This window comes from Calypte anna, chromosome 10, assembly GCF_003957555.1.
Source record: "Calypte anna isolate BGI_N300 chromosome 10, bCalAnn1_v1.p, whole genome shotgun sequence".
NCBI lineage: Eukaryota > Metazoa > Chordata > Aves > Apodiformes > Trochilidae > Calypte > Calypte anna.
The window spans coordinates 20,889,568-20,959,352 of NC_044256.1; the positions used below are offsets into that span (position 1 = coordinate 20,889,568).

The following is a 69,785-nucleotide window of genomic DNA, read 5'->3' on the forward strand; positions in this document are numbered from 1 at the left end:
CATCTCTCCAGCTCCATGATGCTCAGCCTCAGCCTCCCAGTTCCATGATGCTCATCATCCCAGCCTCATCCTCCCAGCTCCATCCTTCTCATCCCTCCAGTTCCATGATGCTCATCCCCCCAGTTCCATACTCATCATCCCAGTTCCATGATTCTCATCCCAGTTCCATGATTCTCATCCCAGCTCCATGATTCTCATCCCAGCTCCATGATGCCCATCCTCATCCTCCCAACTCCATGATGCTCATCCTCCCAGCTCCACGATGCTCATCCTCCCAGTTCCATGATTCTCATCCCAGCTCCATGACTCTCATCCCTCCAGCTCCCAAAGTCCATGCAGCCGTGGCCATAACCACAACTCCACTGCAGGACACGAGCTCTCCAAGGACTAAAACCCTTGCAGAATCACAGGGCTACCATTGCCCCCTCCTCTTTTTACCCCCACCCCAGCTCAGCCCCCTGGGGAGCTCCCAAGTGGGAGGGGGTACCCGGCCGGGCAAAGGAGGGGAGCAAGGGGGTGGTGGGGGGTTTTTTTCTTGTTGTTTTTTTTCCTAATGGAGCTTCTTTTGGAAGCCGTGTTTATCCCCCTTGTTAAAGGCCAGATGAAAAGTTTCAGGCCGAGCAGAGTTCTGTCCCCTTTCCCTCCCTTTATTTACATTACAATAACCCCGCGCCTGCGGATTGTGTCAATTATTCTTTCCTCGGGGCGAGCCAAGAATTCTTTGTTCCTCGCTAGTTTACAAAAAAAAAAAAAAAAAGTGAAATATAGGTGAGGTTTAGGACCTTTTAATCCTCCTATGTAATTACTGTTCCCCGCAGACATCGCAGCGTTTGAGAAGCGCTGCGCGGAGCTGCCGGGCTCAGATTAGAGACACAAAGTCCCCTCTCTCCATCAAAGCTTTTCCTTATCTGCCCGAGACAGCGAAACAACAAACGAGCCCCAAATCCCCGAACCTCGCCGGGCCCGGTGTTTATTTGACCAGCGCTGAAATAAATAAATCAAGAAATTCGGAGCGAGGGCGCTGAGAACGGGGGCTCGGCAGGCGCCGGGGGGGTTGGCAAGAGCCTGAAGGGCCGGGGACTCCAGTGGGGCTTTTGAAGTGCTTTTTCCACGTTTTATGAGCCCAAATGAGGATGAAACTAAAATGACACGAAGAAATAATCCCCCATTCAGCCCTGAAAGGATTATTCTAATTACTTTGATTATTAAAGATCAGACAGATTTTTTTCTGTCTCTCTTTTTTTTTTCCTAAGGTTGTTTCTTTTCTTTTTTTTTTTTTCCTTTTCCCTTCTTTTTTCCTTTTCTCTTTTTTTCTTCTTTTTTTTTCTTGTTTTTCCTTTTTTCTTCTTTTTTTGCCTTTCTTCTTCCTCTTTTTTTCTTTATTTTTTCTTTTTTTCTTCTTTTTCCTTTTTCTTTCTTTCTTTATTTTTTCTTCTTTTTTTTCTTCTTTTTTTTCTTCTTTTTTTTTCTTTATTTTTGTTTCTTCTTTTTTATTTCTTCTATTTTCTTTTTCTCTTTATTTTTCTTTCCCCTGCCAGCACCACCCCCCCAGCCCCACAACACGCACACAGCTCCTGGCTGGGAATTACGGAACGTCTTAAGTAAACAGCGGGACCAAGCGGGTTTGTGGGAGGGAGCGGCGGGGTCGGGGCTGCGGGCCCGGGGGGGGCCCCTTTGTCCCGCACTCAATAGGGGCCAAACGCCCCCGAGACCCCGCTCGGCTCCCGGGCCAGGGGCCGCGTCTCGGCCCTTTCAGATGCAAATCCCGGCGGGGTTCGGCTTTATCCGGGCCGGGAGCTGCTGGTGTCAAGCTGGGCCGGGATGAATAAACCAGCGAATTTGCTGCTTTACAGAGATCTGGGCTGGGGGGGTTTGTTTTGTGAGGGGGGTTTTGGTGTTGGGGTTTTTTGTTTTATTTTTTTTCCCCCTTTTTTTTGTTTTTTTTTTGTTGTTTTCTCCCGCAGCCTGCGGTGGGGAGGGATGGGCAGATGGTCCCTCCACCTCCCCCCTCCCCTTTTTCCCTTCCCTATTTATCCCCCCTCCCGGCAGAGCTGGCTGAGCGCGACTCGTTTAAGGATTCTGTTTGTTTCTGCTGCTGAGCGCTGTTAATTTGCGCAGCGGTCTCATTAGGCCTAAACCACCAATTAATTCCTTTTGTTCTCATTTAAACGCCTGATTCCTAAACCCATTTCTGCAGCCACAATGGAGGTGGCTCCAAGCCGCAGCCCCAGCATCCTCCCCGCTCCCCAACACCCCCACCCCAGCCACTTGATGCTCGGGGACCCAGACCCCCCCCTCTCCATCACCCACCTGCAAAACCAGTCCCGGGACAGGGGGGGGGGGGATGAGCTCAACCACGGAGCCTTTTCCAGCAACATCTCAAAAATGAGGGGGGGATGGTGTTTTGGTTGTTTTTTTGGGGTTTTGTGGGTTTTTTTATTGTGGTTTTATCTGATTACGGGTGCGTTCCGGCCAAGAGGAGCTTGTGGCTTGTGTTTTCCAGCTCGGCCACACAATTTGCAGCCGCGTTGAAGAGTCCTTGACTGTCTCTTAGCAATTTAATGCCCGAAAAGTGTCAGCTTTTGTCTGGCGGTGACGCTGGGGCAAGTACTTAGCCTCGCTTGACATTCCTCCAGTCCAAGCTTGCTGGGGAGAATTAAATACCCAGGGGGAGTCAGCAAACAGCTCCTCTTTTTTTTCTTTTTCTTTTTCTTTTTCTTTTTCTTTTTCTTTTTCTTTTTCTTTTTTTTTTAATAAAATAAATAAAATAAAAAAAAATAAAATAAAATAAAATAAAGCCCTTGTGTGGCTGAGCTCAGAGCTGTGGGACAGCAGGAGGACCCCAACCCCCACTGCCAGCTCAGCTTTGGGGGTGCCTGGGTTGTTTCAGTCTCTGGTGGTGGCATCGGGGGTGACTGCACCCTGGGGACACCGATGCCACCCCCTCTGTGGAGTGTCCCCCATCCATCAGCTCCGTGGCCGAGAGACCTGGGTTGGGTTTTAAAGAGCAGATTTGGGGGGGGGCAGAGAGATTTGGGGGGGCAGAGAGGGGGAGGAAGGAGGGTGTAGAGATTTGGGGGGGTGGTTGGGCTTGGTGGGAGCTGAACCCCTCCCCAGGTTCACCCAAAGGGGTGCCCAGCCCAAAGTAATTAATTAACCCTTGCAGGCTCAGGCTGTCCTCCCGGAGCTCTCCATTACAGCCAATTAAGCAGAGCTGGGGGTAGGAATAATTAATTACCAGCAGGCCTGAAAGGCATCTGGGAGCGGGCGGTGTCCCGGGAAGGGGAGAGGGAGCAGGGGTGGCTGGTGGGGGATCCGGGAGGGACTTGGGGAGGGGGGTTTACAGCCCCGGTTTTTTCCCCCCTCCCAGAAGGTTGCGTGATGGTTCAAAAGCAGTCGGTGCTGGCAAAAAAAAACCCCCAAACAATTGCTTATTGTGTTTGCTGCCTCTGCCCAGATTTATGGGGTCGTCATGGCCCGACAGCCTCAGCAAACAGCTGCTGGGGGAGAGGTTTGCAGAGCTCTGGGCTGAGCAGAAACCTTCCCCTCCACCCAGCAGGGACCCAGCGGGGGCCAGAGGACCCTGGCAGGGTGATGCCACCTCCAGATCCCGGGTAAATGCTCAGCACCCACCTGGGGAAGCATCCGAGGGGTCCCGGGCACATCCTTTCCTCCTCCTCCTGCTGATGTTGCTCGGAGCCTCTGGTGGTCCCAGCACCTCCTTACTGGGGGGACTTTCACCCCTTCAGCCCTCTTTCCATTTGTCTCTATTACCTGGCAGAGAGGCACAATGATCCTTGAAAAGGGCCCCTTGTAGGGCCACACCACTGCTCCTTCCCCCATTTCCTGCACCTAATGAAGACAAATGACCATTATCTTCACCTCTCCCACCAGTTCCTGGCCCCATCCAGCACTGGGAGGATGGGCAGTAACCCTCTGCTTGCCGGGCTGCCTGCTCTGGGGTATCAGAAGGGGACTGGATGTCTCCCCCCAGCCCCAGAGGAGTCCTGGCCCATTGTGCCCCTGTTCTGTTTGGTGCTGCAGAGCTGATGGATTCTGTTCCCATTGCTGCCTTGGCTGTGAGGCTGCAGCTTGGTTCAAGCCCCTGGTTAAAATGATATTTTGCAGCACAGGAGAGCAGCGTGGTCCTTGGCAGGAGGACATCAGTCAGACCACTCCATGGAACATCAGGAGATGGGAAACATCCCCAACCCAAACCTCAGCATCGCTCGGAACCAGTGGGTTAAAGGAAAAAACTACTGCCAGCAGAGGTAAAGCAGAAAGACAGAGTTTGTGGAGCAGGAGATCTTCCTGATGGCTTCCTGGTCTCCCAGAGGAGGCTGCAGGAAGGGCAGAGGTGTTGGGGAAGTGATGGTGGAGGTTGGGGAAGTGTTGGGGGGGAGGTGGTGAAAGATTTCCCAGTCCCACAGCAACCAGCACCAACCCTGAGCAGCTGCTGGACCCAGGAGCTGAGGAACTGGGGAGGTTCTGCCCAGGAGCTGCAGAAACAACCAGCTGGCCGAGGGGAAGGAGCTGGGCCATTAATGTTGATTTTTCAATAAGTCTTTGAAGAGCAGGGGTGGTTCCAGAGGGCTGGGAGCAAGCTAATGTTGTGCTGGTGTTTGGAAAGGGCAAGCAGGATGACCCAGGTAATTACAGGGCTGTCAGGCTGACATCGATCCCGGGAGGAATAATGGAACAGCTGATGAGGGACTCAATTAATAGGCAGTCAGAGCAGGACAGTGCAATTAATGCCAATCAGCAGGGATTTATGGGGACAGCCCCTCTGATGCCTCCTCCAGGAGATCACCAGCATGGTGAAGGATCACCAGTGGGGAGGAGGTGGCTTTGTGTCGTCCCCAAGGGCTGGGGTGGTGGGGACATCAGTAACGTGGAGGGACAGAGGGCAGGGAAGGGGTCTGGGGGTCCTGGGGGCTGCTGGAGATGTCAGAGGTTGTTCCTGGGGGGAAAGGTGGAGGAATGGGGTGATGGGGGGAGGAGGGACCACTGTGGGGCAAGATCAGCTCAGGATGCTCCAGAGGGACACCTGGAACTTGGTGCCTGGCCCAGGAGGAAAGGGGGTTCTGAAACCACCTTCCTGGTTACTGAAAAAGTTGTCAAAGGTTAGAAAAGCTCAGCCAGTTTTAAAGAGTTTTAGATAAATATAAAAGAAAACAAAAACCTTGAAAACAAACAGAGTTTGGAAGCACAAAAAGGAAAAAAAAAAAAAAAAAAAAGACTCAGTTCCTTTGGGAAATGCCAGAAACAAAATGTTTCAGCATCCCCAAAAGGAAAAAAAATCCCTCTTCAGGCTTTTAGTTCTCAGCAGGTTCTGTCCTGACCCCAGAACCTGGAGCTGCTTTCCCACCCAGGACCTGTGGCTGTGACCAGGCTGCTCCGGGCACAGAGGATGCTGCTGGGAATCCTGGAAATGAGGATTCTGGGGGGGGTCTTTGTGCTAACCCAGCACTCCTGTCCCCTCCTCAGAAGGGCTCTGGTGGGGGGGTCCTGGTGGGCTGGGCTCCTGTGGGATGCTGCTGTGCCCAGCACTTCTGGGAAAGCTTTTATTTAAAGTATTCAGCAGGTTCTAAAAACCTCACTGATGATTTGCTGGTGTTTTCTAAACTGTTGTTAATAAATTTATAGGCAGGACAAAATAACAATAAAAATAATAAAAAAAAGGGAGTGGGGCTGGGGGTGGGAAGGGAGAATAAAAAAAAAAACAAACCCCAAAGCCTGCACGTTTTAAGCTGAGCCTCTCCATAAATTAAAGAGCTTTGCTTTTGAGGGTGGTCTGCAGAGCTGCGTGCCAAAGCTGTGTGTGTTCAAAGGAGAGAGGCACAGGAGGTTAAGTGTGAGGAAAGGGGGGGGAGAAGCAAAGCCCTGGGGCAGGGAGCAGGCAGAGCCAGGGGGTGGGATGGGGGTGGGATTGGGGTGGGATGGGGATGGGATTGGGGGTGGGATAGGATGGGGGTGGGATTGAGGGTGGGATGGGGGTAGGATGGGGATGGGATGGGGTGGGATGGGGATGGGATAGGGGTGGGATGGGATGGGGGTGGGATGGGGTTAATCCCCCTGCCCGACCATTAGGATGCAAAGCCGGGATGGCTGGCAGGAATTTTCCAGCTGCTTTGGGGGATTAGGTGGGGGAGAGGGGTGGCTGGGGAGGGACACCCAGCCCAGAGCCTTCCCATCCCCTCCTCTGAGCAGGGAAAGGGGCTGGGGGCTCAGCAGGGGAGGGGGGGGGGGGGATGAAGCAGGAGCTTTGCAGAGGAAATATTTCAGCTGCAGGAAGGTGTAAAGGAGCAGGGTTCCTGCTGGGCAGGATCAGCTCTGCTAGCCCAGAGCTTGCAGGGAGCAGCAGGGCTGGTTTAGAACCCTTGAATCATCGAATTTTTGGGGTTGGAAAAGGTCTTTAGGATCATCAGATCCAACTGTTAACCCAGCACAGCCAAGGGCACTGCTGCCCCACAGCCCTCCTGGGCTCCAGCCCCTTCCCCAGCTCCATTCCCTTCTCTGGGAACACCCCAACCCCTTCCCCAGCTCCATTCCCTTCTCTGGGAACACCCCAACCCCTTCCCCAGCTCCATTCCCTTCTCTGGGAACACCCCAACCTCCCCAGGGGCCCAAACCCAAGCCCAGGTTTGGGGGTGCAGGGTGGGATGGCTCAGCAGAGCCCCTGGGCTGTGTATTTGCCAGGTTTGCTTTGCTCTCCTGTCCCCTGGCAGGGAGAGAGCTGGAGCTCCCTGGAAGCTCCCTGGAAGCCGTGCTGGGGGGGTCACCCCCTGTCTGAGCAGCAGCTGGGGGGGAGGAATGATCAGGAGGAGCAGTGACCCCCATCCAGGGTGGCCACCCCCCCCCCAGGGACATCCCTGCTTCATTCTTGCAGTGTTACCAGGGGAAAAAACAAAACAAAACAACAACTTAAAAGGAGCCCCAACCCACCCAAGTTTGCCCCAAGGGAGAAGCAGGGGCTGAGGCCCTGAGCTGAGGTTATCTGGGGGGGTCTGGGGGCTGCTGGCAGTGGTGGGGGGGAGCCCAGGGAGGGAGAATGGGGCTGCTCCAGATGTTGCTGTCCCAGATGTTCCCAGTTCTGGGACCCGGTGTGGAGCTCAGCAGCTGTGGCAGGAGCTGACTGACTCCTAACAACCCCCCCCTGACCCCCCCCAGCAGCCCCCACCCTGGACAGGGTCCCCTCTGGGCCTCTGGGTGTTCCAGACCAGGGCAGCATCACTCCCACCCCCCCAGTCCCATCCCCACCCTCCCCAGGGGACAGCCCCCACCAGGCATGACCCCCCCGATGCTGAATGATGCTTTTTCACCCCAAAACGAGTGGGGTTCAGCAGAGCCATGGTGTGGGGCAGCTGGGGGGGGGCTGGGAGCAGCCAGACAGTCCCTTGGCTCCCTGTGGCACCCAGAATGTCACCCCCCCAAGTAAGGACAGCAGGGACACGGAGGTTGTGTCCCCACCACGCTGGGGACAGTGTGAGGAGGGGTCCTAAAGGCTGCTGGGGACAAAACATTGATTTGCAAGGAGGGTGCAAGGCCACGAGTTCAAAGCTCCAAATCCTCACAAGAGCATCAGTGGATCATCCCCCCCCAACCCCCCCATCCCCATCCCCATCCCCATCCCCATCCCCATCCCATCCCCATCCCCATCCCCATCCCCATCCCCATCCCCATCCCCATCCCATCCCCATCCCCATCCCATCCCCATCCCCATCCCCATCCCATCCCCATCCCCATCCCATCCCCATCCCCATCCCCATCCCCATCCCCATCCCCTACCCCATCCCCATCCCCATCCCCTACCCCATCCCCATCCCCTTCCCTTTGTACAGACACAACAAGGAATAAAAACTGGGACAATAAAACAGCTCTGGGTGTCAAAATACAACGAAACTGCTGCAGCAGCTCCAGGAACACAGCACTCTGTGCTTGGGGGATGGGTTGAGAGCCCAGAGAGCCGAACAGCAGCATCCCCACCCCAAAAATCAGCCCCAACATACCTGGGGTGGCCCCCTGGGTGCCCCTGTGATGGGTGCTGTCCCTGTGCCATGCTGGGGGCTGGGCTGTCCCTGGAGGGGGGGTCCTGGCCCTTCATCAGGAAGGGGATGCTGAGGAGGGAGTCTTGGTTGGGGGTTCTGGGGTGAAAGGAGCCATGAATTGTCCCCCCAAAAGGAGCCAGCAGAGCTGCAGGGAGGAACCAGGAGTGATCAGACACTGGGGCTGCTCTCATCAGCCTCGGCTCTGTGCCACTGCATGTCCCCATCCCTGCCCTGTCCCATCCCTGCCCTGTCCCCATCCCTGTCCCCATCCTTGTCCTGTCCCATCCCTGCCCTGCCCCATCCCTCCCATGTCCCCATTTCTGATCCCATCCCCAGTCCCACCTCAGATGGTTCCTGCTCTACAGGTGAGGGACATTGTGCCAGGAATGTGGAACCCCAGCCTGAGTTGGGTTGGAGGGAGCTTAAATCCTCCCCAGTGCCCCCCTGCCATGCTCAGGGACCCCTCCCACCCCCCCAGGGTGCTCCAAGCCCCATCCAACCTTGGACACTGCCAGGGATGGGGCAGCCACAGCTTCTGGGGGCACCCTGGGGCTCAACACCCTCAAATTCAAGAATTTCTCCCCAAAATCTCCTCTCCATCTCCCCTCTCCCAGCTCCAAACCCTTTTCCCCCTCATCCCATCCCTCCAGACCCTTGTCCCAAGTCCCTCCCCAGCTTTCCTGGAGCCCCTTCAGGCACTGGGAGCTGCTCTGAGCTCTCCCCATTGCAGTTTTCTCTTCTCTTCTCCAGGCTGTAGCTCTGGCTGTAGCTGTGGCTGTAGCTGTGGTTCTGGCTGTAGTGCTGGCTGTAGCTGTGGCTGTAGCTGTGGCTCTGGCTGTAGTTCTGGCTGTAGCTGTGGCTGTAGCTGTGGCTGTAGCTGTGGTTCTGGCTGTGGTTCTGGCTGTAGCTGTGGTTCTGGCTGTAGCTGTGGCTCTGGCTGTAGTTCTGGCTGTAGCTCTGGCTGTAGCTGTGGTTCTGGCTGTAGCTGTGGTTCTGGCTGTAGCTGTGGTTGTAGCTGTGGCTCTGGCTGTAGTTCTGGCTGTAGCTCTGGCTGTAGCTGTGGCTCTGGCTGTAGTTCTGGCTGTAGCTCTGGCTGTAGCTGTGGTTCTGGCTGTAGCTGTGGTTCTGGCTGTAGCTGTGGTTGTAGCTGTGGCTCTGGCTGTAGTTCTGGCTGTAGTTCTGGCTGTAGCTGTGGCTGTAGCTGTAGTTCTGGCTGTAGTTCTGGCTGTAGCTGTGGTTCTGGCTGTAGCTGTAGTTCTGGCTGTAGCTGTAGCTCTGGCTGTAGCTGTGGCTGTAGCTCTGGTTCTGGCTGTAGTTCTGGCTGTAGCTGTAGTTCTGGCTGTAGTTGGTTCTGGCTGTAGCTGTGCACACCCGTGTGCTCCTGCACGCAGCTCCCTCTATTTATCACCTCTGCCATCTCCTCCCCAGGGGTGCTGCGAGGTTTGACTTTTATGTTCAACAATAAAAACTTTCATTGTAGCAAAACACTGGCTGCTCAAAATTAGACTCGTTAATTCCAGAGAATTGTTTCATCTCAGCTCAACAGCAATAATAAATTTCTCTTTTTTTTTCTTTCTTTTTTTTTTTATTTACAAGATGAGCTGGTGAGCAGCCAGCTTCCTCCAGGGCAATTCCTGTATTGTGTCGATCCCGCTGGAATTTACCTTGGGGAAAAAAAAAAAAAAAAAAAGAAAGAAAAGAAGAAAAGGGGAAAAAAGAAGAAGAAGAAAAAAGGTTTAAGACTCTCAACCACTCCTGTTGCCAGCAGCATGTTATTCATGTTATTTTCCTCAGCCATCCAGATGGGGCCAAACCTCTCCCACAACTCTTGGCTCCCCAGGCAGAGCTCCCAGAGCCCCCGGGCTGGGATGCTCCCCAAGTTCTGACCCACTTGAAAAATCAACCTGCACTTGGAAGCTGCTTATCAGCAGAGATCAACCTCACTTAGGAGATTTTTGGGGTTTTGGGGGGACTTTTCATCCCTTAATAACGTTTTTCCCCATGGGTTCCATGGCCCCCTCCTCACTGCAGAGCTGCTGGTGGTGGCACCTCGGTCCCTGCATCCCTGGGGACCCCAGGAGGGAGCTGAGCATCCCCCCCCCCATCCTGCTGCATCCGCCTGGGCAGAGCCCTGGGTCCCCACCTGCTTCCTTCCCCACATTCCTGTCCTGGAGCAGCACAGCAGCCCCGAAGCCCCGGGGAGGTCCCGGGGGGGCTCGCAGCTCCCCGAACCCCTTCACAAAAGTCCCAGCTCAGCCCTGAGGTGTCCCCGGGGGGACCCATTCCGGTGCCACCGTCCCAAGCCCATGGGGACATGGGCAGGGCAGGACCTTCCCGTGTCACCTGCAGGAGGGGACAGGCTGGGACCCCCCCGGGAGAGGCTCTGAGCATCCCTGGGACCCCTCCGGGAGGGGCTGTGAGCATCCCTGGGACCCCCCCGGGAGAGGCTGTGAGCATCCCTCCTGCCGGAGGGGCTATGCAAAAGGGAGAAAAAGCTCTGCGGGTTTGGGGGTTTTTCTGTCATTCATTTGTTTTGGGTTCGTTTCTCTCTCTCTCTCTTTTTTTTTTTTTTTTTTTTTTTTTTTTTTTTTTTTTTTTTTTTTCCCTTTCTTTCTTTCTTTCTTTCTTTTTTTCTTTCTTTTTTCTTTCTTTTTCTTCTCTTTCATTTTTCTTTCTTTCCTTCCTTTCTTTTTTCTTTCTTTTTTCTTTTTTCTCTTTTCTCTTTCTTCTCTTCTTGTCTTCCTTCCTTCCTTCCTTCCTTCCTTCCTTCCTTCCTTCCTTCCTTCCTTCCTTCCTTTCCTTTCTTTCCTTTCTTTCCTTTCTTTTTCTTTTTTTTTTCTTGTCCTTTTTTAATTATTATTTATTTGCTTTATTTTTGTGTCTTTCCCTTCGCCTTTGCTTCTCAAGAGGGACGAAGCCAAACGAGTTTTTCTCCTCCTCTGCAGCTCTCCTCCGGGATTCGGTGCAGCAGCAGCAGCAGCGGAGGGGCCCGCAAAGCCGGGAGGAGGAGGCGGGCTGGGTCGGCACCGCCACCGGGGCTCCCCCAGCCCCCTTTTTCCCCTCTGCCACTCCGGGCGATGTCACCGTCCCAGCAGATCAACAACGCGAGGAGGAGGGGCCGGGCCGCAGCCGGATCCTCCCCCCCCGCCGCATTCCAGACAATGCTAATGCGCGATCGTTCATTAGAACGCAATTACAGTAATTAAAAGCGGGGGCTGCGGAGGCAGAACAGAGGGAGGGAGCGGTGCCAACACAACTCACGCTCCGTGGCAGCAGGCAGAGATAACAACAGCTGAGGGTGTCCCCAAACCGCCTCTGCCAGATGCTCCCGAGCTGCGACAACGGGTGGCACTGGGGGACAGGCAGGGGTGACAAGGAGAGGTGGAATTAGGTGACAAGGAGGGTGGCATTGGGTGATGAGGAGCGGTGGCATTGGGTACCAAGAAGGGGTGACAAGAAGGAATGGCACTGGGTGACAAGTAGAGGTGGCATTAGGTGACAAGAAGGGGTGGCATTGGGTGATGAGGAGGGGTGGCACCAGGGAACAGGGAGGGGGGAGAAGAAGAGGTGGAATTAGGTGACAAAGGGGGGTGGCATTGGGTGATGAGGAGGGGTGGCACTGGTTGTCAAGTAGAGGTGGCATTAGGTGACAGGGAAGGGTGGCACTGGGTGATGAGGAGGGGTGGCATTGGGTACTGAGAAGGGGTGACAAGAAGGGATGGCACTGGGTGACAAGTAGAGGTGGCATTAGGTGACAAGGAGAGGTGGCATTGGGTGATGAGGAGGGGTGGCACTGGGTGACAAGAGGGGGTGACAAGGAGGGGTGGAACTAGGTGACAAGGGGGGGTGGCATTCGGTGATGAGGAGGGTGGCACTGGTTGTCAAGTAGAGGTGGCATTAGGTGACAGGGAAGGGTGACACTGGGTGATGAGGAGGGGTGACAAGGAGAGGTGGAATTAGGTGACAAGAAGGGGTGGCATTAGGTATCGAGAAGGGGTGACAAGGAAGGATGGCACTGGGTGATGAGAAGGGGTGACAAGAATGTGTGGCATTGGTGGGAGGGTGGGGGGGGACGGGGGCAGTAGCAGCCCCCCCAGCATGGCACGGCACGGCATGGTGGCACAGCACAGGGCAAACCAGCAGAGCTTGGCATGGTCACACAACTGTCCCAGGGGGAAAAGACCTCTCAGATCAATCCAATCAATAAATCCCCCCCCAATCAATCAAATCATTGATCACTGCTTCACCCTGCCCTGCAGAGCACCCCCAGTCCCCCCCAGCTGCTCCATCCCTGGATCCATCCCTGGGTCCCTGCAGGGACGGGGACCCCTCGGCTCCTCCAGCTCCTGGCTGTCCCCTCAGGAAAGAAATTCCTGAGCTGAACCTTCCCTGGGGCAGCTCCAGAACATTCCCTCCTGTCCTGCCCCTCTTCATCCAGAAAACCAGAGGACAAACCAGCACAGCATGGCCCAGTATGGCCCAGTATGGCACAAACCAGCCATGGCACAACAGTATGGCACAAACCAGTATGGCACAAACAGCATGGCACAAACCAGCACAGGATGGCACAGCATGGCACAGGAAGGGACAGCAGGGGACAAACCAGCAGAGCATGGCCCAGCATGGCCCAGTATGGCTCAGTATGGTCCAGTATGGCCCAGCATGGCACAGCAGGGGACAAACCAGCACAGCATGGCCCAGTATGGCCCAAACCAGCACAGGATGGCACAGCATGGCACAGGAAGGGACAGCAGAGGACAAACCAGCACAGCATGGCCCAGTATGGCCCAGTATGGCACAGCATGGCACAGCAGGGGACAGCAGGGGACAGCATGGCACAAACCAGCACAGCATGGCCCAGCATGGCCCAGTATGGTCCAGCATGGCACAGTATGGCACAGCATGGCACAGGAAGGGACAGCAGGGGACAAACCAGCAGAGCATGGCCCAGCATGGCCCAGTATGGTCCGGTATGGCACAGCATGGCACGGTATGGCATGGTATGGCACAGCAGGGGACAGCAGGGGACAAAGCAGCAGCTGCCAGGACCCAGCACCTCGCCCACCCCTTGGGATCCATCCTCACCATGTTCACAGAAGTAAAATGAACCAAATCATGAAATAATGAACCAAAAGTGGGGGATGCCACCCCAAACGTGGCCTCCTGGGCTGAGGGAGGAGTGCCAAAGGGTGTCCCCCCATGAGACTCACCCCGTTTCCCAGTGGATGCTCCGGGTCTCTGCCTGCCCCTCCGGCTCTGTCCCTGCAGCTGGCACCAGGCTGAGCTAAAACCATGGAAAAAAAAAAGAAAAATAAAAAATTAAGATTTAGGAATCTGTGACTGTAAAACACGAGGCTGGGAACACTTTAGTTCTGGAGTAGGGGCTGCAGGGAACAGGACCTGGGGCAGGGCTGGACCAGAACCAGGGAATCTCCAAAGGAAAAGTTTGCTGGGAGCTGCGGGAAGCAGAAAACCCCCAAGGGGCAGTGCCAGGGGGGGGTCGTTTGGGATGGGGGGGATTGCCCGGCCCTGCTAAACCCTTCTGCTCCCTGCTCTGAGCCTTTTCTTCTCGGTTTTATCCTTTACCAGCCCATTGGGTAACCCCCCCCCAGGAATCCCTCTCCTCCCAGCATCAGGAGGGGCTGGGGAGGCTCCCGGGCTCTGTCACCCCCCCCCTCTGTCACCTCCAGTCCCTGAGGGAGTTGGGGACACATTTTGAGGGAGGGGGGGACACATCCTGATGGAATTGGGGACACATCCAAGAAGGGGGGGGGACACATCCTGAAGGACTTGGGGACACATCCAAGGAGGGGGGACACATTCCGAGGGAGGGGGACACATCCTAAGGGAGGGGGGGACACATCCAAGGAGGGGGGGGACACATCCAAGGAGGGGGGACACATCCTGACGGAGTTGGGGACACATCCTGATGGAGTTGGGGACACATCCAAGAAGGGGGGACACATCCTAAGGGAGCTGGGGACGTATCCCGAGGGACTTGGGGACAGATCCAAGGAAAGGGGACACATCCTGAGGGAGGGGGGGGACACATCCTGACGGACCTGGGGACACATCCAAGGAGGGGGGGGACACATCCTGATGGAGTTGGGGACACATCCAGGGAGGGGGGACACATCCTGAGGGAGGGGGTGTCACATCCATGTCCTGCTGTGACTGGCAGAGGTTTTTGGCTCCGTGGGGAACGTGGATGCTGCTCCTCAGGTGGGACCCCCAGACCCCATCCCACCCCCCCAAACCACCCCCACCCCCTGGCTGCCAGCACCCGGGCAGGAACACAGAACTTCCCGTGGGCAGTGGGAGGGGGTGACCCCCGTGGGAGGAGTGGGGAGCACCCCAGGAAGGGGGAGAAGCTGAGGCTGGGGGGGGGGCAGCAGCTGCCCCAGGGATGCTGCCCCCCGTTCCATGGTTCTGGGGGGCAGGCTGTGCCCCCTCCCCTGCTGCCAGAGCAGCTGAGTGAGGTTTAACCAGGGGGTTTATAGAGACTTTGCTTTCAGCTGAGCTTCATTACATTGACTTCTTTATTCTGCTTTTTTTTTTTTTTGCTTTTTTTTGCTTTTTTCCCTCCCTTTTTTACAAACCCAGTAGAAGTTATCAACAGCTGGACAGGGTTCTGCTACATACTTTGGTGTAAAGTGGAGAAGTCTGACTCCAACCCTCTCTGCCAGCTCTGGTGCATGCAGGGCCTTCAGTTTGGGGGGTTTTATACAGATATTTCTAATTTTTTTTTTATTTATTATTTATTTTAGATTTTTTTTTTTTTCTGTAGAAAACAAAGCACCAACTTGCAAACCAGTGACCACAGAGGACACAAACTGGGGGTGACCTTACTGCTGGGGGGACTTCCACCCCCCCTAAGCCCTTTCCAACCCCCCAAAAAAGGGGAAGGGGGGGGTACCCCAAAGGCTGGGGGTGCAGAGGAGCCCCAAACCCCACCCAGGGCAGTGCCAAAGCCCTGGGCAGGGGCTGGGGGGGTTGTTAGCACCTGGGGGGGGCATTTTTAGGGTCATTTCTCAGAGCCAAACCCCTTTAAAAGCACTGTCCCTGCACTCAGTTCTCAGGAGTTTGGGTTTTTCAGCACCAAACCCATCACTCTTGGCTCTGCTCTTCCTCTTGGACAGAAAAAGGGTAAAAAAAAAAATCTCCAAACTTTCTTATTTTGCTGGGGAAAAAAAAATAAAAATAAAAATAAGTTGTTTGCCCAGCAGTTCTCCTCCCAACCTGGGTCCCAGCTCTCACCTCCTCTCCCCACCCCTTTGTAAACCAGGCAGTTTGCACCCCAAAAGCATTCATTAATTCTCTTTTTTTTTTTTTCTCTTTTGGACCAGATTAAAAATCAAAACCTTAATAAAACAACCCATAAAAATGTCATATCAAACTTCTCTTCCATGTGCTGTAATCCAGGGTGAGCACTTCTGCTACACAAATACTTTTATTTCCCATTATGTCCTTTTTTTTTTTTTTTTTTTTTGGGGTTTTTTGTGTGTGTTTTGGGGTTTTTTGGGTTTTTTTTTCCCCTTTAGTACAAAACTGAGTCCCAGGCCTCTGCAGGGAGGGGGCTTTGCTTCACCAGAACCTACACACCAGAAGACACAAGAGCCCACAGGCCCCTAACCAAAGCCATTCCCCCCCTCCCACCACCCCCACCCCCTCCTCGTTAGCAAACTTTGCTTTTTTTCCATATTTTTAAGAAAAAAAAAAAAAAACCCTGGTGTTTTTTTTTTTTTTTTTTTTTTTTTTTTTTAAAGTTATCAATTCTAATTCTTTACTTTCATTTGAATACAAAACACATGAAGTTGCTATTATCTTTCGTTGGCTCCCTGAGCTGAAATTAATATTTTTTTTTTTCTTTTCTTTTTTTTTTCTTTTTTTAAAACTTTTGCTTCCTTTGCAATCCTCATTGCTTCTCTCCCAAAAGACCAAGAAGGGCTTTTCCTCAGACGATCCCGCAGCTTCAAACACACGAGCAGGAAAATAAAATAAAATAAAAAAATTAAAAAAAAAAAAAAAAAAAAAAAACAAACCAAAATAATCCACATATAAAAAAAAAAAAAAAACCCAAAAACCAGGTGATTGTGTTTGCTGATGTCCTGCCAAGCAGCCGAGGGTCCCAGCAGTGTCCCCACCATCACTAAAACACCGAACAACGCACGGGCACGACAGCAGGAACAACTTTTCACCAGTGGACAGCATCTTTTTTTTTTGTTTTTTTGTTTTTTTTTTTTGCTCAGCTGGCACGGCCAAAGTCACATCCCCACCGATGGGTTGGGGTGGGAAAAACCCGAAAAAAAACCCCCCAAAAAAATTGAAAAAAGTTGGGAAAAAAAAAAAAAATAAAAAGTTGCCACCACCACCAAACCCATCAGTGGGATACAAATACAGCAGACAAAAAATACACAACTCTAGTGTACCAGGAGGGGCCCCCCCACCCTTCCAATGCTATTTACTAGTCCATTATTTACATTTTTCACAAGTTTTATGCAGGATGCACAAAAAAAAAAAAAAAAACAAAGAAAGTCACAATAATAAAAAAAAAAAACAAAAAAAAAAAAAATACCAGTCCTTTATAGTGCCACCAAAGCGCAGATGGAAAGAACCAGAAACCAGGGAGAAAAAAAAAAAAAATAAAAATTCAAAATAAACCCCCAAAAACCCTAAAAACCAAAGGAAAAATCCATTTAGGGCTCCAATGTGTGCCATATTTGCAGACCTCCAAATAAATCCGTGTGTGTTTGTGGGGCCGGGCTCTCCATCCAGGCAGAGCCCTGGGGGCCACCCCCTGGCAGCCCCCCCCTGAGCCCCCCGAGTCCTGCAGTGCTGGGAGTCCTGTGCCCTGCCACCAAAGCAGGCAGTCATTAGTAGATGACCTCGTAGACTGTGGCTTTCTTGTCACCAGAGCCCGTGACGATGTACTTGTCATCTGCTGAAATGTCACAACTTAAGACGGACGAGGATTCCTTGGACTGGGAGGGGGGGGGAAAAAAAACAGAGAAGGAGGGAGGGGGAATAAAAAATCCCCATCAGCTCAGCCCTCTGACATCCACCCAGCCCCAGCCCCCTAACTCCTGTGTCACAGCACCCCAGATTGGGTTGGGGGGACCCTAAATCCTTCCCATTCTCCCCTTGCCACGCTCAGGGACCCCTCCCACCCCCCCAGGGTGCTCCAAGCCCCATCCAACCTTGGACACTGCCAGGGATGGGGCAGCCACAGCTTCTGGGGGCACCCTGGGGCTCAGCACTGAATTTCTCCCTCCCAGCTCCTCTTTTCCAGTTCCAAGCCATCCCCCCACATCCCATCAAGGGATGGAGCATCCATCCATCCACCCAGAGCCCCTCTTGGGGTCACCTCCCTCACCTGCTCCAGGGGGATGACAAGGAAGGACCTTAAATCCCCCCCATTCCCCCCCTGCCATGCTCAGGGACCCCTCCCTCTGAGGTCAGGAAATCCAGGGACTGCTCCACCTTGGAGCTGCTCCAAAGCATCCCAAGCCTTGCAGGACATGAGGAGCTGAGGAAATGTCCTTGTCCAGGCAGAGCAGGGAGTGTTGGGGCTTGGAGAGTCCCACAACCCCAGCCTGGGGTGGGCTGGGTTGGAGGGAGCTTAAATCCCCCCCAGTGCCCCCCCTGCCATGCTCAGGGACCCCTCCCACCCCCCCAGGTGCTCCAAGCCCCATCCAACCTTGGACACTGCCAGGGATGGGGCAGCCACAGCTTCTGGGGGCACCCTGGGGCTCAGCACCCTCACCCCACAGAATTTCTCCCCAAAATCTCCTCTCCATCTCCCCTCTCCCAGCTGGAAACCCTTCCCCCTCATCCCATCCCTCCAGGCCTTTGTCCCAAGTCCCTCCCCAGCTTTCCTGGAGCCCCTTCAGGCACTGGAAGCTGCTCCGAGGTCTCCAGCCTGAACACCCCCAACTCTCTCCTCCTAGCTCCAGAGCTGCTCCAGCCCCCCCCCTGGACTCACCATCTCCCCCTCCCCAGGGCTGGCAGCCCCCCAGGATGATGCAGGGAGGGGACCCAAGGTGTTTTCCACCCCCCCTGCCCTGCCCACGGGAGGTACCTGGAAGATGCTCGCTCCGTAGGGCGTCCTCCAGGCATTGAGCAGGTTGTCTTTCCCAGTACTCACAAACCATTTCCCTGTGCCAGAGGAAACACGGAATCAGCATCCAGAAGCTGCTGCCAGCCCTGCCCCATCCCATGCTCAGCAGCACCAAACCCCCCCAGGGACAGGGAGGCTTCCAGCTTCCAGCTGTTTAACCCTCAGAAACCAGGGATTTGGGAGAAACTGGGAAATGTGCTGGTTTTCCAGAGGCACCCAGCCCAGGGGATTCACCCCAGTGCTCCCACTCCAAGCAGATGTTGGTTCACCTCCTGTGGTGATTTTCCAACCACGATTGGGGTGACTTTCAACCACGACTGGGATGATTTCCAACCATGATTGGGATGCTTTTCAACCACGACTGGGATGCTTTTCTCCCAGGATAATCCCCAAATACATTATCCATGGGACAGATCCTGCTGGAAGCCCCCAGTGCTCACCCCACACCCCACCCTGCTGTGGTCCTGATGCCACCCCAGCTGCCACCCCAGGAGCAGGAGCCAGGGTGAGGAGGTTCTTACCACAGTAGGCGAACTTGAGGGAGAGGACACAGCTCTCGTGGAGGTGCAGCTGGTACTTGTCAGGCTTTGTGTGGTGCAGCACCTCCACGTTGCTGCTCTCCATGCCCACTGCCAGCCACTCACCCGTTGGGCAGTACCCCAGGGAGAAGATCTGTGAAGAGGAAAAAAACCAAAAATAAGTAAACCGAAAGAAAATCTCGAGTCTGGAGGAGAGGAGGCTGAGAGGAGACCCTGTGGCTCTCTGCAGATGTCTTAAGGGAGGTGGGAGCAAGGAGGGAAACAGGCTCTGCTCCTGAGGGATGGGATAGGAGCAGAGGGAATGGATGGAGCTGCACCAGGGGAGGGTTAGGTTGGATGTTAGGAAACATTTTGTCACTGGGAGGGCCCAGGACAGAGGTGGAGTCACCATCCCTGGAGGCATTTAACAGCCATTTGGATCTGGTCCTTAAGGACATGGGTTAGGAGTTGGTCAAAGGTTGGACTGGATCATCCTGGAGGTCTCTTCCAACCTCAACATTCTGTGATTCTGTGATCTGAGGGGGAAGGACAGAAGTGGGGGGAGGGAGGGGGCAATTCCCCTTTGGGGATGCCACCCAAGGCAGCGGGGACAGAGCTAAGAGGGACCCACGTGGGGCACCTTCCCAGCAGGGAATGCCCCAGGGATGGGGGCAGCTGCCAAGCTGGAGGGGGTAAAGCCCGGTGTGGGGTGTCCAGGAGGGGGTGTCCAGGCTGAGAGCCCCCCCTGCTCACCTGGGAGGTGAAGTCGTGCTGCTGGAGCTGCCTCCCTTCCCGCAGGTCCCAGGAACGCACGGTGTTGTCCAGACCCCCTGTCCACAGCTTTGTACCATCGTGGGAGATGTCTATGCAGCTGGCACCATCTGTGTGGCCTTGGAATTGCCTTGGGACAGCAACAACAACAACAAAACAAAGTCAGGCAAAGGTTCAAGGCTGCTTGTTGGGAGTGGGAGGCTTCAGGAGGATTCCTGCACCAGGAATGCCTGGGAATCTGTCTGGGGAGCATCCTTCACCCAGGTGCAGCAGCTGCTGGGCTGGCTTAGAGATCAAGTCTGCTGCTCTGGAGCAGAGGAGGCTGAGGGGAGACCTTCTGGGTCCCTTCAGCTCCCTAAGAGGAGGTTGGAGCCAGGGGCAGTCAGTCCCTGCTCCCAGGGAACAGGGGGACAGGAGGAACAGCCTCAAGTTTAGACTAGAGATTGGAAAAAATTTCTTCACTGGCAGGGTCACCAAGCACCATCCCGGGCTGCCCAGGGAGGGGGCTGAACCCCCAATCCCTGGAGGGGTTTCAGAGCTACACAGGAATGGTGCAGGGTCAGCACTGGACTCAGTAGAGCTGGTGGTTGGGCTGGATGAATCCAAAGCTGTTTTCCAGCCAAACAGAACCACCCTGGTGAGAGCCCCAGGAGGCAGCAGCCTCCCCCCCAGCCCTCACCTGACCAGGGTCTGGTTGTGCAGGTCCCAGACGGCGATGTTGCCATCACTGCAGCAGGAGAAGCAGACTTTGGCATCGGGGCTGATGGCCAGGGCGTAGCAGGCAGGGGCAGAAGAGGTGAGCTCAGCCTTGATCCGGGGGGGGGGAAGCCAGGTCCCAGATGGTGAGGGTGCTGGCTTCCCCCCCACGATCAGCGTGCGGCCGTCGGGCAGCAGCTTGCAGGAGCGGATGTAGTTATCCCTGTTCTGGAGAGGGAGAGGTGTTACTGGGGAGAAGGAGCCACCACTGGGAGCCCTGGGGATGTTGTCTGCACTGGTGTGGGCAGCTGGAGCTGGGGAGGGATGGTCCCTCTGTGCTGGGCACTGGGGAGGTGACACCTCCAATCCTGGGGTCAGTTCTGCAGGAGCAGAAGGACATGGAGGGGATGGAGAGTGTCCAGGGAAGGGAATGGAGCTGAGGAAGGGGCTGGAGAGCAAGGAGAAGGTTTGGAGAACATGGAGAAGAGTCTGGAGAACATGGAGAAGGTTTGGAGAGCATGGAGAAGGTTTGGAGAGCATGGAGGAGGGCCTGGAGAACATGGAGGAGGGTCTGGGGGTGTTGATCCTGGAGCAGAGGAGGCTGAGGGGAGACCTTGTGGCTCTCTGCAACCCCCTGAGAGGAGGTTGGAGCCAGGGGGGGTCGGGCTCTGCTCCCAAGGAACAGAGGATGGGACAAGGATGGGACAAGAGGAACTTCTGGCCTCAAGTTGTGCCAGGGGAGGTTGAGGTTGGAGCTTGGGGACAATTTCTCCCTGTAAAGGGTTGTCAGGGCCTGGACCAGGTGGAGTCCCCATCCCTGGAGGCGTTTCCAAGCCCTGGAGGTGTGGTGCTGAGGGATATAGGGTACTGGTGGCCTGGTCAGGGTTGGGTTAGTGCTTGGACTGGCTGTTTTTTAACTGGCTGGTTTTTAAGGCCTTTTCCAACCCAAACAATGCCACAATTCTACAACTGGAGGTGGGGGAAAGCAGGGAGGACCAGGAGTGATCCAGACTGTGTCTGTGTCGTGGCTCACAGCAGGGATACCCTGAGCCCCCTTACCAGGCAGTCCAGCTGTGAGATGGGGCTCTTGCTGCCTGGCTGGCTGATGTCCCAGATCTTCACACAGCCTTTTCCCCCCGTGTAGACGTGCCTGGTGGGGTTGCTGATGGTGACAGCACACACCACCTCCCCGTGGCTCAGGGTGTTGATCTGCCGGGCGTGCCGGGGGATGCCGGGACCCGCCAGGGCGTCGTGGGGGAAAGGGACAGGCTGCATCTGCCCATCAGCACTCACGTGGAAGGAGTAAGCCCTGCAAGGGAGGACAAATCAAGGGCTCACAGCAGCACCCACACAACCCCAGGGGGTGGGTGGTGTTACCACCCAAGCTGCAGGATCCACCACTGCTGTGGGATGCAGCCCCACGCTCATCCATCCCCATCCCGAGCACGTTCACCCCAACCCCAACCCCAAACCCCCCAAACCCCAACCCCCCCTGGCACAAAATGAAATGTTAGGAGGGCTTACGGCTTCCCGCCAGGGATGGAGGCCAGGCTGGAGGGCAGGCCAGGGGCTCTCATGGGTGGGTGTGGGTCGAAACCAACCTGCCAAGAGAGACACACACACGGGTGGGTGGGTGAGGCCAGGCAGGAGCTGGGCACACCAGCAACTTCCCATCCCCCAGCCCAGGCAGGCAGGGGGATGCTGGGCAGCTCCCTCTTTTCCCTTATTGTTCTGTTGTTAGCCAAAGAATTAGGAATTAGCCCAAGTTTCTGGTCTGCAAGGACCAGCATGGGACATGCTCACCCTCCCCATGCTGTTGTCAAGCTCCCAGGGACAGCAGCAGCCAAGCTGTGCTCCAGGAGCCCCCCACACACCCCATCTGATTTAACAGCCACATTTTACTCCTTGTTTCACCTGGATTTTGCCTCAAACTGGCCCAGGCTGCCCCATCCCTGGCAGTGTCCAAGGTTGGATGGGGCTTGGAGCACCCTAGGGGGGTGGGAGGGGTCCCTGAGCATGGCCGGGGTGGCACTGGGGGGGATTTAAGCTCCCTCCAACCCAACCCAGGCAAATGGAGCATTCATCAAGAATTAGGGGACAGAGCTGCACACTTGGGAGGGGGGGAGAGGGGGAAGATCAACCCCAAAGTTGGGGCACACTGGGATGACCCCCGGGGAACCACCTGCACCCACCCCCCTTGGACAGCGTTGGCTCCAAACAGAGCCAGCGAGGAGCCCTGCTTTCCCAGCCCCCCCCAGACCCCCTGTAGCCACCCCAAAGACCCTCCCCACGCCCCCCCACCCCACGGGGAGGGAGAGAAGGAGCTAAAAGTGCTACGTACAGCTCCAAAGCTCACCATTGGCGACCGGCCGTAGGCGGCAGCGGCGGCGGCAGCGGCGCTCATCTGGGGGGGGATGTTGTGGAGCCCCGCGTAGGCCCCGGGGCTGGTGAGGGAACCATTCATCTCGTGGTGTCCCATCATGGCAAAGGGACCCGCGTAGGAACCCGCAATGGAGATGGGGGTCCTCAGGGCAGAGGCTGTGGGGAGGGATGGGGACACGTCAGCACAGGGGGACGGAGCCCACGGGCATCCCGACTGTTCCAGAGGAGATGGGATGGTGGGGACAGAGCTGAGAGGTATCCCGACCATTCCAGAGGAGATGGGATGGTGGGGACAGAGCCCACGGGCATCCTGACCATTCCAGAGGAGATGGGATGGTGGGGACAGAGCCCACGGGCATCCTGACCATTCCAGAGGAGATGGGATGGTGGGGACAGAGCCCACGGGCATCCCGACCATTCCAGAGGAGATGGGATGGTGGGGACAGAGCCCACGGGCATCCTGACCATTCCAGAGGAGATGGGATGGTGGAATATCCCCACTCACTTCCCCCAGGGTGTGGGGACACCTGGCAACCCCCTAGGCTGAGCTGGATTAGGTCCCTGACAGGCCTGAACACCCCAACCCCCTCCCTGGGTGGCTGTGTCCCCAGTGGGATGGAACCATCTGGGGACACCCAGGGGACAGGTACCCACCCAATGGGACCAGGGGCACCCAGGGGAATGGTACCCACCTAATGGGAACAGAGGGCACCCAGGGGACAGGTACCCACCAAACAGGACCAGGGGCACCCAGGGGAATGGTACCAATCCAATGGGACCAGGAGGCACTCAGGGGACAGGCACCCAACCAATGGAACCATGGGGCACCCAAGGGAATGGTACCCACTCAATGGGCCATGGGGCACCCAGCAGACAGGCACCCACCCAACAGGACCAGGGGGCACCCAGGGGACCTTGGGGTACCCACCCAGAGGGTCCATGCCACTGGGCTTGCCAGGCATTGGCCTCAGCCCCGGGGTGCTGCTCGTCCCCGGGGTGGGAGCGTCGTTCCTCGGCGTGGGAGTGTTGGACTTGAGCCCGGGTGTTGAGGACTTGTCATTCTGGGGGGAGGGAGGGGGAAAGAAAAAAACAACATGGGAAAAAAAGGAAAAAAAAACCAAGAAGAAGATGAGGTTCAACCATCACCACCCACAAGCCCTGCTCTGCAAGCCCCCAGCCCCAGCGAGTACCCAACTCCCCCCCAGCCCCATCGAGTGCCCAACTCCCCCCCAGCCCCAGGAGGGCAGAAGAAGGACAGGACGTACGTGGCCCAGGTCCTTGGTCTTGGAGGAGGGAGTGCTGCTGGAGGAGGCCACGGAGGCCGGGCTGTTGGGGGCATCCCCCTTCTTCAGCCCACGGGCCTTGTCGATGCCGTTCTCTGGGGGGGAGTGGGCTGGGCTGACCCGGGGGGTGGCAGGGTCCTGCGAGACAGGAGAAAGCATTGGGGGGGGGCTGCCTCCCAGTCCTCCTCCAGGCAGCATCCCTGAGGCTGTGGGGAGAGGAGGAGAGCTGCTGAAAACCCACCCCCAGCTCCTCACCTCGTTGGAGACATCGACCACCAGGTCATCGCTTTTGTCACCATCGCTGTCCTGAAACACAGAGCGAGTCACAGGCAGCCCAGAGGCAGGAAAAGGGACCCCCACGTTTCACCCCATTGCTCCCCATCACCCCACGTCCTGCCCTAACCCTACCCCTAAGCCAGGTGTCCCCCCCACACTCACATATCTGCTCATGCTGTCCTTCTCCTCAGCTTTCCTCTTCTTGGAGTCGATGCTGTAGTCGGTGGAGCTCCGGTGCTTCTCGCTGGCTCTCAGGCTTTCCGAGGGGGAAACGGAATTGTTCTGCCAGGACAGGGACAAGGGGGGAGTTGGGAACAGAGGAAAATGGCACGTGGACAGCAGCACCTTGGTTGGGGCCACACAAGCTCCAACTCCATCACCCCTGCACCATGCACGGGGAAGCGGCCCCAACCCCGGCCCCCTCTAACACCCATGAGGAGCATCAGCACCTCCAGAACCCTCTGACCCCACACAGGGAGGAACAACTCAGCCTCCAGCATCCTCTGACCCCACACAGGGAGGAACAGCTCAGCCTCCAGCATCCTCTGACCCCACACAGGGAGGAACAACTCAGCCTCCAGCATCCTCTGTCCCCACACAGGGAGTAACAACTCAGCCTCCAGCATCCTCTGACCCCACACAGGAGTAACAACTCAGCCTCTAGCATCCTCTGACCCTACACACAGGGAGTAACAACTCAGCCTCTAGCATCCTCTGACCCTACACACAGGGAGGAACAACTCAGCCTCCAGCATCCTCTGTCCCCACACAGGGAGTAACAACTCAGCCTCCAGCATCCTCTGTCCCCACACAGGGAGTAACAACTCAGCCTCTAGCATCCTCTGTCCCCACACAGGGAGTAACAACTCAGCCTCCAGCATCCTCTGACCCTACACACAGGGAGTAACAACTCAGCCTCCAGCACTCTCTGACCCCACACACAGGGAGTAACAACTCAGCCTCCAGCATCCTCTGACCCCACACAGGGAGTAACAACTCAGCCTCCAGCATCCTCTGACCCTACACAGGGAGTAACAACTCAGCCTCCAGCATCCTCTGACCCTACACAGGGAGTAACAACTCAGCCTCCAGCATCCTCTGACCCTACACAGGGAGTAACTCAGCCTCCAGCATCCTCTGACCCTAAACAGGGAGTAACAACTCAGCCTCCAGCATCCTCTGACCCCACAAAGGGAGTAACAACTCAGCCTCCAGCATCCTCTGACCCCATGGGAAGCAGCAGCCCTACCTCCAGCATCCTCTGACCCCACACAGGGAGTACCAGCCCCAGCTCCAGCACCCTCTAACCCTCACAGGGAGCACCAGCCCTGTCTCCACCATCCTCTGCCCCTCCCCGAGGAGCAAAGGAACCACTTCAGCCCAGCCCCAGCCATACCACACCAACAGCTGGGCTCTGCCAAGCCAAAAGACATCCCAAAACCCTCTGGAAAAATCCACATCATCAGGAGCAGCGGAGCTTGGGAGGGGCTCTCTGAGCCCCAGAGCCTTCCCAGGAAAGCCCCTCACACACAGGGATTGAGTCAGGAGCAAAAAATGGCAGCACAAAACCTCCTTGAGAGAGAGAGAGCCCAGCAATTAATTTTTTTTTGGGGGGGGAGGGAAGCAGCAAGAGCCCTGACAGCCATTCTGTGCCTCGCAGCCGAGCTGCCACCCCTGCTAAGCAGAAACCTCCCCGAGCTCCTCCACTGCCTTTTCTTTCCCTGGCTGAAAGGGAGAACTAAAGCAGTTCATGTTTCTCCTCGGTACCCAATAAGCAGCTTTGGATAACACCGGGGTCTTTCTTCTCAGGCAGTCATGCTGAAAAACCCTCGCAGCTACCAGAGAATCATGTCAAGCATTTAGAGGCATCGATCCATTCAGCCCCGACGCTGGCCCCACGCCAAGGAACTAAATATTTTTTTATTGCACAGGCAAGGGCTAGGAAAATATGAATGACTAACTCTGATTATCCTGCACATTAAACCTCCCTCCGCTGGGAATACCCCCCCTGGTTTCTTCCAGAGACCAGGGGGAACCTCCCCATCCACAGCAGCCCCCTCCCTCCCTCCCTCCCTGCTGAAGGAGCAGGTTAATGATGCCCAATTCCCCTCTCTCTCTCTCCCTCCTCCCTCCCCTCCTCCTTTAAATGGGATTTTTCTTCCCATCCACCCCCCCTAAGCTCTCAAAAGGCCCATTTGTGGGCTTGGGGATGGCAGGAAATCACTGCAAAAGCTGCAGCTCAGCCATGCTTTGTCCTGCCAGCTTTTCCCCAGCATTCTGCACCCCAGGATCAGGGGGGGGGGTTGGGCTGACAGCAGCCCCCCTGCAAGGCTCCCACTGAAAAGAAAAGAAAATAATAATAAAAAAACAATCTATCCACCACCTCCTCCATCCAGGCTCAGCCACTGGAGCTAGCCAAGAGGAGGACCAGCCCCGAGATGTCAGGGACACAAATAAAAAAGCAGCACTGCTGGAGGTGACAGTGTCCCTCCACCACAGTGATTTAGCTGGTTAGTTAACTGCTTGACCTTCCAAGTCCTACTTAACACAGCGTAATAGCCAAAAACCCATCCCTGACAGATTAGATGACCCAAGATAATAGAAGAGTGATCAGGAATAAAATAGCTTTCCTAATCGCCCAAAGGAATTTCTTTTTTTTTCCTTTTTTTCTCTCTCTTTTTTTTTTTTTTCCCAGCCCCACAGACTTGACTGCACTCATTCACAGGGCTTAGTCAATTGAAACTGAATCTCCAAGCTCTGCAGCAATCAAAAAAAGATTTAAACCAAATCTCATAACCAGCCCTGAGGAGGAGGAGGAGGAGGAGGAGGAGGCAGCTCCACTCACCCCAGCACAGCCAGCAGCCTGGGGGGGTGGGGAGGTGCCTGGTTCTTGCTGGCTTTTTATGTTTTTATTTAATAAAGAGGACCTGTGCAAAAGTCATTCCTGGAGTTCACACCCCCAAGTTTTTGTGGTGTTTTTTAACAATAGGTAAACTGAAGCCCCCAGGAACTAAGGGGGGGGGAAAGGAAGGGACTTACTGCGCTTGAGTCTCGCTCTATTGGAAGGAGCCGGTGTCAGAGGAGAGGTCACAGCCAAAACAAAGAGAAGACAGATAGATAAAGTCTGTTAGAATAAGTCTTAAAACACAAAAATAAACCTAGAAGCTCCTCCTGCCTTAACTCCAACCCATCCGAGCTCTCCCTGGCTTTGCTTCCAACCTCCCATCCCATCCATGGGGTCCCTGCTGCCTCCTGCCCTGTTCCTTTTTGTCTGTGGGATTTTTTTATTTTTTTTTTTTTTTTTTCCAAAACACACCCCAAAACACAAATAAAATATAGATTCTGCCCCAAAGCACAAGAGAAATGGCATCTTGTACCAAGCCAGGAGGTCCCCACCACCCAAGCTCCACAGTGGGATGGGGTTGAACCTTCCACTTGTGGAGCCCCATCTGGGGTCCTCTGGGAACTTGAGAAAAAAAGATGGAACTGGGTGATTGCTACTGAGAGTTTTGCCCTCACTGGCTTCACTGGGATGAAAACCACCCCAAACCCAGCAGCAGAAGAGCCCAGCTCTGGGCCACTGCCCCAGGGATGGGTGTGAGATGGGAAGATCCTTAAGATCTCGCTGGGCTGGGGGAGTGGGGAGGAAAATCCCCCAACACTGGTGGTTGGCAGCACAACTCATGCACCAGTTTGGCTCCTAAAAAAAAATAATAATTCACTGGTTGCTGTTAGGAAGAAAAATCAGTGAGTTTGCTAAGGAATGGTGCTGGTTTCCAGAGTACTGAAAAATCTCTGGCAGTGGTAGAGAGGAGGAGGAGGAGAAAGGCTTCTTCATCATCACAGCAGTGCTGATGGGGATGGGGATTGGCAGTGGGATTTTATGGGCTTCAAAACCCAGGAAGAAGGAGTTGATGGAGCACCTGAGGAAGTCAGCCCCACAGAGCAAAGCCTGCCAGGGTTGTTTCTCCAGGTAATGGGCATCAAACCAGCAAAGTCTGGAGACAGATCCCCTCCTCCTGTCACCTCTGCCACATCCCATGGTTCCCAAGCTTCTCCCAAGAGATCCCAGCCAACCAGAAAATCATGGATCCATTTGGGTTGGGAAGGAGCTTAAATCCCCCCCATTTCCCCCTCTGCCATGCTCAGGGACCCCTCCCACCCCCCCAGGGTGCTCCAAGCCCCATCCAACCTTGGACACTGCCAGGGATGGGGCAGCCACAGCTTCTAGGGGCACCCTGGGGCTCAGCACTGAATTTCTCCCTCCCAGCTCCTCTTTTCCAGTTCCAAGCCATCCCCCCACATCCCATCAAGGGATGGAGCATCCATCCATCCACCCAGAGCCCCTCTTGGGGTCACCTCCCTCACCTGCTCCAGGGGGATGACAAGGAGGGACCTTAAATCCCCCCCATTCCCCCCTGCCATGCTCAGGGACCCTCCCCAGCTTTCCTGGAGCCCCTTCAGGCACTGGGAGCTGCTCTGAGCTCCCCCCCATTGCAGCCTTCTCCCAGCACAGAATTTCCTCCTGCTGCCTAACCCAAACCTCCCCTTTTCCACCTTAAAACCACCCCCAACCTTCTCCCATCCCTTTTTGCACCCTTATAAGAAACACAGAAAAAGCTTTCCCACGCCTTTCCCATCCCCCTGGGGGTGGCATCCCCCTCCCTGGGCTCTCACCTCTGTGGTCCAGGTCGTGGTGGTTTTTCTCATCCTTGACAGCAAGATGTGCTTGGCTGCCCAGGGCCCCCAGGGCCAGCAGCCCCGAGCTGCTGCCAGTGACTGGGGGGATGCCCGGGGGCTGCAGCCCCGAGGGGTGAGGTGGGAGCTGCACAGGGGGCCCGTGGGCAGCGTGGGAGAGGTGCTGGGCCTGGAGCTGCTGCTGCTGCAAGAAAACCACCAGTGAGCCAGGGAGGAAAGGAGGTGGGGGGAAAAAAATAGAATTTAAAAAAAAAAAATTAATAAGGAAAGTAAAAACGTAGGCAGGGAGCTGCAGCATCGGGGCAGGAGCAGTGCTGGGGAGAGAGGAGGGGGCACCAGTACCCAGGTGATGGCCCAAGGAGCTGCCCTGCTTGGCTGCCTGGAAGGAGAAGCCTTGTTAGGAGGAAGGGAAGAGGGTGACCCCCATGGAGTCATCCTTAGCTCCAGGTCACTCACATCGTCGCTGCAGGCTTGGCTGGCTCTGGTTTTTGGGTAGATAGTAAGCAAAAAAAAAAAAAGAAAAAATACAGAAATACCAGAAAGTAGCTCTGGCTGGAGTGCCAGGGGCTAAAGGAGATCAGAGAGAGAAACCTTGAGCATCCAGGAAACCTTAAAGCCATCCCAGACAGAAGTGTCACTCTCAAGACCCCCAAGGCCACCACTCCAGCAGCTCCTCCACCCCAAGGCCCAGCCTGAGGGTCTCTGAAATTGCCCACCCTCCTGCCTGCACCCATCCCAGGCAGCACCCTGTTGCCTGCCTCTGAAAGCAGAGTTTGGGCAGCTGACCCAGCAGGAAGCACCCCTGGAGCAGGGCTTCTCCCGGGGGCATCACCAGAACAAGAGGTCTCCAGCAAATGGGGCTGTGTAGGGACCAGACACAGCATCCCCCAGCCCTGGGTACAGCCACAGCATCACCCCTCCTGGGTACAACCAGAGCATCACCTATTCCTGGGTACAACCAGAGCATCACCCCTCCCTGGGTACAGCCAGAGCATCACCCACCTCTGGGTACAGCCACAGCATCCCCCAGCCCTGGGTACAGCCACAACATCACCCCTCCCTGGGTACAGCCACAGCATCCCCCAGCCCTGGGTACAGCCACAGCATCCCCCAGCCCTGGGTACAACCACAGCATCCCCCATCTCTGGGTACAGCCAGAGCATCCCCCATCTCTGGGTACAGCCAGAGCATCACCCAGCCCTGGGTACAGCCACAGCATCCCCCAGCCCTGGGTACAACCACAGCATCCCCCATCTCTGGGTACAGCCAGAGCATCACCCAGCCCTGGGTACAGCCAGACAGCCAAGGTCCCTGGACCCTTCCTGCAGGGTCCAGAGGGGCTCAAGCCCCAGCCCTGCACCCCAGAGAGCAAGGGGCTGCTGCCACCACAGCCACACCACAGCAGGGATACACCAGAAACCCCTCCCAGGCACTCAGCACCCCACGTTTTCCCCCAGGGAACGTGAGCACATCTTCCCCAGCCCACCCCCTGCAGCACCAGGGGTCCAGGGGAAGGGGATTAACCCCAGGGGTCCTGCACCCAGCCATGGATGGGGCAGAGCTTGACCCCAGGGTGTGGGAGAGGCTCTAAAAATCCTCCCCACTTCCAGCAAGTCTGCTGCTCCCCAGCCTGCAGCCCCCCATGTGCCAGCAGCCCCCTCCCCCTGTACCCATGGGACAGCAAGAGCCTCAAGGGCACCAACTGAGGTGCAAATCCTGCACCCTGCACACCCTTGAGTGCACATCCTGCACACCCCTTGCACCCTGCACACCCTTGGGTGCACATCCTGCATCCCTTGTACCCTGCACACCCTTGGGTGCACATCCTGCACACCCCTTGCACCCTGCACACCTTTGGGTGCACATCCTGCACACCCCTTGCACCTTGCACACCCTTGGGTGCACGTCCTGCATCCCTTGTACCCTGCACACCCTTGGGTGCACATCCTGCACCCTGCACACCCTTGGGTGCACCTCCTGCACACCTCTTGCACCCTGCAGCCCCCCCAGCCCAGCTGCAGGAGCCAGGCTGCAGCTTTTTGGGGACAGAAAGCCCTGCCCTGAGGGTCCCATCTCCAGAGGAAGCCCCAATCCCACTCCCCCTCCTCACTAAGGGTCCCATCCATTCCAGGGGCGCTGTCACAGGCTGGTGGGCACAGTGGGACCCTTCTGGACGTCCAATCCCAGAGGTCCAGTTGGGAGCCCAATCCCAGAGGGAGGCAGAGGTGCAGGGCAGGCAGCACCCAGGGGGTCCCCAGCACCCAGGGGTCTTCTTGATGGTGCCAGAAGGTCCCTGGACAGTGCCAAGGGAGGCCACTGCCAGCTGCATGCTGAGCTCCATCCCTCCAACACCAAGGCAGGGGGAGCAGAGCCTGGGGGCTCTGGTGACAATCCAAGAGGCTCTCTGCAGTCCCCAGCTCCTGCAATTCCCCTCGAGGGCAGGGCTGGCCATTCCACATCCCATTCCAGCAACCTGATGGTTTTCCACTCCTCTCCCAAGCTCTCCAGCAGTGCCCATCCCCACAGGGCAGGATGCAGAGATCCCAGAGATCCCAGGCTTTATCCTCAGCAAGCTCCCAGCTCCAGGGTGAGCAGCAGGACCAGTGCACAATAATGCTCCAGTAATGAGCCAAGGATTCCCAGCCTGGATTCCACTCTCCCAGGACAGGGGACAGAAGTTCCAGCAATGCTCCAGCCCAGTGATGTCCGTGGGGGTCCCAGCCTGGGCACAGCTCCAGCACCAGCAAGCAGGGCAGGAAGGCTCAGGGAATCACCAGGAAAACAACCCAGCATCTCTTCCTTTGGGGTTTGTTGGTTTGGTTTTTCCTTTTCCAAGCTGCCAGAAAATACATCCATCCAAGGGCTCAATGAGCTGGGGGGTGGTCCCAGGGGTCCCAAGTGCTCCAGTGCACAGGGATAGAAACAAGAACCAAGAGATAAGATCCCATGTGAGCCAAGGTGAGACATCCCAAGGTGTTCTCCTCCTCCTGGGCAGGCAGGAACTGCTGAGCAGGATCCCTCTGGAAGCTCTCCTCCCCGAGCAGCTCTGCTGTGAAGCCTCATCCTGTGTCCAGCATTGGGGCTGAGCTGCCCACAGCTCCACAGGGCAGGGAACATCATCCCTCGGGGCTGCAGGCTCCATCCTGGCAGGGTGGCTCCCGTGGAAAGGAGAAGATGAGGAGCAGAGGGTGCAGGAGGATCCCCAGGCTCTGCTCCAGCCACGTCACTCCACCTTTGGGGCACATCAGTCCAAGGAGCATCCCAGGTGCATCCCTCCTGCCTCCAGAGACTCCATGCAGGGGGATAAATCCCACCCAGCAGGGCCCCATGGCACAGAGGGGTGTGGAGGAGCTCAGCCATGCTGCTTGCTTGGTGTCTGCTCTGCTGAAAACCCCCCCTGCCCTCCCCTGCCCCCCCAGACAAAAAGGTTGGGTATAAAAACTGCACTGTGAGGGGGGAGATGTCCTGCTGCAGGAATAAAAACACCCCACACATGCACCTAGGTGGGTGCCCCAGGCCTCAAGCAGTGCTGGGGACAAGATGGGGAGCTCAGCTCCAAGCAGGATGAGGATCCTGCCCAACAAAGCCATGGGAGGACTTGGGGAAGCTTCCCAGGGACCCTCCCCAACACCCCCAAGCTCAGCTCCCCTCAAGCTGGGGGTGTGGTAGGACCCCAAACTGAAGTGATGCTCCCACAGAGCCCAGGGGACAGCAGGGACACCAGCAGCACCACAAGGGCCAGGCTGGTTGGGAGCTGCAGAGCCCAGGGGATGTTTTCCTCCTGGAGTCCCCTTGGCGTGTGGCAAAATAAAAAGGGGGGAGGTATGGAGGAGGTGAGGATTTATGAGAAAGGCTGGGGAGGAATATCTCCTATGTAGAGTGTTTTTAATTGGATTATGTACATCATGCTTCATGCCTTTGTTAACTGATTTAATGGTTCACCACTTAAGTTCAGCACTTGGGTTAAATTTAGTAAAGTAGTCTAATCATTTCCAGAGCTATAACCAAATCAAGGGCTCAATTTCACAGGAGCCTGAAGCAGAGGAACTGTGAGACAATGGCCTAGATGCATAAAATTAACAGTTCTTGACCTCAAAAGGGGCAAGTAAAAAAAAAATAAAATTCAATATAGCTGTTGCAATGGTTTGGTGGGGGTCTGTGTGTGGCTGTGTGGGGGTGATGGTCTCTGCAGCTCCTGCACCCCCTGAGATGCTGCAGCTCCCCACAAACAGCTGCCACCTCTCTCTGCAAGGGGCAGGGGACACTGCTGGTGACACATCCCCAGGGGACACGAGGGTCCTGCCCCAGAGGAACAAACCCCCACGAGTCACCTGCCCCTCAGGAACAAACCCTGTGCTCCTCAAGGGGGGAAATCCAGCTTCCTAGGGGGGAAAAAAAACCCCAAAAAACCCAAACCAAGCCCCAACCCCCTCTGGGTTCCACATCTGAGGGGGCAGCAGGGCAGGTGCTGCAGCCACCCAGCACCCAGAGCAGCTCCACACCCACCCTGGAGCATCCCTGGGACAGGGAGGGAGAGCTCTGTCTCCTCTTTCAGCCCCCAAAGCAGAGGGTACAGCCCCCCAACCCCCCCAGGGGGGCAGCAGGAGATGCTCCCCACTGCCCTCCCACCCCAGCACCCATCAGGATCAGCCCCAGACTCCCAGCTCCTGCAGGTCCATCAGGCAAAGCCATTACCCAGCTGGCTGCCTAATGAAGGGAGGACACTCACTCTGATCCCAGGAAGCAATTACCTTGAAAATGGGGGTCAGGGGCCCTGCTCATTTGCCTTAATTGAATTCCAATATCTGCCTCCAGCTGCCTGGGCTCCTGCCTGCCACTTCCAGCAGCTCAGCAAAGCCCAGCATCTCCCTCCCTCCCTCCTTCCTTCCCTCCCTCCCTGCCAGGGATGTACCAGGTCACCTCCCAGCCTGCTGGAAAGGCCCAAGGTGCAGGCAGGAGGGCAGGCAGACACGTGGTGCTGCTTGCCATGCCAGCACAGACCCCCAAAAATGCAGATTCCCACAGCTGGAGCCCTTCCTGGGTGCCAGCACTGCACCAGCTCCACACCACGAGGAGCTCAGAGCACAACCCTACACCCAGTGCCACCCCCAGAACCAGAAAAATGTAGGGAAGAGCAGGTTAAACACAGAGATCCTTGTAGCTTGAGAAGTGCAAAGTTACTCCAAAAAATAATAATAAAAACATATTAACAATGGGTGTTTTCTAAAAAAAAAAACAAGCCCTGAAACCCAGAGCCACCTCCTCAGGATGCTGGTTGGGGACACCACTGTCCCTGGTGAGCCCCACCAGAGAGCAGGTTTGCTGCAGGACTGAGACATCAATTAAGGAGACAAGAAAAATCATTAGGCTTAAAAAAAAAAAAACTAAAATACAAAAAAACACAAAGGAGAAAAACCCACAAACCACCCCAAAAATCTACAGGAAAGCAAGAGAAAGAGAGAGCCTGGTAAGACAGGAGCGGGTAAGTCAATGCATGGAACAACAACTCTGTCAAAGTTTACAGCACATTTCACATCAACAGCACACTCAGAGACATGCCTGGGCTCAGGGGCTGCAAGGGGGGCTCCCCAGTGCCCCCCATTCCCAGGGGGAACACATCCCAATTTGCCTGGTGCATTAACACCCCGGGAAGGGGCTGCCACCCCCTGCCCGCCTCGGTGCTGGGCTGGGGGAGGTCCTGATGGGTTTCGGGAAGGTTTGGGGGGGTTGGGTGCTGTGAGGAGCCCTCCTTCAGCCCCTCCTGAGCACAGGGTTGCCTCTGGTCATGGTAAATGATAGGAATAAAAGGGGAATACACACGGTGAGAGGCAGATTGGGAAGTCCACGTACCCCGATGATAGCATTCAACTCCGTCATTGTCACTTGCTTGGCACGCTCAACAGCCTGTGCCACTTGCTGTTGGTGCTGCAGGGACAGAGCCACACAGACACCTCAGAGATGGGCACAGGGCACAGCCTCAGCCCCCCCTGAACCCCCCCTGGAGCTGGGCAACCCCCTTTTTTTTGGTCCCTATTGTGTGGTTGCTCCCCAACCCCCAGCAGCCCCTCGCTGCCTTTTCTGCTCCAGGGGTTTGGTGCAGATCCACCAAACCTAGAGGTTTGGGGTTAGACCCCCATGGGGTCTGGCTCTCCCCCAGCCCAAAATTTTACAGTGTGCATGCAGGACCTGCACCCTGTTTCCCAGAGCATCCCAAAAGGTGGGTTAGGTGGGAGCAGGTCCGTGCCTCCCTCCCCAAACTCCCCCAGGGCACAGAGCTGCCTTCCTGGAATCCCCCCCTCATCCCCCAGGAGAAGGAACACCCCCCTATCTGGGGTGTGAGCACATCCTTACCTCTTGTGACAGAAAAGGCATGATCTGGGCTAAAATGGTATTCAGTCTTTTAGCAATTTCTGTCTGGAAAAAGGGAAGAAGAAGAAAAAAAAACCAAACACAACAGTCAGTACCCAGCAGCCCCCCAGGAGGCAGCAGCAGCAGCAACCCCCCCCTCCCCTTGTCCCCCCTCCTGTCTGTCCCCTCCCTGCAGCTTCTCCTTGTCCCTTTTTTCCATCCCTTTCCCTGCATCCCCTCCTGTGATCCCCTTCCCATCACAGGACCAAGAGCAGCCCCAGCACCTTCCCATCATCCAGGACTTCCCTGACTTCCCTGGGGAACCCACTGCTCTCCCAAGAGGCCACATCCCAGCAAATCCATTTTGTGGGGACAGCCAGGATGGGGGGAAAACCCCTCACACCCAGCCCTGAGCTTGCTGCAGACTTTCTTCAGAAGAAACCTCTGCAAACACCCACCACCCCATGGGGTGCTGGCCAACAACTGCTGGGGACCACTCCAAGCTGGTCAGGGCCACCCCAAGCTACTGGGGATCACCCCAAGCTGGTCAGGGCCACCCCAAGCTGGTCAGGGCCACCCCAAGCTCCTGGGGACCACCCCAAGCTGGTCAGGGCCACCCCAAGCTGGTCAGGGCCACCTCTGCTCTCAGCCCCTTCCATCTCCTTCCCCAGTCCCCCAAAACCCAAGCTGTCACCTTCCCTTCTCCATCCTCACATCCCAGTTGGGGAATTTGACCCCGGAGAAGTTACACCCCCAGCTCAACCCTCACTATTTGGGGTGTTCACCACCAACCTGTGGTGCCACCCTGGGGTTTCTCCCTTCAGCTGGCACCAGGAGCAATGCCCCCAGCCCCAGGGATGCTCCCACCCGGGTCACAGCCATCCAAGCTCCCAAGAGTTAAGGGCTCCACAGCCCCAGCAGCTGTTAAAACATCTCCTGCTCCAACTCAAACAGCAGGCAGGATCCAGCCCTGTGACAATGGCCCCAGCCCAGCCCTGGCAGGGAATCAAACACCCAGAAATTCCTTCCGACAGCCCTGAGCAGCTCCTTATCAGCAGCACAAGTGATTAAGTGGGTCTCACTCCAGCTTTCCCCTGGGCAAGGTGCCACCCCCAGCTCAGACAGCCCCTGCCTGCTCCCCACATCACGAGGACAGAGGTGACACCCCGAGGTGGCCCCAGGATGGACATCTTGGGGTTTGAATCCCAGCCCTGGTGGGTGCTGACCCAAAGAGGGGCTCAGCTCCACCTGCACTCAAACACTGCCAGAAGTTATTCCAAATCCTGGAATCACTGCAGAGTTTGGGTTGGAAAAGGGCCTGGAGGTGACTGAGTCCAAGCACCAACCCAGCCCTGCCAGGGCCACCCCTGCCCCGTGTCCCTCAGCACCACAGCTCCAGGGCTTGGACCCCTCCAGCACCCTGGGCCAGGACCTGATAAACCCTTCCAGGAAGAACCTGTTCCTCATATCCAGCCTAAAAATCATAAGTTTGGAGGGGGGAAAAAAAACCCAACACTCAGTCCTTGTTCAGAGGAGGCAGAGGAGTGGTTACACCCCAACCAAACACCCCAAGTGCCCCAGGGTGGCTGTGAGCAAGGTGATGCCAGGAGAACCCCCACCTCTCCCAGCCTGGACACAGCCCCAGGGGGGATCCCATGGGACCTCTCCCAGCCTGGATACAGCCCCAGGGGGGGATCCCATGGGACCTGCTGCAGGGGGGGACCCCAGAGGCCACCCCAGCATCTCCACAGAGGCACTGCTGCTCCCAGCCTCCAAGCAATGGGGACATTTCTGGGGTATTTCTGGCCACCCTCTCTTCCCAAGGCATCCCAGGGATTGGGTTACACCTGATGCTTTTCTTAGCCCTGCCAGGGAGCACGCTGGCACCCTGCACCTGGAAGCCACCATGGTGTGGGCTCGGGGACCTTGGCTCCCACCAAGCCACCGGGGTTCTCCTGGCTGCCACGGGGCTGCTGGGGACCCACAAAACGGGGCTGGGGGGTTGGGGAGCAGAAGGGGAGCCCAGGCAGGTGCTGTGTCTGCTGGCAGGGCCACCCCAGCAAAGCCACTTCAAAGGGGCAGCAGTGCCACTGGTGATAAGTGCCTTGGCAGTGCCAGGTGAACCTCCTGAAAGGCCCTTTTGGCACTGCCAACAGCATTGATCAGATTATGGATAAACTGCAGCCCCATTAAATATTTATTCCTTCAGATGAAGCCCGTTGGATTCTGGACACAAGGAGCACTCAGCCTCTTGCTGCTCCTCTCCTCCAAGCTGTTCCTAGCCAGCCCCTGACAAATCCTAGAACAAATTCACTCCTTATTTGAGGATGGAGCTGGGGGGTGCCAGGAGGAGCAGCCCCTCCAGAGTCAAGGAAAAAAGCAGACCCCAAAGAGGCAGCCAGCAGGGAGGTCCTGACAAACACAACACACACCACCTCATCACCTCCACCTTTCAACCCAATTCTGCCCCAAACTTCCAGCAGAGATTTGAAGGAAAAAGCTGGTGCTCTGCAAAGAGAGAGGGAGAGAGAGCCCTCCCAGGAGGGGTTCAGCAGGCAAGATCTTAGAGGTCCCAAATACTATGTCTGCAGCCACGAGGTTTCCTGCTGACACCAGATTCAGTGGTCTTTAAGTATTTGTTCACTTTAACTTTCCCCACTCCCCCAGCACGTCCAACCTCCTCGAGCTGTCCCCACTCAGAGTTTAAGGGGGAGCAAAAGGGGATCCTCTGGCACACCAGGAGCAGGGGAGGGGGGTTCCCTGCCTGACACCTTCCCCCATCCATCACCTCCCCCCCACAGCAGCACTGCCCCCCCCCCAACCCCCGAGCTGCTCCTGCCAAGAAAAACCTCCCTTCCCCTCCGTGGGTTGCCATGGCAACCCCAGCATCCGCAGCCCAACGCCCTGCATCCCTGCTGGACCACTGTGCACATCACCAGGACTGAGGGGTGGATAAAAGATGGGGTGCACAGGGGCACCCACCCATAGGAGCAGCTCCCGGGGATGCTCAGCCTGAGGGCACCTGCATTCATTTTCTGTTAAAACGAGCAAAAAGAGTCAGGAGGAGGTGAAATCCCAACTCATCCCCCCCAGCCCTCAGCCCTGCTGGGAACGTGACCCCGCTGTCAGACAAGAAACCCTCCGGGTGATGTTTCACCCAGAGGGGGAGGGATGGGAGAAAACATTTGCACTGGTTATAAATCAAGAGCCAGACTGCTTGGCCAGGGGCTGCCAGGCCTGTCACCCTGCTCTCATAAATGGCCAAAGCAGCCACCAGCACCCACAGCACTCCAGGGCACCCAGAGCTGGAGCTGAGTCAGGGCTGTGGCCGCAGCAGGGTGCTGGCATGGTGTTAAATAGCTGTAGGGCTGGCTTCCCCCCCCCCCAACCCCCCCTCTTGACACCTGGACCTGGCAGAGGGGTGTTTAAAAATAACACTCCCCAGCCGTGGGATCCGACCAGATGAAAGGAGCAACCTTAAAAATGGCCTCGAGCAGCTGAGTGTAAGCAGAGTCCCAGCCCTGAGCCAGCCCCTGCAGACCCAGTGGAGATGTTGGGTCAGAACAGGATCATCCTGACCTCAGCTGAGCAAGCAAAGGGGCTGCAGGGCTGCCCCAGCCCCACCACTGCCCCCCCAGCCCCACCACTGCCCCCCCAGCCCCATCACTGCCCCAACCCCATCACTGCCCCAGCCCCATCACTGCCCCAGCCCCACCACTGCCCCAGGGGGGCACCCCAAGGGCACAGGACCACCCCAAGCCTCCCCTGGGCTCCCAGCCCCAAGCTGTGCTCTGGGGATGAAGATGCTTCCAGAAACCAAGGGAGCACCCCCAGCCCTCCCAAAGGCACGGAGCACCCATGTCCCACCCCACACCCTGAGCAGGACAACCCCTCTGTGAACCTACACCTGGGTTTTGAAGCAAGTCCCCCCCCCACAAGCCACCCTAGATGAGATTTGGGGCCAGAAGAGACCAACCTGCCCCTGCTTATTGATGCAGACAGTGGGATGCAAGAGACACAGGGCCAAGACACACAGCATGGCCCTTCCTCCTCTGGCAAAAGATGCCAAAAAGGTGGGGAAGATTTCCCTCCTTCCTCCTCTGGCAAAAGATGCCAGAAAGGTGGGGAAGATCTCCCTCCATCCTCTGGCAAAAGATGCCAAAAAGTGAGGAAGATTTTCCCCCAAAACCCCCGGGAGTGAGGGAAGGTCTGGGGAGGGTGATGGAGCACGGGATGCAGGAGCAGGGCATCAGCATCACCCCATGGCTCACACAGGGGACAGACACCCACCCCTCCACCCCCAAACTTTCTCCGTGGCTCCAGCCCCATCAGACACCCCCAAAAGGGGTCTGCACCCCTCACACCCCACCCACCCCCCAGCAGAGACCCCGGGAGAGGGCGATGGGGGCGAAAGGCGAGGAGTAAAATCCCAGCGGTGGTGAAGCACCAGAAGCATCTGTTGAAACCAGGATATTGTCTCTTTAAGCACATGAAAATAAGGCCCTTGAGCAGTGTGGTTCTCACTCGGGTGCACAATTATGGGTACTTTCAGCTGTCTACCGCTATTTCAAGTGCTCTCTCCAAGCAGGCTGTCAATGGCATGTTGAAAGCTATTTGTGGCTGCTATCGTTATTAGCAAAGTGGAGAGCTCCACTGATGAGAATTAAATTCGGGGAGGGGGGGTGTGGAGGGCCAAGCCACAACCCCTCATTACAGAATTATCACCAGCACCCAGGCAGGGCTCACCCAGGAGCCCCAAAACCCACCCAGGGCTCCCCAAAGCCACCCAGAGATCCGGAGGGGTTGGCAGAGCTTCCCCTCTCTTTGCCTTAGGAGACCTGAGAGTCTCACACAAAGCAATTACTCTGCTTCTGAAGTATTTAGCAGATTAATACCTGGCACTCCTTGCTAACGAGCAGGAGAAAATATATTGTGTTCTTGGAATATTCTCGAAAAAAAAAGGGGGGGAAAAAAAAAAAAAAAAGCAGTGTGCTGTTCTTCTGTCAGTGTCAGGAGGGTTTAGGTTTGTTTCCAGAATTAAGTGTTTAAGCACAAAAACAACAAGTGCTTATGTGGAGAGCTCTCAGCTGTAAGAAAATAAATCAAAAAGCATGTATATATGTATAAAATCCAGCAAAAAAGGTTCTCCCCACCAAGGTGGCTTGTGTACTCCCACAAAATCAAAGTTTCCCCGTTAGAATCCCGAGTGCATTTGGTGATTATCTGCAGGGAACTGAACCAAAAAAAAAAAAAAAAACCCGAAAAAAACACACACCACAATGCCAAGAAGTTTCTTTTGTAAAAAATCAATTAACCTGAAATAAATCAAACAATAGCTTTGCTCAGGTTCAGACAGGAAACTCCCAAGCAGGCTGAGGTTTAAGCCAGCCAAGTCAGCTTGATGGAAGGAGCAATTCACAGCATTCTATGCAACAAAGTGGGTAGTCACTTCCTAAATATTTCCTTGCATATGGAGTTGTTTATGAAACTGCCTTTTTTTTTTTTTTTTTCCCAGAAAGAAGAAGAAAGGGAAAAAAAAAAATAAAATAAAAATAACCCAACCCCACCACCAGGCACCTCGACACACACACACACACACACACACACACACACACACACACACTTAATATTCAGCGAGGAAGAGCTAATCTGTTATATAAGCCCAGAGACAGACAATCCCCTTTTGCTTAAAGATGAAGTATCCATCAATGTTTGTCTCAAGCAGATGTAATCACAAGCAGTGGAGTCTGGAGGGCAGGACACCGCATGAATAATTCAGGCACTTCAGTCTACTTGATTGTGTGCAGATAAACACAAGTCAACCGCTAACCAGGTCAGCTGATAAAACTTGTTTGTTCAGAACCAGCCCCCCCCCTGGCCCAGCTGCAGGCAGGACCCTGCACTTCGGGGTGCACCCAAGAAGGGGGGGAACCCTTGCTCCAGGCCCATCCCTCAAGCTCCATCTCGCCTGGGAGCAGTTTGGGGTTTTTGTTGGGGTTTTTTGGCAAATTACAGAACACGACGGCTTCACCTCCCCCCACCCGTCCCCCCTTGCCCGTCCCCAGCTCCCCAGGCAGGCAGCATATGTCACTGGGAAGAAGGGAAACGGGCTGGGGATGCTGGAGAACATAGCCCTGCCCAGCTGTGAGGCACCAAAGCTCCCAGGAAAACACCCGGGATGGGATGGGACCGGGCTGAGCATCCTCAGGATGCGGCGCGGGAACAGCCACCGGCAAAACGAGGGGGAGGGTGAGGGGAGCAAACCCAGGGAAAAACTGCTCCTGGGATTTCTGAGCCTCCCAAATCACCTGCTGAGCCAGCCCAAAGCCCAAGGGGTGGGGGTCACCCTGTGAGATGATGGATGGATGGAGCAGGGGGCACCCACACCTCCCTGATGCCAGAGCCCCTGCACTCATCCCATGGCACAACCCATCTGGGATCAGCTTTGGGGGGCAGCCCCAGGGCTGGGGGGAAACACTCCAGGCACCTCAGGAGGGGGGGAAAACAGTCACTTCCATCCAGAGGAAAAGCTGAGTATGCTGCTGCATTAGCTCAGCATCTCCCAGCATCTGCAGGGAGCAAAGCTGCTCCATCCCCTCTCCCAAAAAGCATCCTGCACCAACGTGACTCCAATCCCTCTCCAAAGGGTCCTGTGTCCCTCTGGATACAGGGAAATAGGGGATGGGGTCCTTGCAGGAGGCCACCACAGACCCTGGCAGCAATCCTGGCCACACCAAGGCAAAGCCTGAGGCACCCCTGAGCCACACACCAGCCCCTACCCCCAAAGGCTCCTGTGCAACTCCCCCTCCTCCAAGAAGGGCAGAAACAATGAAGAGAGGGGGAAAAACAACAGGAAAAAAAAAAAAAAAAAAAAAAGAAGAAGAAAAAAGAAAAAGAAGGTCAGGATTATCTGCCTGGAAAAAGATATTTTTAAAGAACTGTAGAGTAAGCAGGAATTATTTTCGTTACCCTGTGAGTACGTAGGAGCAAACGGGAGGGAAATGTGTGTGAAGAGAGGCAGAGGCACAGGCAGGATGCTTGGAACCTCCTCAGGTGGCAAAGCTGGGATGCTGCTGTAAAGCCAAACCACTCCCGAGCTGAATGGGGCTGATTTGCCAACTGCAAAGTTGATGTCAACTTCCATCTACCTTAAGTTCTTAATTAGAACTACTTCTAAAACCAGTAAGCAGCAGCAGCACAAATAATCAGGTCTAATCTCAGTAATAACTTTATTCCTTTAAGTTTTACCATCATGTGCCCAGCCTTTAGGCTCTTTAGCTATAATCTTATCAAGGTGGCACACCACATTCTGCCACTGGCCTTCTCTCTGTTTTTCCTTTGGGCAAGTTACATGTGAAAGGAGAAAAAAAAACCAAAACACAACCAAGGAAAAAACCCCAAAACAAAACCACCAACTCCCAAACATTGCCTCATTCTTCCAAATTCCAAGACCAATCCGTGACATTGAGCAAGACACCAGGAGATAGCAGGATCCCTGAAGATAATTCCCTCCTAAGTCTCACGCTCCAGCACAGCCAGTCTCAGGGCTGTGACCTTAGAAGCAGCCACCTTGCACCACCAACAAACCCAGAGGAAAATGCAGCAGATAACAGTATTTTCCAAGTGCTGGGAACACACTATCCCAGGTACCAACAGCCCTGAGTGGAAGGCAAGGCTGTTTTCACCTCTTCTCATAAACACCCTCTTCAAAACTTAAGTTTCCCATGATTAGAGGCAAAAAAACCACAAACCTCCCCCAAAAACCAGCCTGCTCCCAACCTGCAGTTCCCAAATGTAACTGCTGGGCACCAGGATCCCACCTGGAGTCACATCCCTGACTCCAGCACTTATTAATTCCCCACATTTAGTGTGATCAAGGCTTGGTTTAGATCAGGTTGAGAAAAAAGGCAGCAGGAGACCAACCAATCAATCAATCAATCAATCAATCACCATTTCCCCCCCTCTTTAAAATTACTCACCTGTTTGTGCATCTCAATATTCAAACCGTATGACATTTCATAGTACTGGGGAATAAACAATAATAATAAAAAAAAATCAATAATAATAATTAAAAAAAGAGCCAAGAAGAAATTTGAATTAATTTAACACGAGGTTATTTGCATAAGGTCATTACCAGAAAGCAGCCAGGTCAAAACTGTGCTTAAAGCATTTGTAGCCAAGGAAATTATGCCTTATAATAAGCAGCTGTTTAGAGGGTTTAACCAGCATGCATTTAAACAGAGGACACTCCTTTTTTACTCCTGTTTTCTCCTCCTAAGCTACTTAGAAAAACAAAGAGGCACAGAGCTGGGTGACAGGCGTCTGCACAGCCCTGGCAGAACAGGTACAGCCCGTAGTAGTCTGGCCAAAAACCCAGTTTCTCACTGGGGGGGTAGTGGTGGATTTATTCCTCCCACCTCTCCCAGGTCCAGAGATGCTGCTGGGAGCCCAGAAAGCTCCTCGGACCCCCCCCCGGGAAAAGGGGGTGCTGGGTCCTGCTAACCCGATTAGCAACACAAACCACCCCACCTCGGGGCCCCGCCATGCAAATGGGGCTAAAAACAGGCTTTTGAGGCAACAAAAGAGCCCCCGAGGGGTTTGTGTCGGGGGGGGGGTGGTGGGAAGACACGGGGGTGGTGGCCTCGCCCCGCTCCCCGGGGCACCAAGAGGGGCATCCCCATCCCCCGTGTGTCCCCCCCAGGGCACACACACACACCGGGGGTGGCAGCGCCTGGCCCCCCACCCCGAGGGCTGCAGGACCCGGCACAGAGGGGTTAACAGGAAACTTGGGATGGCGTTTCCAGCCTCCCCTCTCCCTGTCGGGAAGGGGGGGGACACACACAACACAACAACCCCCTCCCTGCCCCAACCCCGGGGTGATGGCAAGGAGGTCCCCATCTTCGTGCCCGTCCCACCAACCCACCCCACCCCCCCTTTATTTTATTTTTTTTTTCTTTTTTTCCCACCGCCTGACTGCGCTCCCAAGCTAATGACATTTACAGCCTGATCCGAAATCTGATTAAAGTCTCTTACCATAACGTAATGGCGCTGCATTTCTGTCTTCTCGTTCGCCAGCTTATCATACTCCACTTTCAGGCTGGGGAAGAGGCGGGGAATAGATGGGTGAAGAGGGGGGGGATTGGAAACAAGAGGGGTGAGACCCCTCGGGGAAGGAGCGGGAGGGCAAGGAGGGGAGCGGGCTCTACCCGCAGCCCCCCACCCCGAACCCCTTGTCCCCGGGCTCACCTGTGGTACTGGGCTTGCAGGAACTGGAACTCGTCCTTGATCCGATCGCAAGATTCGGCTACGGTGAATTTGAAGCCCGGTTGGCCCGGCTGGTGCGGAGCCTGCGGGGAGAGGAGCTCAGCACCGGGATGGATGAGATGGGAGGGGGGGGACGGGGAGGTTATGGAGGGGAAGGGGGGGGGGGGACTCACCGGGTGCCGGCCCTGGGGGTACATGGCAGGGTTGGGGCGCGGTCACTGGAGCCAACCTCGCCGTGTCTCGTTACGGAGATCGCGACGTGAGCTGCTGGTGCCCGGAGAGCTCCCGGAGAGGCCGAGAACTGGAACAAAGAGACGAGAGGAAAAAGTCCGTGCGGGGGGCGGAGGAGGGAGGGCGGCGGGGAAATAAAGGGGGGGGGTATAGGGTTGGAAGGGGGGTTAGGGGGGGACCCGGCCGGTCCGGCTCGCTCAGCGTTGTGTGTGTGTGTGTGTGTGTGTGTGTGTACCCCCCCCCTTTTTTAGCTCCTCTTCCTTCTCTCCTCCGCGCAAAGCTCCGCACCGCCGGAGAGGCGCTGCGCGCCCGCGGAGCCCAGCCCAGCCCGGCCCGGCCGAAACCGCCGGAGCCAGGTGCCGAAACACCAACACTCCCCCCCTCAAACCACCACCACCCACCCTCCCGAACCTCCTTCTCCGCTTGGCTCCGCGGTCCTCCGCTTCCTCACACGGAACAAAAAAAAAAAATAATGATGAAAATATAAGAAATAAATATCCACCACCAGCAAAAAAAAAAAAAATAAATCGAAAAATATATGTTAAAAAAAAAGCCACAACAACAAAACCCAAGCAAAGCAGCCCCGTCGGCGGCACAAGGAGGATCCCGCGGTCTTATTCCTGTAGCGAGGAGAAGGGGGGGAAGCAAAGCCAGGAACTAACGCCGGAGGAGCACGACGGCCATGGAGGAGAGGAGGAGGGGGAGGAAGGCCGTACACATCCGACTTCCCGGGCGCCGCGGACATGCGAAGTGCGGATCGGGGCCGCCGCCGCCGCTGCTGCTGCTGCCGCCGCTGCCGCTCCCCCCGCCCCGGGGGCGGCCGCTCAGCTCCGTCCAGCCGGTCCCGCCGTAACTCCACAAGCCATGGTGCCGCTCCGGGGGGAAGGGGGGGGGTACGGGGATGGCTGGGTGGGTGTGGGGGTGTCCCGGGGGTGGCGATCGGAGCCCCCCGCGATGCCGCCGCGGAAGGAGGAACACGCGGTCGGCGCCGCCGCCGCCAGAGCGCTGAGGCGAAGCGGGGAGGTGCGGGATTGAGGGGGAGGGCGGCGGGAAGGGAGGGAGGGGCGGAGGAGGGCACGGACACACACACACACAAAACCCGCGCTGCTGACCAATGGGGAGGCGGCGGCCCCACGTGGGGACGTGGCAAGGAGGGTGGCGATTGGGCGAGGCGGGAGGAGACGTCACAATGCCAGCTTGTGAGGGAGAAGCCACGCCCATCGTGTAGCCACGCCTATCCTCAATTCCCGCCCATCCTGCGGCCACGCCCACACCGATCCCCCCCTCTCCTCTCCCCCCCCCTTCCATCTCCGCCGGCGGCTCCGGTTCCCCCCGGGTGGGCCGCAGCCCCGGGCCCGCTGAGCGGGCCCGGTACGGAACCGCTGGGTCACCCTGACCCACAGCACGGCCGCGACGGGGAGAGACACGGACCAACCCCCGCCGCACCGCGGGGCTCAACGCCTGGAGAGGCTGAGACACCTCCCTCCCCCGGTAAAACACCGGGAGTGCCCCCCCCCCCCTCCCCGGAGCCCTCGGGACCCCCCGGGGTGTCGGGACCCCCCCTCTAGGGCAGGGTCGGGGGGGGAACCGCGACCCTCCGAGCACAAAATGGCCGCCCCGCCTGACGTCACACCGAGCCTCCCCGCCCCACGTGGGGGCTCAGCCCCGCCTCGCTTCCCTTTCACCAATCACCACACAGCAAGCCCGCGCTGCCTCTCACTCTATTGGCTGAGCCTCGCCGGCTCGCCCGCAGCTGTCAATCAAAGCCACGCGGGTCCGGCGCGGTGACAAACGCCGGTGCGGAGCCCCCCTCCTCCTCCTCCCGCCCCCCTCTTCAATGTCCCCCCCTTTCTGTGTCCCCGTCCCCCCCCCCCCCCCCCCGCCATGGCGGCTTAATTAGCTCGGGATGGCTTTTCCTCCCAGCTCAAACAATCTGTCACTGCCGCACGGCGGAGGCAGCCGGGCGTAAAGAAGTAAGCAGAGGCTAAATATCAATTTGATTCCGTGTATCAAAGGCAGCCCTGCAAATAAGGGGAAGGGGGGGGCTCGGGGGGGGTGTCTCCCCACTAATGAAACCGAGCCGTGGAAATAATAATTAAAAAAAAATAAAAAAAAACAACACCCGCCCTCTCACATTAAGGGGGGGTCTGTGTGTCCCCCCCGTGGGTGGGGGGCGCCTTGGGTGTCCCCATTGCACCCCCCTCCTCCTCCTCCTCCTCCTCCTCCTCGAAGCCCCCCCCCCCCATCACCATCACCGCACACACACACACACACACCCCCCCCGGAGCCCGCCGCTAATTGGGTGGTGACGTCACAATCACTGTCCGGAATGCGCGCTGCCCATTGGGCCGCCGGAGGAGGCCACGCCCCTGTCCCCACGTGGGGCACCGAGCGAACCGGAGGGAGCCAGAAGAAAAGCGGAGCGGAGTCCGGTAGCGGAGCCGGAGTCACTTCGCTTCACATCCTACACCCCCCCCCCAACACCCTCTGTCCCTTTCGGCCTCTTTTTACCCTTTTCCTCCCCCTCTCATCCCGATTTTTTAATTTTTCCCCATTTTCCTCTCTTCTCCAGAGCCCCCCTAGGTTGGGGGGGTCAAAAGCCCCCCTGGGACCCCCCCGGTACCCCCTGTCTGGGACACCCCCTCCCCAAGCGCCCCTTGGGACAATGTGGGCCCACGGTGTGGACCTCACCTCCCCGTGGGGGGCTCCTGGGGACCTCCCCGATATCCCCTGTCTGGGACACCCCCTCCCCAAGCGCCCCTTGGGACAATGTGGTTCCACGGTGCTTCCAGCATCACCTCCCCGTGGGGGGCTCCTGGGAACCCCCTGTGCCCCCCCGGGACACGGCAGAAACTCAGCCCCCAGTAACCCTGGAAATATCGGTGTGGGACTGGGGGGGATTTTCCCTGCCGAGCCCCCTCCCGGGAAGTTTTTCTCCCAAGTGCACCCCAGGTGACCTCACGGGGTCACCCGCATCCCAGAGGGACGAGGAAGTCAAGGGATTTTCCACCTGGAAACTCACCCCCTACTCCTTCATCCTCCGCCAGGCCCGGCCCGGGGAAGGATGGAGGGATGTGGGATAATTCTCCCAATTTTTGGTCCTTTTGGGGTTGGGGGATATTTGTGAAGGTTTTCATGATCCTCACCCCCCTGGGCAGGTTGGTGACAACCCGGGGTTGGTGCTGAAGTTCCCCGCCGGTCCTCGCCCTGTGCCCAACAGAGCTGGAAAAGTGGAAAGAAAAAAGGGAAAAAACACCCCCAAAAAAAAAGAAGGGTGATTGCTGAGCCGGCCCCTCGGTCCGCGGCCGTGGGGACAGGGCCGGGAAGCAGCGGTTTGCACCGAAAATTCATTTCATGGCCCAAAATAGAACACATTAGGCGAGCTGCTGCTCCCCCCCCGTGGTACTTACGGACCCAATTCTGATTTTTATTTAATGGTTTCCCCGAAAAAGGAAGCAATTTTCTTCAGGTTCCCAGGCAGGCAGAGCTCCCGCGCTGGTGTGGGGAACTCAAGCGCCCGAGAACGCCTCTGGTTAATTGGTATTCCTATCGCCAGGACTGCACTGATGCGGCAGATGTTCTATTTTAGCTTATTAAAACTCACCTGGTGGGGGGGAAAAAGATTAAATAAATAAATAAAAAAAGAGCTCCAGAGCTATTAGGGGTGAGAGGAAACGTTCTGGTTCGTATTGATTTAAAATCTGCTTAAATGGATATTTGCATATCCCAATTATAACCAGTGAGCTTTTCTTATTGGGGTTTTTTTTGGGTTTTTTTTTTCCTTGAGGTTATTTTCTTAAAGATCTTAAAATATGCCTCAGAGGGAGAAGCCTCTGTCTCCTGTCCCGTGTTGGGGGGTTTTAGTGTGGGGGTGCAGGGAGGGGAGGGGAGGGTTGTGGAGAATGCCCAGAGGTGCTCAGACACAAGGATGCACACACACACACACACACACGTGTGTACACAGAATCTCCACGGTGGGAAAAGACCCCCGAGACCACAACATCCAACCCCAACCCACCCACCCCCGGAAAAAAAAAAATAATTAAAAATAATCCACAATAAGACAAAACCCAAAAGAAAGCAGACACCAGCCCCATTAGAGCATGTCCTGGAGTGCCTCGTCTACAGAGGACACAGAGATGCTCAGATATGTGCAACCCCCCCCCCCCCCCCCGCAGACCCCTCCTGTGCCCCCTCCCCGCAGCTCCCCGCACCGGGCTGCGTGACACGGCCACCCCGAGCGGTGGCTTTATCGGTGCGAGGCGGTCCCGGCCCCAGTCCCCAGCCTGTGTTTACATTCCAGGTGCCACTCTCTGCCCCCCCGCGCAGGGCTGGACCCCGCCTGCCAACATTTCCCTTGAAGCTTTTCAAGTTTATCTAAACACGGCGCGCAGGGAAACGCATCCTGCTGCCCAGAGCCAGCGGAGCTATCAGCGAGTTTATTTTGCTTTGTGGGGAAGCTCGGCTTTATCTGCTCTTGGCAGGAAGGTTTTACAGCCCCCCGTCAGGAGGGTGCAATCCTGACACCGCTTCTGAGAAGCAAAAAGCTCCTGAAGTTGCCCTGCTTGGGCTGGAAAATCTTTTTTTTTTCCCAAGCTTCATGATTCTGTGATTCTGGGTACCGGGGGTTCCTGCTCCCGCTGCCCTGAGCACCCCAAGCATGCACAGCCCGGGCTCTGCCTTTCAGCTTCTCCACTTTCTCCTTTTTCCCCTCTTTTTGGGGGGCTCCGGGTGGGAAAAATGCACCCAGGAAAGGAAAGGAAAGGAAAGGAAAGGAAAGGAAAGGAAAGGAAAGGAAAGGAAAGGAAAGGAAAGGAAAGGAAAGGAAAGGAAAGGAAAGGAAAAGGCCTGAATTTCTGCGAGATGGATTATAACCGTGCCCCGAGTCTGCAGCTGCAGCACCCCACACCTTCCCCCCCCCCCAAAATAAAATAAAGAAAACATTAAAAACCCCTCAGCAGAGCTTTGGAGCTGATACTCTCGGTACCCCCCGTGCCCCAGCACCACCCAGGAGCTGCCGGGAGGTTTCCGAGCCTGGGCAGCCCCACGGGAAAAGCGTCGTTTGCCGGTGTTGCCACAACAGGCCCCGATTACTCCGTCCTTTCACAAGCAAAAAAAAAAAAAAACCCTCCCCTTGACCTCACCCTCAGCCACGGGATTTGCTTGAGCAACCGGGCCCAGCCCAGCGCCCGGGGCTGGGGGCAGCCAACCCCCTACCCCACCCCAGGACCCACCGCAAGCTCCTCCCAGCACCCAGCCTCAGCCGCAAAATTTGTCTTCTTGTGGTTGGGAAGGGAGGTTTGAGGGGGGAGATGGGTAGGGAAGGGGTAAGGAGGGGGTAAGGAAGGATGCAAATGGTGCTGGAAGGAAGGAGAGCACCAGGACCCTCCGGACCCACCTGCCCATCCCTCATTTGCGGAGTTTTGGCCAAGAAATTGGGACCAACATGAGGAGCAGAGGGAGGGATGAGGCCAAGAACCTGCGAGCAGAACCTGGCTGCACCTGAGATCCAAACCCAGCAGCTCCAGAACTCCAGGCTCCACCAAACCCAGACGGGTCAAATGGGACATCAAGAAGATCTGTGCGGGCAGAACCTTCCTGGGCACCTCCAGCCTCCTGGTGGGCAGAGCCAGGGTGCCCACGGGTGGATGCTAAGGGATGCTCAGGGTTGCCGGCGGGTACTCCCCATGCTCACCTGCCCTCTCTCCCTCCCCGGGGCGAGCTGCTCAGCCCAGGCGTTTGCTGTGCACCGTCTAATTATAGATATTATATTGCAAATGGCTTTTGGGCCTGCTAATGGTATTACTGGTGTTATTCTTCTACTTGTTAATTATAACCAATTTGTTTGGGATGCCTTCCCAGTTTTCGGCTGTAATTGCTCTCTCCCCATTCCCTGGTGACTGTGACTCAGCAGAAACTCCGCAGTTTCGCTCAGGGATGATATTACTTCTTTGTCTTTCTTGCCAAGCAGCCGGCTGCAGCGCGGCTACCGCTCCCGCCCCGCCGGTGGCCACGCTCCAAGCCCGCGGCGAGCAGCTCGGGGACCCGGAGTGACGGTGGGGACGAGGGGGCGATGCCTGGGGAGAAGGGGGAGATGGCAGCCTTGCTGCCAGGCTCCCTGCCCTGGGGATGCTCACGTTGGATCGGAGCTGCGACCCAGAAACTATCCCGGGGTTCTGCCTAAACCAGCCCGGAGGGGCTCGGGGTCGGAGCTCAAGGCAAGAGGAAAATATTAAAGGGATTGTTTTCTTTTGATTATTGCTAAATTCTGAAGGAGTTTGCTCTTCTTCTCTCCCCGGCATTAACCGCAGATAAGTTATTTGGAAAGCGAGAATTTCAGCAGAACAGCCGCTCAAGTAGCCTAATACACACATTAGAGCCTATTTGCACTTAAAAGAAGTGGGAGGTATTAAATCAGCCTCTGGCCAGATAGTCATTGTATAAACAAGAGCTGTTCACTCCTACTTGATAGCAGTGATAGCAAGGGAAAGGAAAACAGCCCTGCGGTGTCACGACCAACCTGACACAACACGTTTTAGGTCTGCGGAAGAGAAAGAGAAACAAACCCCTGCGAGTTCATGGCTGCCCGGGCTGCGGGGAGGAGGCTGCCAGCTGCGGGCCTGGCTCGGCTCTGCGGGCAGGGATGCTCCTTCTGCCCGCCCAGCACCCACCCCCTGCCCTGCATCTCTGCCTGCGGGCAGCTCTCACACCCGGGGCTCCAGCAACAGCATCACAGCATCCCAGACTGGGTTGGGTTGAAGGGACCTAAAAGCCCATCTACTCTCACCCCCTGCCATGCTCAGGGACCCCTCCCACCCCCTCAGGGTGCTCCAAGCCCCATCCAACCTTGGGCACTGCCAGGGATGGGGCAGCCACAGCTTCTGGGGGCACCCTGGGGCTCAGCATCCTCACCCCACAGAATTTCTCCCCAAAATCTCCTCTCCATCTCCCCTCTCCCAGCTGGAAACCCTTCCCCCTCATCCCATCCCTCCAGGCCCTTGTCCCAAGTCCCTCCCCAGCTTTCCTGGAGCCCCTTCAGGCACTGGGAGCTGCTCTGAGCTCTCCCCATTGCTCCAAGGTCTCTTTTCCACGCTGAACACCCCTAACTCTTTCCCCCTGGCTCCAGAGCTGCTCCAGCCCTCCCAGCTCTTCCTGCAGCCTTCTCTGGGCTCATTCCAACAGATTTTGCGTCCTTCTGCTGTTGGGAACCCCAGAGGGGGGGGGGACAATCCCCTCCCTGCCCTGCTGGTCCCGCTGCTGGGGCTGCAGAACAGAACACGAGAGGTTTCTGAGTTGCTGTCACCAACCAGACAAGCAGCGTAGCACCTTTTCCTGTCCCCAGAGCTGCTCAGGCCATCAGCAGCAGGGGACACAAAGGTTATCTGCAGCACAAACCCTGCTGTGGGTGGGTGTCCAGCCCCCGGGGGTCCCGTGTAGCTGGAGTTTCCCTCCAGCAGGGCTCGGGGCAGATGGAGATCAGCACAGCCCCGCTCGCAGCCCCGGCGTATTAATGAAATTTATGAGTCAGAGCGAGCAAAAAAGAAACTGTTTTCAGCTGACTTCACTCACCACTTCCTCTCCTCGCGTTCGGCTCTCCCAGCAGCCCACTTATCTTCCCCCTGGAGCCGTGCCCACCCGCCCCAGCCCCATCCGCCTCTATCGCTAACAGCCCGGAGCCTTCAGCACCAGGATTGCTTCTGAGTTTGCTCACTCACTCACTCAAGCACTCTCGAGTTGTTCTCTGTGGCTAATCAAATGTCAAAACAAGCTGCCCCTGTGATTTTTGAGAGCTTTTAAACAGGAAGACATTTACCACTGATACGGGGAGCCGCGCACATTTGTCTGGGGCTTGGGCGGGTTTCGCTTGCAGGGAGGATCCGCTGGGTCGGGGCTGTTTTGCGGTCTCACTTCGGAAGAAGAATGACTCTACAGCGGTCCAGGCTCGCCCCAGGCCAGCACTGCTGTCCCCACGGGGAGGGGGCTCTTTCCTCCCTCTGGTGGGTAGGGGACGGCTGCCAGGGCGGGCGGGCGGCACCCTCCATCCCAGCGCCCTGCTCCTGGGTGGATTAAAGCGTGGTTTATAGCCCAGCTGTAATTCATGCGCTTGAGGCCTGGGCAGCTTTCAGCAGCTGAGGAATGATCATTCCCAACTCACCCAGGGGTCCCCACGGAAGGGTCGGGGAGGTGTCAGTTCCCATACAGCTCACAGCAAGGTGCAGCAACCCCCCTCCCGGGCTGGGCTGATGGCTGCAGAAGAGCAGGGCCCCGTGGAAAGAAGAATTTTGGTTTCAGAGTCGCTTGGCGGGGCTCGGTGCAGCTCTGAAATCAAAGGTTTATCAAGGTACCTCCTCATCACCAGCGTGTGCCATCCTGAAGCCCCCATCCTGGGTAACCCCACCTCCCACCCTACAACATCTCCGGCTGAGGGGAAGGGCTCAGAGCCCCCGGTTCTGTGGCTGAGGGGTGTCAGCAGCCCCCCACCCCTGCTCAGCGGGACGATCCCAGCTCCCAGTACCACCCACGGGAATGGGAGGCACGGCGTGGGGTCCAGGCTGCCCCGGAGCTGGCGGGGTCCCAGCATTGTGCAGCCTGGCTGCCTCCTGCTCGCCAGCCCCGGGAAGAAGCCGGCTGGGAGCCGGAGCCTTGACAAAGGGCTTGGTTTGCCCTGGCAGGGCACAGCCTTGGGCTCCGAGCAAAGCCAAACAACTCTGTGCCGCCTGCGAGGACACGCGAGAAATTTCATCAAAGCAAGAAGAAAACGGAAGAGGAGGGGGATGATTAAGAGCGTCCCCCCACCCCCATCACCAGCAGCAAAATGTGGCATTTATCTGCAGAGAGCATCCCTTATCCCGAAAGGTGCTTGGGATGAGGAGTGTTCCCTTTCCCAGGAGCCCATCACCTGCCCCGTGGGCAGGCAGCAAGTTTCCTCTTGCAGGGTTAACCTTTATTTCGAGGCTGCCTGTGGTGCCAGGGCTGCCCAGGCCCCTCTCTTCCAGGAGCAGGGTGGCAGCACCCAGAGGAGGGGCTGTGCCCGGGGCAGGGGCTGCAGTGACACAGCCACCATGGCTCCCAGCTCCTCACGGGAGCTGCCAGCTTCGCACGACGCTCCTCTTGTGTCCCCCACTTTACTCCCAGCACATCTCCAAGGTCGTTAAAAAAATAAAAAAAATACCCACAAGCTTCCTGAAGTCTCTGCGCCAGAGAGAGATGCTTCTGTGTCTCAATCTGTTGCTGGTCTGGAGATGAAGCATCTCCCTCTTCGGAAGTCTCATCAGCCACGAAGCACGCAGGCAGGCACGTCAGCAAGAACACCGCGATCCACACCAAGCTGGTGTCCCTCGGGAATTACGGAGGTCCTGGGGCTGGGGACATTGTGTGGGGCTGCAGAGCCGGAGGATGGAGCTGACCCAGGGTCCCTGCTGCCAGCCCAGCTCGGAGCATCGCCCTGGCAGGGGATAATCCCCAAACTTGAGCTTCCCTGCTTTGCTGAGGGTCTGTCTTAAACCTCCCCCCACCGAGCCCCGGGGCTGTGTCCCTGGCACCCCGCAGAACCCGGCTGCGGGGCCAGGAGGGGCCGATGCCACCCTGGGAAGGGCGTTGGGAGCAGACAGGCACAGGCTTTGTCCCAGCCCCAGACGAGGAGAAATGCTGTGGGTTTGCTTTGAGACAAATGAATGGATTTTACTGTTTGACCAACACTCCGCAGAGTGCCAGTCAGGGAGGGTTTGGCAGGAGGTCTGACACTTGTCAGCTCCGGTTTATAACCGGGGAGAAGCCGCCAGCTCCCCGGGAGGAGGATGACGCGCGGCCGCCTTGCTGCGCTGGTTTGTTCTGGGAAAAATGTGTGGAGAGAGGAGAAGCAGCAAATAACTTGAGGCCGCTACGTGACAGAGGAGTTTGTCAGCCAGCAGGCAAGTTTGGAGAAGGGCTTCACGCTCTTTAGAGACTGCCTGGAGCCCGGAGGTAAAACACAACAGCCTGGAGTTTGGGAATAACACAGGCGTTCCCGTAGCATCCCTGCGGAGTGTCCTGGGGGAGCTGTGTTGGCCCCTCCTAAGCACTCTGCACCCCAAGAATCACCTCGGCTGTGATGGGCAGCAGCCCTGTTCCCCCATCCCTTGGCCAAGCAGGGCCATCCGAGACCTGGGGTGCTGGAAAGGAGCTGGTGACCTCCCGGCCCGGCTCTGGGCTGAGCTCCGAGGGGATTCCCAGCCCAGAGACATCGGCACAGCCAGGGACAGCAGCTCTGCTTAGTCAAAGCCATAATCTCAGCCACATTTCCCAGGGAAAAGCCAGAGCTGGTGCAGAAGAGGAGACACGTGCCATTTGCCATTTCCTCTGTTTTGGGGTTTTTGTTTGCTGCCTTTTTTTTTTCCGCCCAAGTCTCTCCAGGCTGTGAAAGGGGACGAGGGTTCCCCTGTCTCCAGCAGCTCTCCAGAACAGCTTATTCTGCAACATCCATTCGGGGCAGTTTCTCCCTGTGACAAAGGCTTTGGAGAGGGGAGGTCAGACATCTGCTGGGCCCCTTCCCTCTGCCTCAGCTTTCTCTCTCTTGCCCAGCCCCAGGACTCACCAGGGTGGCTCCAGCTGTGACTGCAGGGCTGCTCCTTGCTCCTCTCCTGGTAGGGGATTTCCTCCCATGCTCCACCCGTGGGACTCCTCCTGCTGCTGCGTCCTGGGGGTGCTGTGGGCTGGGTGGTCCCTGCAGGGATCCCGGGGGTCCCACCTCCCCCCAAGCAGGGGTTTGCCCACCTGGCTGGGCAGTGTGACACCTCGGGCAGCCTTTGCTTGGGAGCTGCCCCAGCCTGGGGAGGATCAGGGTGTTTCTGAGGTGGGTTGGCAGAGGTGGTTGCAGGAATCTGCCCAGCTCTGCCGCTCCTGATCCCACTACTGACCCCATCCCTCCATTCCCTTGTCCCAGGTCCCTTCCCAGCTTTCCTGGAGCCCCTGCAGGCACTGGAAGATGCTCCAAAGTCTCCCCGAAGGTTTCATCCCCTTTGGACATCTTTGAACTGGGTGCTGTGATCTGCCTGGCTCCCTGCAGTGGATCCATGGAGGAGGATCAAGCTCTGCCTGCCTGGACCTGATCCAGCTCCCCACTCACCCCACTTTATCAGATTTATTTGTTCCTCCATACCGCAGCATCCCCAGAAATCTCCTGAGGCTCTGGTGGGAAAGGAGGTCCCCAGCTGCTCACATATGTTGTCCCTGTCCCCCTCCCCACTGCCAACCTGCAGCCCCCTCAATTTGTCACGGCCCCTGAGGCTGCTCCCAGGGCTGTGCTGGTCACAGCAACCTCCTGCTAGAAGGGATCATCAGTCCTTAAAATAGCCTCTATCATTAGTTACATCTAATTGAAGGTGCTTTGAACGCAACCTCCACAACACACAAACCAAATGGGAAATGACATACCATCAAATTAATGCCCCCAAACCATGATAAATGGCTGGTTAGATGATTAATGTTTCTATTTCTTGGTTTAAGAGAGAACAATGCTGCCTGGCCCCGCGTTTATCTGTGCTGCCTGTGAAAGGTCACCAGGCATCCTCAAAATAAATTGGGCTCCTTGACATAGAGACACAGCACCCCAGCCTGGGTTGGGCTGCAGGGAGCTTAAATGCCCCCCCAGTGCCATAGGCAGGGACCCCTCCCACCCCCCCAGGGTGCTCCAAGCCCCATCCAACCTTGGACACTGCCAGGGATGGGGCAGCCACAGCTTCTGGGGGCACCCTGGGGCTCAGCATCCTCACCCCACAGAATTTCTCCCCAAAATCTCCTCTCCATCTCCCCTCTCCCAGCTGCAAACCCTTTCCCCTCATCCCATCCCTCCAGGCCCTTGTCCCAAGTCCCTCCCCAGCTTTCCTGGAGCCCCTTCAGGCACTGGGAGCTGCTCTGAGCTCCCCCCCTTGCAGCCTTTGTTTCTACCAAGCTCCCTGCGAAGCTGTGAGGATGCTCACAGCAGGACAGAGGACTCGCTGCCCCCCTGCTTGGGCTACAAAACCATCCCGAGTCCCCGCAACCTCAGCTCCTCCTCTGGCCGGGGCTGCTCTGCCCTGGAACCAGCCCAGGCTCCCTCTGAGGTTCAAAGCCGTCTGGCTTCTGATGCGCCGCCTCTAATTAGAGATAATTGCTGCCAGCTCCTTCAAAGCAGCCTGAGGATGGGGGGGAGGAGGATGAAGAGCTCACACCGTCCCACCCCCCTCCCACCGAGCCCCCCCAGCTCAGCCCCGCCATGAGGAGCCGATTTGGGGACACCGGGAGGGATTTGTGGGGACAGCAAAGAGAACGAGGAGGGGGCAGAGATCCCCCAGCACGTCCCGACATAGGGGGAGGGTGAGGGGGGGTGTTGTGTGCCGAGATGAAAGTCTCCTGTGCAGTAGCAGGGAAATGCAAATAACCGTTTCAACAAGCTGTTAATTGTTAAACCACATTATTTAGGGGTAATAACCACGGGAACACCTTGTACTGCGAGCGTGAGGCCAAGAGCTCCCTGCTCAGGGGCTCCAGGAGGAGAGGATGTGTCTTGTTTATGGGCTGCAGCTGGTGGAAACGAGAGGGGGGGGGGTGGAGGGAAAAAGGAAATTGGGAAAGGGAAGTGGGAAAGGAGAGGGGGAACAGCTCTGGTAGTCAGGGCTTGGGTCCTATGGGGATCCCATGGAAAGGGAGGTGCCCAGGTGGAGAGGGAGGTGGTGGGGATGGAGGGGATGATCCTGCAGACAGGAAAGGTGATCAGCAAGCACCTTGTCCTGGTTTTGCACCCCCTGCTCCTGCCCCGTACGGTGTTTGCTTGCCAGGAACCCAGGAGGCTGCTGTCAGCAGGAGGGTTTGGCTGTGGGATGGGATGGGATGGGATGGGATGGGATGGGATGGGATGGGATGGGATGGGATGGCAGCAAGGATGGCCCCATCCTCAGCAGCTCCAGGCCCTGGAGTGGGTGCATCCAGCCCTTCAGCTCTGGGATTTCTCCCTCCCTCCCTCCCTGGGTTTTGGGAAGACAGAAAGCTCATGCAGGGGCTGGGTTTTAGCAACCAGGAACTCAAGGATATTTTGGATTTCAGTCCCAGGCGGCTGGGGCCACGTGCAAGATGTAATTTAAGGTCCAGCTCGGAGTCCAAATGTTCTCCAAGTGCAGAGGTTTTGGCACCGGGGTTCGTCCTGGTTTGGTCCCAGCTTTCACAGCAAAGTGAATAATAATAATGTGAGGGAGAGGAAAGTAGAAAGAGCAAGAGGAAAAAAAACAAAAAAACCCCAAAACCAAACCAAAAAACCCGCAACAGCTATCGACAGCTCTTCCAAGAGTGGAAAGAACCAAAACATGTTTTGGCTTTCTCAGCTCTGAAGCATTTATTTCCCTCCAGAGCTGGAGCAGCCTTTCTAATCATGTTTTCCAAGTTCGTTTTTTATTAAAGGAAAGCCATGCCCCAAATGAAGCTGCCCAGAGCTGTCCCTGAGCCACCGAGCTTCCCCTGAGACCCTGCCAGGCTTTGGATCTCCCTGGCATCCCAACAAACATCCCGATCCCATCCAGAGCCTTCGGGAAGGATGGGGAGAGCTCCCCATGCACCGACTCCAGTGCTGACTTTCCAGCCTTTTAATCATTCCCACCTTTCCAGTTTTCTGTGGCTTCAAGGATTTTGTGTGTGAGTTTTCCCGACAATTAGTGCAGCAAAAGGGCAGATGAAGAGCTGGGGACCGAGACAAACCCAGCCCCAAAACCCAAGTCGGTGGCTGAACCCCCCCCTCCTGCTCCTTTTGCAAGGAATTAACCTGCCATAAAATCAAAGAGCACGGACCTGAAAAGATTTACACGGTGCTTTTTTAACAGTTTTCAGTATATTTCAATAGTTAATAAAACCCAACGCTGCTTTGTGTAAAAGGTAATAGATTACAATCTCGTGTATTTTACTAGCACTCAGTGTGTTCAGCTAACACCTAATCCCTTCACCTTGGAATCCACGAAAAGCACTTTGTGGAGATTAAAAGCAGATTTATCACAGATGTGCCTCAACATTATGCTTGGCTTGAACCATTAGACTCCTGGAGTTTAAAGGTTAGGCTTTAATGACTTCAAGGAAGTCGGTTACTTTTTAAAGCTTTAAGTAAGCAGCTCAGATACTAATGCCATTTACTAAACTGGGCAGACTGGTTGGGAGCTGCTGGGAGGATGCAGGAGTTCCCACTCCGGTGGCTGCTCTTTGAAGCAGATGCAGCTCAGGGGTTGGAGCCTCATGCAAATGAAGAACAAGTTATTTACCAGATGAAAGTGTTCCCTTCCAAACCTCGCTGGCAGAGCTCCCCTGCTCCCAGCAAACCGGCCCAGGGTGGTCCAGCCCTCTCCGACTGCATCCCGAGCTCCTGCGGCTCCTGGTTGTGGTGCTGCTGCCTGAAATGATGAGAGAAACCTCATCGCAGGGTGGGGTTTGGGTGGGGAATTATCTGTAAGGTCATCAAATCAAACCATGACTGGTGCAGGAAGGTCTCTGGCTGTCCCTGCCCCGGAGAGGTGATGGCAGAGCTGGGGCTGCAGGCACGGCCACCATAAGGTGACAAACTCCACCCAGGGACAATCATAGAACCCCAGACACGTTTGGCAGGAATCCTAAAGCCCCCCCAGTGCCACCCCTGCCATGGTCACACCTCCCACCAGCCTAGGGTGCTCCAAGCACCATCCAACCTGCCCTTGGACACAAAGTCTGCTGCTCCTGTTCCCAGACATCCCCCCAGCAGCTCCTGGGAGGCTCCTCCTTGTCCATCCATGGAATGAGGGCCTAAAGATGCCCTGGACACGTCTGCTCCTGGCCCAGGGAACCAAATCAGAGCTGGGATAATGACTGTCCTGTCCCTGCCTGGGATAACTCAGCCTGGAAGGATGGAGCATCCCCGGGCAGGTTGAGGGGGGGGCCTGGGAGAGGAACCCTCCTGGCTGCACCCAGGTTTGGTCCTTCCTCTGGCCTCAGAGGTTTTTTCTGCCCTGGGGACAGGCAGCACTGTGGCTCCATGGCACAGCCAGCACACTGGGGAGAGGTTTTCCAGCAGGAGCTCAATGAGCCCTTGTCCTTGTGCTCCACACAATGACTCCACTTGTCCTTTCACTCCGGCGATGCTGCTGAGCCTTTCTCCCACTTTTCATCTATTTCCAGTTCCGTGCCTGGTGTGGGGGATGCCCCCCCCTTCTACCCCCAACCAGATGATGTCTGATTTTCCCCAGACACTGCCTGCACCCACAGAAATCCTACAGGAAGATTCTCCTGGCCAAATCCTCAAATCTTAAGATGACTGCAGAAAATTATCCTGATGATGCCTTAAAAACCAACTATCAGTCTCCAGTACACACAGAGACAGTTCCAGCAAGGTGTAGATTGTCATTCCTTCTGTCCTGGGGGCAATTACTCTAATTAAACACTCAGAGATATGATTAAAATTTAGCCCCAGTGATGCTAATTAAGGACACAGGTGACAGGGTTTGGAAAGCACCTATTTGCACAGTGGATAAACAGCTTGATCCATCTGACTTCCAGCAGCCTGGGGGGCTGAGCAGGCAGGGGGAGGCAGCTCTGGGGAGGAGCAGGGATGGAGCAGGGAGCTGAGGATCCAGGGAGGAGGAGGAGGAGGAAGAGGAGGAGGAGCAGCTTGCTGGGCTGTGAAGGTCATGGAGCAACCTTGTGGGCTTGGACCTCCCCAGGATTAAAATCCTGCCCCAAGGCACTGGGCTGTTTGGGATGGGTTTGCTGCAACTTTTAGTCTAAAAACTTAAAAAAATGGAATAGTTCACAAGGTGTAAAGAGGCCGGTGATTCCCAGGTGGGCTCTGGGCACTCGGGTGCTCATTGCCAGACCTGGGGATGTCCCAGGGGACACCACACACCCCAGCCCAGCACTGGGCAGATTTTCATGGCTGAAACCCCAGGCTGAAGCAGCAGCGAAGCCTCCACCTCGAGCAGCTGTTGGCAGGGGAATTTTTTGGGAATAACTGCAGCAATTTGTCTGGTATGCTGCTTCCTTTTTCATCTCCCTTTCTTTCAAAGCTCTGCTGCAGCCCAGCTCCCAGCCCGGTTCTGCAGCCCGGGGGTGCTGGGTCCTGCTGAGGGGGTTCCTGGGTGCTCAGCAAGTGCCAACAGCCCAGTCTGCCACTGCACCCCGTGTTCAGCCTTCTGCCCTTTGATGGGGAGCTTTGAAGTCACCCCAAGATGCTGCAATTAGCAAGAAGTAACACGCAGGCATCAAACTCCAGCTTGGAAACCCTTCCCAGCCGGCAGGCAGCAGTTGCCGAAGGTTCTCCCCATTTTCCAGCGGCTCCGCCTGGATTCACAACTGCAGAACCATTTGCTGCTGCCCCAGCAGGGCTGCAGGAGGTGCAGGAAACCTCCAGAAGATTTCTCCAGAAACTGGGCAAAAGGGAAACGCTCCAAAGGTGAGCAGATTGTGAGTCTGCTGTGTGCAAGCCCTGCTAATAACCCCGGGGCTTCAGCTGGCACAGGCTCCCTACATCTCCTCCAACCCCACCATCACCATCACCACCAGCATCACCATCACCAGCATCACCATCACCAGCATCACCACCAGTCTTGTTTTTGGGAGGCCCCAGCCCCACGGAGCTGCCCCACGGAGCTGCCTGGGGCATCCATCACCCAGACCCCTCCTGCTCCATCTCCATGGGCTTGGGAAGGATCCCTCCCAGCAGGACACGGAGCTGGGAAGAGAAGGCTGGGGCTGGAGCCAGGGCTGAGCTGGGAACCAGCCCTTTCGCTCAGGAATGCAGAGGGGAATTTGCATGGGTCCGGCATTACTCAGTAGCTCTCATTTAAGGCAATAAAGGTGCTTAATTTCCTAGGGAAAACTTAATGGAGCACTCGGTTCCCATGCGCTGCTTCCCGGGCATCTCAGAGGCTTTGAACTTGTGACTTCAGACTGGGCAGAAGCCTCAACGCCCTGGTTCTCCTCACGTCCTCAGGAAAGCAAATAAAAAAAAAAAAAAACAAAAGGGGGAAAAAAATGGAAGAAAAAAAAAGAAAAAGAAAAAAAAAAAAAAAAAAAAAAAAAAGAAAAAAAAAAAAAAAACCCCAGCAGGTGTTATGGCAAAGTCAGAAGATGCAAACCCTTCCCACTCATTAATTACAGTATTTATTCCACGATTCCACCTGCTCGTCCCTCCCCGGCGGAGCCTTCTCGGCGCAGATGAAAGTGTCCTTTTATCACGGCGCTGAAAGGCGTTTTCAGGAGGGAACATCAGTTCTCCTACATTATCCTCCCATGTTCCGAAAAGCGTCTTTTTGAAAACATTAGCCAGCAATCAGGATTAATTTCCGCACATCACACACGCGGGGCTGACTCGCAGGGATCTCCTCCCCCCAGCACACGCGGGCAGAGCTCCGTGGGCTTCCCCAGGAGCTCCGGAGATGCTGCTGGGCCGGGTGAGGAGATCCATCACCCCCCTTTTTCCTGAAAAAAATAATTTTTCTGCCATGATTTCCACGCTCCCGCTGCCTTTGTCCCACCACGGGGGGTGTTGGGATCCCACGGGTGGCCGTGGGCCACGGGAAAGAGCAGAGTCACAACCCCTTCCCCAGAGCTGCTCCTCATCCTCGTTGCTTTTCTTCCGAAATTATTTATCCGAGCAGCAAGGAAGTTGTTCAGCGCTGCCTTTTTTAGGGCTTTTAAATAGAAATTGGGCCTTTTTTATCGGCTTGGTGAACACGGGCTGAGCCCCCGCAGCCCCCCAGAGCCCCCGCAGCCCCCCAGAGCCCCCGCAGCCCCCTCCCCTTCCCGCTGCCCGAGGGGCCGCATCCAGCCCCGCTCCACTCCGCATCCCAGCCGCATACTCCTGGCCCAGGTACCTGGAAAGGAGTTTCCAGCTCCAGGGAGCAATTGGGAGCAAAGCTGGGGAGGCTTCCAGTGGGTCTGCTGGGGAAGCAGAGGGACCCAGGGAGAGCAGCGAGATGGGATTCCTGCAGGAAGGGGGAAAAAAAAGGAAAAAGAAGAGGGGGAAAAAAAAGGGAAGAGGGGAAAGGAAAGGGGAAAGGAAACCCAGGGATCCCCAAGGGATGGGAATCTCTGGCCCAGGGGTCCCCAGGAATGGGACAGGCCCAGGGGTCCCCAGGAATGGGGGTCTCTGGCCCTGGGGTCCCACCTGTGCCCCCCAGGTCCTCCCCGCAGGACAGAGGGATGGATGTGGGATGGAGCTGGGGGCGGGACAGAGGGACATGGGGGGGTCCCAGACCCTGGGCAAGGGTCCTGGTGTGTCACTGCCAGCACTCCAGACAGCACAAAAACATAAGAATAAAATAAGAATAAGAATAAAATAAGAATAAGAATAAAATAAGAATAAAATAAGAATAAAATAAGAATAAAATAAGAATAAAATAAGAATAAAATAAGAATAAAATAAGAATAAAATAAGAATAGTGGAGGTTTTGCCTCGGTGCTGCTGCCGGGAAGTGCTGACAAAGCTGCTCCTGAGCAAGGCCCAGCAGGAGGGGGGAGCTGCTTTGCTCTGCCTGTCTCCCGCGGAACCAGGAGCACTTTTAATGGGCTGAACACCCCCCCCGCGCAGCTGACACCGGAGATGTTGGACTAACCTAACAAGAGAGTGAAACAGAAACAGCACACAGCGAGTAATTAGAATCTAATTAATTTGCATTTCACAAGAGAGCCGGAGATGTCAGAACGAGAGGAAAAAAAAAAAAAAAAGAAAAAAAGAAAAAAGATAATAAAAATAATAATAATAATATAAAATTCCCCAGGATGAAAAGGCTGCTGGGGAGGAGCGGGAACTCTCCGAACCGCCCGGCCCGGTGGGATGCTGGGGATTCAGAGGGAAAATGACAGCTCTGGGACCAGCACCCCGCAAAGGTGTCTGCGGGTCAGCAAAACCGAGGGGAAAACACCCAAAGAGCAACTTTCTGCGGTGAGCAGCACCCCTGACATCGCAGGCTTCTTCCCTCCCAGCTGCGTGGCAGCTCGGCCAGAGGAAGGGGATAAAACCCCGAGGATTTGGGGTGATGCTCCCGGCCCCGGTTCCTTCCCCAAAATGAGTGCTTTGCAGCGTGTTAATCGTGCTGCTCAGCTCCCGATTTCTCACGGCTGCGGTTCCCGGGAGGGAGGGAGCGAAGCCACCCCGCACCCACCCGACATACAGGGAAGATTTACGGCTTGTTTCCATAATGATGACACCCGGCAGGAGATTATCCTGTCAAGAGATGTCGGCGCATCCACACACAAGCCCCGGGCAAGAAAAACAACCCTCACCCCCCCGAGGCCGACGGCATTATCAGCCCTGCTGCCAGGAGGGCCCCGCGCCCCCTGCCCGCACCCCCCGTGCCCGGGCTCTGCGGGGGTGCGGGGAAGGATCGGGGGGAATTCAAAGAGCACCAGAGGGAAGGGTTTGGAGATGAGGGTCTGCTGCCCACCCACCCAGCCCCCCATCCCGCCGTGGGGTGTCCCCTTGGTTTGCGGGGACAGGAGGCGGCGTGGGGCCCGCCCGTCACTTCCCGCAGCCCGGGGAGAGGGGAGGGGGCGAAGGGGGAGGCGAATAAAGATGAGATGCGAGCGAAATGCAGGGATTTGAAGCTTGCTGTAGGCGGGTGGGCTGGGGGCAGCCTGGGGAGGGGAGATGAGGGGCAGGCCCCCCCCCATCCCAACTCTGGGTCTGGGGTCTGAGCGATGCTGCAGCTTGAGAGGAGCGTGGGGAAATAACCCCGGGCTGGGGGCTGAGGGTTCAGGCAGGGAAGGAGGGAAATAACCCCAGGTTGGGGGCTGAGGGGTCAGGCAGGGAAGGAGGGAAGCTCCGAGGGGCTGGGGGAGCAGATCTCCAGCCTCCCCTCGAGGTTTCCTTCCCGCGGGGGCATTCCGGCAGCTCCCCAGCCTGCCCCTGCTTTCCTCCGGGAAATGCCTTTCCCTCCACTTCATCCCGGTGTTTGCAGCACCGAATCAGCACTGTAAACACGCCGAGGGGGGGATTTATTTTTCTTGAGAGCGAAATAACAAACCAGCACATCAGAAGGGAGGCGTTTAGCTCAGCCGGCTCCTTTCTTTTCCTGGGAATCAAAGCGATCAGGATTTGGGAAGGTTCCTTCCCAGCAACCCAGCACGGCCCCGGTAAATGTGCTGCAAAAGCAGCTGCGGGGAGGTGGGGCGGGGGTCCTGGGGATGGGCAGGGACTCTGGGACAAGGCCCTGGAGCTGGCTGGAGGGGAGAGGGGAAAAAGAGGGGAGAGGGGAGAGGAAAAGGAAAAAAAAAAAAAAAAAAAAGAAAAAGAAAAAACCCCAAACCCCAAACCAAATCCCAAAGCCTCCCACTGAAGTCCTGGCTTTCCAGCCGAGGCTGCTGTGGCTGTGTCACTGGGCAGGGAGCCAGCCCAGCTGGAGCAGCCTGGCCACAGTGTGATGAGGTCCTGAGTCACCTCCCCATCACCTCCCCACTGAAACCATCCAACCAACCCCGGCACAGCCCGGCCTGGGCCTGGCAAGGGAACACAAAACCACTCCGGGCTCGGGGGGACTCTTTGCCCCCAGGGCTGGGGCAGCACAGAGCAGAGAACTCACCAGGAGCCTGCAGGGAACTCACCAGGAGCCTGCAGGGAACTCACCAGGAGCTGCAGGGAGCTCACCAGGAGCTTGCAGGGAGCTCACCAGAATTTCCTGGAGGGCTCCCCAGGAGCTGGTCCTGCTGCCCTGGAACTCCAAAGCACCCCAACACAAACCTCCCTGCACTGCTGGCTCCATCACACCTCAATCACCCCCCCCTGGAAAGGGATGTGGCAGCACAGCCACCCTGGGGCTGTCCCACAGCCACCAGAATTCCAGGCTGGGATCCCCCCAGTCAACTCCTGGAAGAAGTTTCCAGAAGACAGATTCCCACACCCCCCTCCAGGCTCAGCAGCCCCCAGACCAGTGCCTTTTATACCAGGTGAGGAGGAAATAAATCACCCTTCCCCACCCCCAGCTTCCCCCACCCTGAAATTTCTCCCAGGCATCCTTAAAGTGGGATCACAAAAAAGGTGATTTACCATGGAATTAAAAAAAAAACCAAAAAGGACCAAAGTGCTGAGGGATTGCTCCTGCCTGTGACTGCCGGGTCACCCAGGCCTGCCAGGAGGATCCCCACATCCCCCTGATGGGTAATGAGAGGCCTGATTTATTTTTTTTTCCCTTCTTTTTTTAATTCATGCTCGTGCCTTTGTGCTCAATGTGCTCTCCCTACACACCATAACCCAAACCAAGTGCTACCTCCCCTCTGCTTTAGGATGTGACCCAAACAATCACAGTGCCCACGGCCCCAGCAATTAGGAAGAAAAAGACTTTTTTTTCCCCAAGCCCAATCACCCATCCTGTAATTGACACAATTGTGATCTTTCCCTTTTCTAATAATATTTATTGGACACCACAAAGTCCCAGTCTGGGTGAAGCTGCTCCTGGAACGTGGCAATTTTTGATCCCTCAGAGGGTCAGTGCTGGGAGGAGGGATCAATAGGGTCCTAAAAGGAGGAGAGAATTGGGGGGGGGGGGGCACAGGGCATGGCAGACACAGGGGTCCCGTGGCCACCATCCCACCCATACGTGGGGCCAGGAGCCCCTGGTTCCCTGGGGAGGGGGACTCAGTATCCCCCCTCCCGTGTTCAGACCCTCCTGAAGCCTCAGGGACTTCCCCAGCCAGGCAGCCAACCCCACAGCCCCCTTCTCAGCAACCAAATAAACCCCCAAATACGTATTTTTCGATATTCCTGTGGAGATGGGAATGGACAAGAGGCCGGGTAGAAGCCCTGAGGTCTTCAGGGGAGGAAGAGCTGCTCCTGGCTGTAAAGGGAAAACATGCATATTAATGTAAAACCCGGCATTTAAATAATTAAATAAATCATTTTAATTTTATTTTGGCTGCCTCGGGGCTGCTGTGCCATATGCACAGACAAGTTCTGCAGAATTCCTGCCTGGCAATGCACGTGTTGGCTCCTCCGTCTTGCCCGAAAAAAAAAAAAATATCTGTCGAGCTCTTCCCTCCCTCCCGGCCTCTCCTTCCCTCCGGCAGAACCAAGGGGCTTTTAACCGGGCTTGGGAGCCGTGTTCTCCCCCCCCCCGGGGCTGAGCTCCAGTGCAGATCTCTTGGGTTTTCCCCCAGTTCTGGTAAAGAGCTACAAAACTCCAGCCCTGAGGAGATGGAACCGCAGAGCCACCAGGGATCCAGGGGCTTTCTTATCTTCTGACCCTCCCAGCTCTGAGCCACTGCCAGAACCCAGAACTCTCTCCCAGACTTTTGGATCCAGTGCATCAGGACGTATTACCCACACCACAGGTGTTGGGTGTTTGGGTTTTGTTTTGTTGTTTTGTTTTTCTTGCATAATCTGGGTTATTTATGGTCACGATCTCCTAATTGTCCCGGATATCTGATAAGAGGAGGCGGGGAAAGGGTGGGTCAGGGTGATTCTTGGCGGAATGCAGTTGCATGGGGCAGCAGAGGATGCTTTGGGAGATAATAATGGTCTGGGATCTCCTGCCCTCAGCCCGGGGTCAGGCTGGGGGGGACCTGGAATTCACTGGGATGACAATTTCTGGGGTGGAGATTGCAAAGATGCAGCCGGTACAGGAATCGAGTTCTTCCCCCCTCTTATCATCCAGAATGGAACAAGCATGGAAAAAATGCAGCCTTAAGCTTCTCCTGGGCTTCTTTTTCGTACTAATGTCACCACTCCTGTCACCAGCACCCTGGAGTCACCTCAGCAGCTCCAGCAGCCACCCTAGGTAGGAAAACCAGGGATATTCTCCTCACATTTCCTCCTCTGCTGGAGGATCAAAGCAGGAAAAGCATGTGGAGCATCCAGGAGCCACCAAGGTGGGTTTGGTCCTCGGAGATGCCTTGGGGTGACCCCAGGTCCCCCCGATGCCCTCGGCAAGCAGAGCCAAGCTCCAGGCCAGAGGAGCCTTGGCCGCTGAGCTCCCCGAGGAGGACCATGAATTCCTCTCATTGTATCCAAATCTGATTCGTTTCATCTAGAGGATAAAATGAGGAAATCACCCGAATTCCCGGGAGCCTTGTTAAATCAATACAACACGCAGCAAGCACAAGGCAAGGCTGAGATAAAATTAGAACGAGTCCCCCCCTGGGGGGGTTGATATCACCTCGACATCTCAGAACTGGCAGGCGGTGGGGTTTGTTTGGATTTTTTTTTTTTTTTTTTGTGCATAATTTATCAATTACAAACAGTTTAATTCAGCCGGAATAATGAGCTGTGGGGCAGCTCCTGAGGAGGTGAATGATGGGGAGGCTGCTGGCCAGGCTCAGCTTCCAGGGACACCCAGCCCCTCGCCCAAGGGAGCTTCCCCAGGGAAAGCTGCAGCTCCCCGGGGCTTGGCAGCACCCCGGGGGGCTATGGGGATCCCAAAGCAGCTGCTAAAGCCGGGGGGGCTTTGGGGGAGGTGAAGGGGGAGCCCACCAGGACCTAGGGACACAAAGAAGAGAAAGGCAAGGCTTGGCCACAGCAGCCAGGAGCTCTATCTCGCTGTCCCAGAAAGGGAAGCACCAGAAGGTTAAGGGCAGGTTATTTTAAAAGAACAAAAGTGATAAAAATCAAAAGCATTTTCTTCTGCCGAGAGGGAGCCTTTTGGAAGGTTCTGAAGCATTTCCTTCCTGCAGCCCTCTTTTGTTCCTCTGCCTATTGCCCCGGCGGGGCCGGGGGCCGAGGGCCGGTTCCCTCCCGCAGCCCCGCTCCGTTCTCACAGAAAACAATGGGAATTGCTCTGGGAGAGGGGGCAGCTTGAGCCCCACGCCAGGAACGACCTCCCCCTGCCTTGGAAATGCCGCCTTCCTCGGATTATTTCCCCCCCCCTGGCAGAGCACCGGGGCTCCCGCTCACTCGCTGGCTCCCAGGCTGGGCTCGCAGAGATATTAAAGCCAAGAAGTTAAGTGGTGCATAATTATGGCATTGTAGTTGCTAATTATATTCCCACAATGAAATCAGCCCTTTGCAAACGAAGGCCGCAGAGAAGTGAGGGCTTGGAGCAGGCTCCCTCCTAACCCTGCTGAATCGCTCCTGAAAAGCCAGGAGAACTTGCAAGGAGGATTCAAAGGGAGGGAGAAGAGATTTAAACCACCCACAGCACCCCCAGCCCCATTAACCTCCATCAGGTGCCCGGGAGCTTCCTTCATGGAGCCTTTCTGTGAAATAAATATTACAGAGCAGGCAGAGGGCCCACGGAGCATCCCGGGAAGTGGGAGGTTGGTGTGGGAAGCAGACATCAGACCCCTCTCCCCACCATTTGGGCTTGGATCCATCCCTCTCCATTACAGCCCCTCTCGGTAGCAGCCTAATAACACTGTCCACTTTATATCCTAGGTGCTTGATTTATTAGGTAATTTGTTTCTCCTCCGTGGCTCTGGCCTGCTTGTCATCCGTGTAATGGGATGATGGAAGGGAGAGCTGGAGACACCAGGCATTAAAAGCTGGGCAAATCTGACCCATCTCAATGGGGATGCCCAAAAATCGATTCCTAGCAATTTTTGTGCTTTTGGGCTCGGCTGAAAGAAGAAATATTAAAAATGAAGACCAAAACGACAGCGAGTCGCTGGCACCTGCCCCTTGTGAGAAGGAGGGATGGATGCTGGAGGGTGCTGGGGTGCTGGAGGGTGCTGGGGTGCTCCAGCAGCAGCACTGTCAGGAGCCCAGGGAGTTCAGCCTGGGTCTATCCCCCCCCTCTACTCCCCGATTTGATTTAAACCACCCCATGTATGCCCGTGGCCCAGGAATCCTCTGAATTAACCCCAAATTGCTCCTCCAGCAAGCCCTTGGGTGGCAGGAGCTCGGTGCCCTGGCTGGGGGCAGGGAAGGGTGCTCAGCTCAGAGGGGGGGGGGGGTCCGGTGGGTCTGGGGGTGCTGCCCCAGGACCTCCCGTACACAACCACCCCCCGAGTCTGCAGCGGGTCAGGCCGGAGTAAATGGGGCGCTGGTTCCTGCTGGGCTGGAAGCCACAGCTTGCTCTCATTCACACTGCCATTTATATTCATTAAGGTAATTAACCCCCTCCGGGAGCTGTGCTGGGGAGCAGCGTGAATCACCAGCCAGGGGAGCAGGACTGGGTGCCTGCAGTGGGATAGGAGAGGGAGGACACACACAGCCAAAGCCCCCTCCCCAAGGCTCCATCCCCCCTTGGTAACACCACTCCCCCCA

At 56.2% G+C, this 69,785-nt stretch overlaps 1 protein-coding gene across 1 annotated transcript; it reads right to left on the bottom strand.

Moving 5' to 3' along the window:
- Positions 1-15,793: 15,793 nt before the first annotated feature.
- On the bottom strand, positions 15,794-45,670 carry TLE3 (TLE family member 3, transcriptional corepressor). The gene is given in 23 exon segments (XM_030456801.1): positions 15,794-17,029; positions 18,127-18,203; positions 18,687-18,837; positions 19,437-19,584; positions 20,134-20,274; positions 20,276-20,321; positions 20,324-20,378; positions 21,210-21,459; positions 21,675-21,751; positions 22,507-22,688; positions 23,461-23,593; positions 23,798-23,953; positions 24,071-24,121; positions 24,254-24,373; positions 27,131-27,147; positions 28,769-28,973; positions 34,640-34,714; positions 35,141-35,203; positions 43,117-43,161; positions 44,171-44,234; positions 44,384-44,484; positions 44,575-44,702; positions 45,349-45,670. Coding segments are annotated over 22 exon segments (2,289 nt in total). The 5' UTR covers positions 44,599-44,702; positions 45,349-45,670; the 3' UTR covers positions 15,794-16,921.
- Between the last annotated feature and the right edge of the window lie 24,115 nt (positions 45,671-69,785).